We start from the raw sequence: 72089 nt of genomic DNA, 5'->3' as shown, positions 1-72089 counted from the left end.
GTTCAGTTCGGTTCGGCCAAATGGTTCGGTCGGTTCGGTTAACAGTTTTCTTTAACCAAAAATTTCGGTTAATTCGGTTAATTAATCGAATATGGCCGAACTGACCATTTGCTCACCCCTACCCTCATCCATTGCACTGTATCTTTTGATGCTTTATCAAATACGGGGACAGATTGGTTACATTTTCACCTTTGGGTCCCATTTCGGGGTTCGAGGTGTGACATCTTGGATATATGTAATTATTGTAGAATTTATTAAATTCCATTCGTTGGCATTGCAATAATAATAATAATAATAATATCACTTTTCTTTTTTTTTTAAATCTTGGAACATTTAGAAAGAGATTTATAGTTAGTGCAATAATGATACTTCATTTGTAATGCTCACTGACTCGCAAAATTCAATTATTTCTATGTCATTAGTACAAGATTTATTTTTAAATGTGAACATTAAATCAAGGATTTTGCTTGAAACGGGTAATGAAAAGAAAATGAGAAAGGGGGTTCATTGTTTATTTATCTTTCATTTAACATCGTTAAGAATGAAAAGTTGTTCTGAAATAATTAAAAATTAAGAAAAAAATATTTTTGAGTCATTTTACTGCATATTTCTCTTAATTCTCAATTTCTTCAATAACTAAACATAAAAAAATATATTTCTTTATATCTGTATTTCCTCTTTGCATGTATTTTGAGTTTTTTTAAAACAAGACTAAAAATAATTTTGATTCTAGTTTTAGTTTGTTAGACACGTTGTAGTAACATAATTTTTAAATCATCCCATTCCAAGCATGCATTAGCTTTACAACTAGTGGTTCAAAGTCCAAGAAGGAGAAACACAAGATAATGTGTAAGAACCCGAACCGTGATATATGGAATAAATTAATAAAGAGATGGGTAAAAAAGTAATTGAGCAGGCTTCGTCGACGAAGTCAGAGCTCGTTGACGAAGGCCTTTTGCTGCTCGGCGACGAAATACAACAGCTCGTCGATGTGGAGAAGCCGAGAGGTTTCAGGAATCCAGAAATCTTAGGCTCGTCAACGAGGCCACCATTTCGTCAACGAATTGCCTACTTTTACTCGTCGATGAAGATGTCATCTCGTCAACGAGTTTGGCAGAGTCAAAGGGCTATAAATATCTTTTCTATTGCTTTTAAGCTAAGTAATCAAGAAATCCTCTCTCTCTCTCTCTCTAGGAACTCGAAATCCACTCTCTCTCTTTCTCTAGATTTCTTCGTCGTACGTTGCTGGAATTGTCGATCCAACGTTACTACGAGGATCAGGGGAGGATTCTCTTTGTGATTTACGTAACGGATCTTCGTTTCGAGCATTTTCGGTTTTTGACTCGAAATCAAAGGTAAGGCTCGGTTTTCATTTCTGTTTCGGTAGTTGTGTAGGGAATAGATTTGTGAGTATATTTTGTACTGTGATTTATAGGTTTTTGGGAACTTGGTTTGCTGTTTAGGAGCCGTAGAGTTCTGATTTGGTATTGTTGGGGAAAGGTAAGGGGATTCTATTTATGTCGGTTATTTTTTAAATCAGACTTGGTAGAACTATGGTTCACGGTCCTGTGTGTGTCTTGGCTACTCATTTGGGGGGATCTAACGAGTAAAATTGAGGGTTTTGCATATTAAAGTTTTGCGAAAAAAGGGGGCATTGGGTTGCATCTTTGGTTTTGTTGGAAAACTGTGAATATATTGTGTTATGGAGATGGTCGTGTCTTGACTTGTTTTAAACTGTATTTTGAAAACCATGATTCTTGTGATTACCAAATGAGTGTGGATTGATGTGTTATATGAGCATAGAGGAACTGGGTTTCGAATTATTTCAGGTTGTGAAAGAGTGTCCGACTCTATATCCGAGGGTGTGAAATATCACCTGCTAGTGGGCAAGAGTGTCCTACTCTATATCTGAGGGCGTGAGCCTTACTAGATGATCACCGAAGGGTGTGGATCCACCAATTGTACCGATACGATGCCATGGGAGGCTGGGGCTACGCCATGTGCCAGGGACATCGTGCAATGCAATCCGACTTCAAGCCGAAGGGTGTGACGACACCGGGTTACTTGATCATGTGTGTGTGTGTGTGATGCACTATATTGGAACTGTTTTGTGAAAATACTAGAATTGTATTGAAATGTGTATGTTTTATGTCAAGATAATACTTACATGCCACACACCGATATAACCTGGATCTGCCTTACTAAGAAGTGTCTCACCCCTATTGTACGTACATGTTTTTCAGGTCCTTCGAGTAACCAGAACTAGCGTTCTTGTATTGGGAGCGTAGTTGTCGGTGTACTGCGGATAGTGCTTGTGTAAGTACTAGGACTCTATCAAGTTGTCATTTTGGGTTTTGGCTGGCACCCGGGTTTATGTTTTGTATTATGGAGCTTAGACCTTTTTTGTATAAACTCTGGTATGGTACAAGTTATGTATAGAAAGAACATTTTCTACTGCTTATTTGTCATATATGTGAATGTGTATAGGGTATATAGGAACCCCATAGGCTCGGACCCTCATTCATTATGGTGTAGGCTCAGACCCTCATTCATTGTGGTGTATCATTGTTGTTTTGTATGATATAGGGACAGGTTAAGTTACTAATTCACCCCTGGGTTCCATTACCGGATTCGAGGCGTGACATAGTGGGGCATGCATCAAAGCAAAGGGAGTTGACAAAGTTGTTGCGTGACCCGAAATAAAAAGAAAAAATAAATTCACTTGTGATATTGCAAAGGCATAACAAACTTAGATTCTTCGGAGATGCATAAAGTCGTCTAATAAACCAATGCCACGTAAGCTTGTATGGGGTTATGTTGCTTATGTGACACCATTTTATTAAATGGGAGCACATGCACATCACCTAAGTCATTTTATTATCTTATTTTCATTGAGGTTCATACATTTTTGTTCTATTGTATTTTTTTGTTTAGCTTCTCAGTCTAAGATTTCAACTTCAAATTTTTTTTATTTATAAAATGTAGCTTTCATCTCTCCAAATTGTATAGATTAATACAAACAATGGTAAAATTCAAATACGTTGGCCTGTTTTTTTTTTTAATATGACAATTACAAAAAGTCACTGAGATTATGGTTTTTTGAACAAAAAAACCTTATTTTAGTCAACTGTTAAAAAATAGTCCACCTTTTTTTTTAAAAAAAAAAGATGCCATTTTTTTTAACCATTCATTCAAATAACAAAATATACATTTTATTTCTATAATAAATTAAAATCCATGTGGAATGATAAGTATTTACTAAAAATATTAAAATATTTTAATATTAGCGTGAGACTTGAGAAGAGTTAGGCCTCATCCATTTTGAGAATAAACTCTTATATTATTAATTTATAGCTTTCCAAGTAATTACAAATGCATCATCTAGTTTTCTAGTTTTCAAATTTGTATATGAAAAAAAAAAACTATTTTTATTATATTTTTTAGTTCCCGTGTAAATATCAAAATCTAAAAATAAAATGATATTTATGTAATTATTTTGAAATCTAAATATAAAAAATGAAAATTTTTCTTTACCACCAAACATGCCCTTATATTTTTTACTTAAAAATGTACAACTTTACTAGAAGTATGATCTAATAGCTAGAACAACATTGCACGAATTTGGTCAGCCCGCCGAAGCCAGGAGAGCGTATAGGGTGGTCCCGGTGCCGTTCCCGATTAGGAAAACATTAAAACATATTTTTATTGAAAACCCAGAAAGAAGATGGATAAACTAGTTCAAAGTATCATGAACAAAGGAAAATTCTTAAAAGAAGTTAAGAATAAACAAGAAGAAACAAGCAAAAAATCCGATAAAAAAGAATTACAAATATCACTTGGCAAAATTGAAAGAAGATTATCAAATTGGAATGGTAAGAGTTTACTGAGTCAAGACTCAAACAAGATCTGGAAAATGACCAGATCTGAAAGCCAAATTATTAAGAATAAAGGATCAATTGAGAAAGATGAAGAATATTTTATCAAAATAATTAACAAGTCAATTTCATTAAAAACTAATGAAGCAAGACAGCAGAAAAGACTTTTTAGTCTAGAAGATCTAGAATCCCTTATATCAAAATATGATAGACTTCATGTCGGAATGGTTCAAGTAGGACTATTTCCTTTAACAAGAGCAGGACTTAACAAACCAGTTTGTGTTGTTCTTCGTGATGTCAGACATCATGAATTCAATGATTCCCTTCTAGGAATGCTTGAATCAAATATTGCAGAAGGACCAATTTATTTTGAATGTTATCCAAACATTAGGGCAAATCTTAATGATGAATCATTATATAAATTATTAACACTTGACATTCAAACTAAAGGTTATAATATGGATTCAAGACGTTCAAATCTTGAACTTATTTATCAAATCTATTATAAAGCAACAACCTCAACAATCTTACCAAATTCAATTCAAACAAGTGAAAAAGGAGAAACTCCTATGTTGCAAGCAAAATATAATAGAAAATCCTTTGCCTCTCATCCCAAGAAACTTCGATGGAATGAGATTCAGGCTGGGGGAGATTGGGAATTTACAAACTTAAACGAGACAGATCATCAAGTTATTCCAGAAACACAAAAGACAGTTGCCACAAGAGTTATTCAAGATCAAGAAGGAAATGTTAAAATTAATTTTCAACCTTTACTCACAAGAAGTCACAGTCTAGGACAGACTTCAAAACAAACAATTGATTTAGTAAGAAAAAGTATTTCTAGTCTCTACACTTATATCGAACCAAATCAAACAAATCTTAAGTTAAAAGGAGTTGATTTTGGCCCTGAAATACCTCAAGGCTATTATCAAGAAATCCTTGAATCAAATTCTCCAACAGAATCACAAATCTTAACAGAAGAACAAAGAGAAAACCTTTATGAAGAAAGTCAAAGAAAAAATGTTATGATTATCAATAGAGAATTTGAACCAAATATGGAAATAATTAAAAGAGATTATTATCATGAACTTAACGAGAAAAACAGAAGGTTATTTTTCAAGAAATATAGTTATACAGAAAGAGAACAAATTAAGGAAGAATGGTTTAAAAAAATGAAACAGATAAAAGAAAATATTCCTTTTTTCAAATTTGTTAAAGATAGACAAACAATTAACGTAATTCAAAATCCTGTTAAAAATTGGAAAACTACTGATAATTATTTTATCAAAGCAATTCATCCTCCAGAAAATTCAATCAGGTTTAATTACAAAGGAAACGAATTCTTGGCCTCACGTTTTAAAGAATCAAAAGGTAAAACAGAAGTTGACCAATTGATTAGTCAAAATAATTATACAAATCAAATGTTAAGATCAATAGCCACCCAATCAACAAGGATTGAAGAACAACTTGAAAATCTTGTTGAAAGAAAAATTAACAGTAGATACGAAAAAAGAGAATCAAGTAAATCAAAAGAAAGACTTGAAGAACCAATTAAATTTAACATAGTTAATCATAATTTTAAGAATTTTAACTTCGACAAACAAAATGAATTACTTATCAAAAGAATTGATGAATTAGTTAGTCAAACTTCAAATCTTAAAATCAATACAATAACCAAAGAAGAAGCAATTAATGCTCTTGAGTCAAACTTTACAGAAGAAACCTTTGACATAAATAAAATCAAAGATTGGAAAAGTCTATTATAATTTGCTTGCAACATAAGAGTTTCTCCTTTTTCACTTGTTTGAATTGAATTTGGTAAGATTGTTGAGGTTGTTGCTTTATAATAGATTTGATAAATAAGTTCAAGATTTGAACGTCTTGAATCCATATTATAACCTTTAGTTTGAATGTCAAGTGTTAATAATTTATATAATGATTCATCATTAAGATTTGCCCTAATGTTTGGATAACATTCAAAATAAATTGGTTCTTCTACAATATTTGATTCAAGCATTCCTAGAAGGGAATCATTGAATTCATGATGTCTGACATCACGGAAAACAACATAAACTGGTTTGTTAAGTCCTGCTCTTGTTAAAGGAAATAGTCCTACTTTTACACTGTTCTTTCCAATGCTCTTTATTCAAGATTGACAGGCCATCGTGTCGGCCATCCTTTCGGCTTCTCAAAGAATTTACCAAGATTTTTACAGCTGTTCGCCATTTGGCCCAGCTTTTATTATTTTATTGTAAATTATTAGTGTGCAAGGTTTAAGTGTTTTACACGTGTCCACCATTTGGGGTCAGGGTTGTATTTTCTTTCAATACTTTTTAAAGGTGGTGAGTTCCCATACAAATGCAGCCGTCCATGTGTTGTCGCCTTTATTTAAAGTATTTTGTCTTGTTGCGTCGGCTCGCGTGTCCTGTAAGGAATCTGAGAAATTTTAGTGGTTGATGGGGCCCATTGAGCACCCACACTATCTTTCCCGGACTCCAAAATGTTTCAAGTCCGAGCCAATCTGCCTATAAATAAAGAGTTTAGTTTCAGTTGTTAGGCACACCAAGTTGAGGGTTTAATTTCTCTTAAAGAAAGCATGAGTCTTCGAGCTCCACTCAACTTCTCTCTTCTCCCATCCCTCTCAACTTCTGTAAGTCCAATCTCTTATGTAAAATTAACCTAAGCATTTAATAAGAGCTTTTGTGAATTTTATTTCATAAATTATTTAGTTGGTTTCATAAGTATGCTTTGCACTTGTGACTTTTCTTGATCTTGTGCATCAGAAAAAGTGCTCGATCTTCTTAACATTTGATTTGTATAATTATTAGATTCTTCGAAGATGTGTAAAGTCGTCTAATAAACCAATGCCACGTAAGCTTGTATGGGGTCATGTTGCTTATGTGACACCATTTTATTAAATGGGAGCACATGCACACCACCTAAGTCATTTTATTATCTTATTTTCGATGAGGGTTCATACATTTTTGTCCTGTTGTATTTTTTTGTTTAGCTTCTCAGTCTAAGATTTCAACTTCAAATTTTTTTTATTTATAAAATGTAGCTTTCATCTCTCCAAATTGTATAGATTAATAAAAACAATGGTAAAATTCAAATACTTTGGGCTGTTTTTTTTTTTTAATATGACAATTACAAAAAATCACTGAGATTATGGTTTATTGAACAAAAAACCCTTATTTTAGTCAACTGTTAAAAAATAGTCCACCTTTTTTTTTTTTTAATAAGATGCCATTTTTTTTTAACCATTCATTCAAATAACAAAATATACATTTTATTTCTGTAATAAATTAAAATCCATGTGGAATGATAAGTATTTACTAAAAATATTAAAATATTTTAATATTAGCGTGAGACTCGAGAAGAGTTAGGCCTCGTCCATTATGAGAATAAACTCTTATATTATTAATTTATAGCTTTCCAAGTAATTACAAATGCATCATCTAGTTTTCTAGTTTTCAAATTTGTATATGAAAAAAAAAAACTATTTTTATTATATTTTTTAGTTCCTGTGTAAATATCAAAATTTAAAAATAAAATGATATTTATGTAATTATTTTGAAATCTAAATATAAAAAATGAAAATTTTTCTTTACCACCAAACATGCCCTTATATTTTTTACTTAAAAATGTACAACTTTACTAGAAGTAGGATCTAATAGCTAGAACAACATTGCACGAATTTGGCCTAAAAAATCCTTAAAAATTTTGAAGGTTGAGTGCCTTCTATACCTGATCATGCTTATAACTCCACCAAATTTTCAATACGAACAAAGGAAAACAAAATGAATCCATAATTTTAGGAAAAATAATTAACTTTAAAGGTTAATCATTTGGGAGTCCGAGATTAAAATCTTCAGTTATCAATAAATTGCATGAAGGGGGATGGATTAGAAACAATTTCCTCAACGACTTTTTAGGAATCAAACAACCAACTCATAATTGGTGCACATATGGAAAGTCCTACTATTTAATTAAAATGAGATATTATGATGGTCTTGGATGAGTAGCAATTTTTTGTTAAATATAAATAAATTTATAATATTTTAGTGAGTAATTATTATCACACTTAAGTATTGTTTTATTATGGTAATAACATAATGTGCACTATTTATTTGAATGTGATTCTTTTTAATCTAAATATTATTTCTACTTTTTTTTGGATGAAACAAGAACATCTTAGATTGCTTTCATCAATTAAAATAAAAAATCTTAGATAATATATATATATATTATCTAAGATTTTTTATTTTAATTGATGAAAGCTTATATATATATATTTAATACAACTTCTTTTATGAGTAATATTTTAAATGTTGTGTCGGGCACCCCACTTGTGTCAAACACCAATACTACAACTAATGCTATTGAATATATGAGAAACTAAAAATAATACAGAAACTAAAAATAAAAACAGTAAAAAGAACAAGACAAAAAATTAACGAGATTTGGTACAGAATTACCTATGCCCTCGGGCGTCGACGATCAATTTACTATTTCTTGACAAAGTACTACTTTGAAATACATTTTACAAATGGAGAGTTGAGCTCTTTATATAGTTTAAACCTCAAGTCCAAAAAATACTCCTCACCAATGTGGGACAAATAAAGAAAAAATTCAAAACAACTTTTCTACCAATGTGGGACCAAAAATAACAAATCTCCACCTTGACGATAAATTCAACAAATTTTCAGTTACCAACATTCTCTGGAGTTCCACATCATCGGAGCCTGCAAAGAATATTCAAACTTGCAGGATATTGATCAAGTCTAAACAATGTTTGAACTTGATTGTTGTCACAATCTTGGTCAACATATCTGCGAGATTTTCAGCTGTAGTAATCTTCTAAAGAAGTATCTTGCTTCTATCAATAATATCTTGCATAAAATGAAATCAAACGTCGATGTGTTTCGTTCGTGAATGGTAGAATTGGTTCTTTGCCAAATGAATAGCGCACTCTAGTTATCACATAACACAACAATGTGCTTAAGAACAACTCCCAAATTTTCAAGTAAACCTTGCAACCAAATAGCTTCCTTAATAGTCTCTGAAGCTGCCATGTACTCTACTTCTGTTGTCGACAAGACATTGGTGGACTGTAAGGTAGACCTCCAACTCATTGGACCATTAGCAAATGTAAAAACATATCTAGTTGTTGATCGATATTTATCCATATCACCTGCAAAATCAGAATCCACATATCCAACAACACGTTGATCAATAGTATTATTTTTCTCAAATATTATAACAACATCAATCGTATTCATAATATATCCCAAAATCCATTTCACAGCTTGTCAATGTCCTTTACTCGGATCATGCATATACCTGCTCACCATACTAACAATTTGTGAAATATTAGGTCTAGTACAAACCATTGCATACATTAGACTACCAACAATACTTGCATAAGGAACTTGTGACATATACTTACGTTTCTCGTCTGATTTAGGGGATAAAGCTGCATTGAGTTTGAAATGAGGAGCAAGAAGAGTGTTTACTGGTTTTGACTGCTCAGACATGCCAAAACTCTATACTTCCTTCTTCAAATACTATTTTTGAGACAAACTAACTTTTCCTCTCATTCCGTCTCTACGAATTTCCATGGCAAGTATCTTCTTTGATTCAACAAGATTTTTCATTTCAAACTCTTGATTTAACTAACTTTTTAACTTGTTGATTTCTTCCCTATTCTCTGAAGCTATCAACATATCATCAACAAACAAGATTAAATATATAAAAAATCCATTTTGTAGTCTGGGAAAATAAACACAATGATCATGTTTATTTCTGATGTACTTGTGACCCATCATAAACTGGTGAAATCGTTTGTACCACTGTCTTAAATACTGTTTTAAACCATACAACGATTTACCCAGTTTACATACCCAATTTTCTTTTCCAACAACCTGAAATCCATTTGGCTGAGTCATATAAATTTCCTTTTCCAAATCACCACGTAAAAATGCAATTTTTACATTGAGTTGAAGTAGGTCAAGATCAAATTATACTACCAAAGCCAACAAAATTCGAATGGAAGAATGTTTAACAACTAGAGGAAATACCTCATTATAATCAATGCCTTCCTTCTGTGCATAGCCTTTAGCTACCAATCCAGCTTTGAAGTGAACATTATTTGCATATGGAAATCCTTCTTTCTTTATATAAACCCATTTGCAACCAATTGCTTCCTTACCCTTGGGCAGCTTGGTTAGCTCCTAAGTCTGATTCTGATGAAGAGACTGCATTTCTTCATTCATCGCTTTTTTCCATTTGTCTTATTTAGAGTTCCTCGTTGCTTCTTTGAAAGTGTAAGGAACATTATCATCCACAACTGGAAGCGCATAGGCCACCATATCAGTATACCGAGCAAGTTTTCAAATTTCTCATCTTGGCCTCTAAGAAACAATTGATTCTTCTTGCTGTGAAGATTCTCGAATTGAAATCTCCTCTTCTTGTACACTATTCCCCATCATAACTGAAGAGTTACCTTGTGTAGTCTCATTTCTCACTGGGTTTCCCAAAATTGTCTCAACATCCACCTGTTGTTAAGTACCACTGGTCTTCTCTTCAATTCATGACTCCTTGCGTATTGTTTTCTTCATCATCGCAAGTAAATCAAAAGTCACATCCCTGCTTAAAATCATTTTTTTCATCTCTAGACACCAAAGACTGTATCCTTTGACTCCTGCACTTATCCTCAAGAATATTGCTTTATTGGCTCTTGGATCCAACCTAGATTCTTTAACATGATAATGAGTCATAGTACCAAATACATGTAAAGAATCATAATCACTAGCAGGCTTTCCAGACCATATCTCGTAGGGTGTTTTTCTCCCTATTATAGATGATGGTAGACAGTTGATGAGATGACACACATATCTAATAGCCTCAGCTGAAAACCTTTTGTCTAACCCAACATTAGACAACATACATTGAATTTTATCTAGCAAAGTTCAATTCATGCGCTCTGCTACCCCATTCTTCTGTGGTATATCTCTAACTGTGAAGTGTCGAGTAATACCTTCATCCTGACAAACCTTCATAAACGGGTTACTCTTGTATTCACCACCATTATCTGATCTGAGCCTTTAAATATTTTTGCCAATTTGAGTTTCAACTAATTTTTTCCACTTAAGAAAATATCACACACTTCATTTTTATGCCTCATAGAATACACCCAAACTCTTATGGAAAAATCATCAACAAAATGCATACCAGCCAATGAATCCGTTTTTGTGGGCCCCCATACATTTGTATGGATGTAGTTTAAAATACCTTTAGTTTGGTGGATTGAAATGCCAAATTTCACTCTAGTTTGTTTTTCCAGAATACAATGCTCACAAAATTCAAGTTTGCACACTTTTGCACCCTTCAACAAACCCCACTTAGCTAATTGTTGCAAAGATTTTTCTCCTGCATGTGCCAATTGTATATGACATAACCTGGTTGTATCTGAACCAGCATTTTTCTCAAAAACAACAGCTGCTGTGTAAGAACCCGACCCGAGGTATGTAGATTGAATAAATGAAAAAGGGTAAAAAGATAAATTTTGTAGGCTTCGTCGACGAAGCCATTGTTCTTGTTGACGAAGGCCCTCATACTCTTCGTCGCCGAAATTCAGAGTCTGGTCGGCGAAGAGATTCCGAACGTGTTGTAAAATATCGGAATAGGGTTCATCGCCAAAGGGGCCAGTTCGTTGATGAAACGTATGGATGATTCATTAACGAATGTGCCATCTCGTCGATGAGGTTGGCTGGGTCAAAGGGTCTATAAATATCCATTTCTCTTGCTTAGTTGCTAAGAAACCTCAAACTCTCTCATTCTCTCTCTAGAACCAACGAGATCTCTCTCTATAACCAACGAGATCTCTCTCACTCTCTCTCTTCGATTCTTCGCTGTTCGTCATTTGATTCATTGATCCGACGTTACCACGTAAATTAGAAGGAGAAGCTCTACGTTTTAGCGGATCAGAAAGTCGTTTCGGGATTTTTGGGTTTTGACCCAAAATCGAGGTAAGGGTCTGATTTCAATTTCGTTTCGAAATATGAGTAGTAGTAAGAATTTTAAGGAAATATTGTTCTTGGTTGTTTAGGTTTTGGTATCTTGGTTCGTAGTTTTGGAGCCATAGAGTTCGTAGTTTGGTATTCGGGAAAAGGTAAGGGGATTCTGTTTATATCAGTTTATTTTTGAAATCGGGATCAGTAAACTTATAGTGTACGATCATATGTATGTTTTAATTACTTATTTAGGAAAATCTATCAGGTGAAAATACGAGATTTTCAGGTTACAGTTTTTAGGAAAATTTAGGGGTTTCGGGTATCATCTCTATTTTATTGGAAAAATCATATGTTGTATTAAAATTGTAGTATTGAGATGTCCATACCCATATTTGTATTAAACTGTATTCTTGAACTGAAAAACGATATGATTTGTTGTATACTCAAATAAGTGCGAAATGAAATGTCTTATGTAAATGTTCTAGGTTTTGTAAAAACAGCTAGTGGCGGCTAATTACTGTACGCTGATGAGTATAGGGACATAAGTTCCAAAATTGTTCAAGGTTTTATGAAATCTGCTAGTGGCGACTAATTACCATACACTGAATCAGTTAGTTGCAACTAATTACCATACGCTGACGCCATGTCTCGGCTAATTACCGTGGGCGAGAGTGTCTGGCTCTATATTCGAGGGTGTGAAATATATTCTTTTCTTTTTGGCTGGTCTCCGAAGGGTGTGAGCTACATCGTACTGGCAACGGTATCGCTGTGAGGCTTCAGTTATCGCAGGGTATCAGGTGCTTAAGTGTGACGACACTGACTGTATGTTTGGTATCGTATGTATTGAAACAAATTTGTGAAAATACTAGAACTGTAATTGAACTGTATGGAACTATATCATATTGTATTGTATTGTGTTATGTTTTACGTCGAAATAACACTCGTATGCTATACACTGATATAAATTACTTTCTTCCTCATTGAGAGGTGTCTCACCCCGAATACACTAATATTTTTCAGGTCTTTCGAGTAGCTGAAACTAGCATCCTAACGTCCAAAAGCGAGGGTGTCGTTTAGCTACATTTAGTACCTATTTAGGTACGAGTTTTGTAACTGGGTTGTCATTGTTGGATTTTGTAGACACCCGTGGTATGTATTGTAACTTTGGGAACGTACATTCTAGTTCTGTATAAACTTTGGTATGGTATGATGTATATATAGAAAGAACATTTTCCACTGTGTATTTGATGAGTATGTATATGTATGTGAATGTGTATAAGGTTCACATGTACCCCATGGGGTTGGACCCTCATTCAGTATTGTATCATGTATGTTTAATTGATATAAAGACATGTTAAGTTACTATATTCACACTTAAGACCCATCTGCGGGTTCGGGGCGTGACATGCTGAGCTAATAACTGTACTACCTTGTAAATAATACAAGTTATTTTTCCTTATTCATTTCATCATCCCCAGTGCACCTGATTTTATCTTTAAGGTTCCATATTTCAATGTGATAGTGAAACCTTTAGATTCTAAGGCACCTAATGAAATCATATTTTTCTTTAGACTTTGAACATACCTAATGTGACGCCCATATTTTCATACCATTTTTTCCCTCTTCAATAAATAATAAATATTAATCAAATATCAGCTGCGTCAAAAACTTTGATACCATTTAAACATAACTTGACCCGAAGTGGGGTGCAGGGTAATCAGTTCACCATATACACACATTCCTAACAGCGAAAGTCAATATTTACAAACCATCCAGAATACAAATACCCACAGTTCTATACAACCATACTCATCCCCCAAAACCCACAATATACACTAGGAATCATATATCCCTAAACAAAACACTTACCTTGTCTATTAGAGTACCAGCTCCCCTTTATCACGAAGCTCTATCATCTGGTCTATCACAGTTTCCTGAAATATTAGATATTTGGGTGAGACACATCTCAGTAAAACGGAATAAATTATTTACAATGTGTGGCAGTATGAGTTTTATTATATCATAATATACTCGTTTCAGTGATAATACCCTCTGAGAAAGTATACAAATTCGTATTCATAATCATATAGATATAAAACACAATCTTTTATAAGTTTTATTCCATTTCTCAAATTGATGCACATGCAACCCATATTTATTAGCGAAAGTCCCTGAGGATAGGGGAGATTGCACGCCCATACATGTAACTCCCCTTTACTCCGATATCGTTTGTAACCTTGCCCAAATAGTTCGAGTGCGGCTACAACTGATACTTATCAGGGCACTCACCTTACTCAGTAAACCCTCAGGCGGAGTGTTTTACTTCGCCTAAATTATTTATGTAATTAAATTCACACTTTTTCATTTCTCATTTCCATTTCATAATCTAACTCATGAGTGTCGATTGTAACCCATCCATGCCTCGTCTGTAACTCATGGCTGCCCTGAGGATTTTCACCACCCCATGCTTCCCCCCATGGTCAAGGTTGTGCGGCCTGAATGTTGGATCTAAACCACAGTTGGCCTGCCTGGTTAGACCAAAATAAGAAATCCATCAATTCGTCTGTAGTATGATTAGCCTGCTTATCCCTAGTCTGGACCTAGGGGGCAAAACTACCTTTCTCACTAACTCAATTGGCTATCACGCCACACTCTTCACAAGACCGTGTGGTTGCACTTATCATCCCACCAACAACGATACCGTGCTCATTTCCACATTTCCATTTTCACAATTCAGTATTCACATTCCATTATTCACATTGCAGTATTTACGTTGCAATATTTACATTTCAGTGTTCACATTTCAATATTCACATTGCCGTATTCACATTTCAGTATATATTTCATTTCACGTATTTCAACATTTCTCAATAAAACATATCGTCATTTCATATTTCCTCATTTATCATAGAAAACATTTCTATATTCATATTTCATATTCCATCACTTCCTAATAAAATATACGTTGGTATAACATAATTCATCATTATCAATAAAACAATTTTATTTACCACCTTTCATCATTTCCCATATTTCAAATCCCAAAACATCATAATTCAGTATAAATCATATGCAATACAATTTTATCTGATATTCGTATCATAATAATTTCAGGCAAAATATCATATTCTCATTTTCACGTATTAATTCAACTAGTAGTTCTCAAAATAACTGTTATAATTTATTTTCTTACATGACTTACTGAGAGGTCTGCTAGCAACCCTAAATCCACACCCCACGGTGTTTGAAGCTCAAAACCCTGAAATTCACATTTCCTCAATTCAATAAACTACATCCTAGAATTACAATTATTTTAACATTTCATAGGCCCACACACTCTCAATACTAGTTAAACTTTAAAAATAAATAACAGATATAATTCCACTATCATACCCTAGCTTTGAAGTGGTGCCTAGGAAACCCAAATTAAAAATCTACTCTGGTTAAAATGACAAGAATCGGAACTAAGACCCCGTGATGGTGTCCGATCGTCGATTTGACTAAAGATTTAAGGAGAAATTGAGGTGAAAGAGAGAGAGAGATAGAGATAGAGATAGAGAACGGGAGAGAGGGAGGGGTTACCTTATCCTAGGAGCGGTGCTTACGTCGCTCCTACGATAAATCCACTCTGGTTAAAATGTCAGTGGCGGAGAATGGAACCCAGTGGTATTTTTAGTTTTTCGATCGGTGCTCATTGGGTTGAGGAAATTGATGAGAGAGAGAAGGAGGGACAGAGGAGAGAGAGGAGAGAGAATGGCGTGAGAGAGAGATAGGCGCAGAGGGGGAGGCTCTGTTCTAAAATGTTTAATCAGGAAAGATTATGATATATATACATTTATATATTAATTTATTATAATATAATATAATATTAATATTATATTATATTATTAAATTAATAATAATAATAATAATAATTATTATTATTATTATTTACACTTCCATGCATATTAATTTTCTAGGGCGTTACACCTAACATCAATCAAGGTTTTAATAGTTCCATCTTGACATTTCAACTGTATTGATCCTATTCTAGTTGTTTTATAGGTATTATCATTTCCCATAAAAACAATCCCATCATCTAATTCTTCAAAATTAGAAAACCATTCCCTATTGGGACACATGTGATAGGAACAACCAGAATCCAAAATTCACTCACCAAAATAATGTGACGAACAAGTTCCAACAAGAGAAAAATCTAACTCACTTCCGTCATTATTAGCTATATTGGCATTAGAATGTGTTTCGCTCTCATTCTTTTGCTGTAATTTAGGGTAATATTTCTTACAATGTCATTTCTCATGGCAAAAGGCACATTCATCTTTAGTAGGTCTCCTATGAGATTTACTCCTCCTTCCAGGCATACGAATATGAGAACGTTCCCTTATAGTTAGTGCTTCTGCTGTTTTCTCATGGACCTTTTGATCTTTATTTCTGTATTCAGCACTAATCAATGTAGTACAAACAACATCAAAAGTAACTTTATATTTCCCATACAATAAAGTGGTGGTTAGATGTTCATAATCATCAGGAAGAGAGTTTAGTAACAATATGACTTTATCATCATCTTTCACCTTTTTTCATCCAAATTTAACAAATCAGCCAAAATTTTATTGAAAACATTTATGTGATCATTAATCGAAATACCTGGTTGATACTGAAATCGAAATAATTTCTTTTTGAAATAGAGACGATTTTCCAGACTCTTGGTCATAAATGTATCTTGAAATTAGGAATAGCTTCCCAAGAGGGGGGGGGTGAATTGGATTCTAAAAGTTTCTTTTAATTCATTTTAAAATACCTTAAACTTCTTTTATTTATTTTAACCAATTCTTGACTTATTTTTTAATTCCTTAATCAATCAAGAACTTAGTTCTTTTATCCAATCAATTAAACACAATCTTCAAAGCAAACAATCAATTTATTTGCCAAGTACAAGTTAAACAACAAACAACCAAACCAAGATATAAAGTATTTAACAATTTGGTAATATAAGATCTTGAGATAGTTTATTTGTTTATATAAGCCCTGTGATTATGAATTATAATTTATGCTTACTGAAGTAAAGCCCTGTATAAATAAATCCAATCACTCTTTCCAAATATTTAGAATTCAAATAAACTCTTGGTAAATTTATCTTTGGGGTGTTAACCAAGTAACGTACTCCCGTATGGTTTCCGCAAGATATGGTGTAACCAACGTACTCCCTTTCGGTTTCCGCAACCCAAATCAAAATTGGATTTTAAGTTTACTTGATTTCCAAATATGCATAGTATGTATAATTTAGATATTTAAATCATCCACGCAGTTGTATATGAACTGAAATTAAAGAATAGGGAAAGAGAGAGTGAGACAGAGATTTTTACGAGGTTCAGCTTATACCCAGCCTACGTCCTCGCCTTTGGCTAACCACCAAAGGATTCACTAAACCTGTTCCGTTGACGGGTAGAACAAAACCGATTACAACACTCCTTGGTTAAGGTTAGAGTCTGCCTTCTCCAAACGATATTCCCTCGTTCGGTCACTCCTTACATAGGCTAGAGTCTGCCTCTCTAAGCAATATCCCCTTGCTTAGCCAACGATCCAAACACCTTGGAACGTCAATGAACTACAAGAAACATAAAATAAAATCTGCGTACAAGTATACTCTCTCAAAGAGCAAGTTAGTACAATTTCAGCACTATATACTTAAATGTAAAATATCAATAGGAAATAGAATAAAGTTTAAGTGTAGAATTCACCAATATCCTTCTTAGAAGAGGATTAGCAGTAGGAATTCAAATGAAGAAGGATCAACACTTCAGAGTTCTCAGCAAAAGAATTTTCCAATGAGTGAGCAAGAGAACTTAGGAAGAACAAGAATACTTTCAGCTTCTCAAAACAGATTTTTCAATTCTTAGTTTTTTATTTGTTTTGCAAAGCCATGTATTTATAGGCTTTCAAGCTTGCAAAAGTTTCCTTAAAGAATTTCCCTATTTATTAGAATATTTAAGGTTCAAACGGCTATAATTTAAAACATTCGAATTTTAAAAATTTGCCCGTTGAACAATTTTTAAATGTCTGACAGCAGTGACCTCGTTTCAATGTTTTGGCCATAACTTTTTCTGTATAACTCCAAATTAGGTGATCTTGGTGTTAAACGAAAGCTAAGAGAAAATCCTACAACTTTAGTGTTTATTACTATTTAAAATAATAAGTTTTTAATAGAGAAAAATTCACCTCAATGCGGCTGCATAAAAACTGACAGCATTTGGGAAAAAACTCTTTTTGGTGCTCTTTATTCCAAAAATGATTTTAACCTTTTTAAAATAATTTTTGACCTTATAAAAATATTATTCAGGTATTTTAAAAAGTATCTAGGTCTAAGAAGTTAACCTAAGAGCTTCAAAATATTTCAAATGATATTTTAACATTAAAGCACTTACATGAGACTTCTAAAATACTAACAATCTAAGTTCTTGAGTCTTCATGCTTTGTCCTTTGATTGAATCCATCTTTTCTTCAAACTTCCATATTCTTTAAGCTTTCTTACTTTGCCTTTCTTTAGATCTTTTGACTTTGATATACCTTGGCTTTCAACAACTTATTCATGTCCTCGTGTTCTTCAACAAGTAATTCATGTCTTGGCTCATTTAAGCTTCATTTGATCCTTGTGAGCATTTTAAAATTGCTTCCATCATATTTGATCCTTGCGGGCACTTTGACCTTACTTTCACATATATGAATCCTGAAATATCATTACTCACACAATTACATTAAATTTCGCTTGTTTGTTAGCATCAAAACAAGATAACAAGATTTTAAGCCTTGTAAGGCCAACATATCTTCCAATTTCTTTGCAGATGTCTCTCTTATAACACAATATTTTTTATTTTTAACGAGACACCGACGAATCGTACGACATGCTTGACGATTAATCTTTTCCTAGTCTCTCTCACCCATATCCACTAGTTTATCATCCAAAGCAATATCTAATTTTTTCTGATACAAGATGTCCATCACCTCCCATTGCCACATACCAAAATTATTGGTACCATCAAATTTTTCCACCTCAAATCGAGCATTAGCTATCATCTCTGACGAGGATGTCCAAGTCGAAGGGGTTGGAGTTTGTGTGGACAGAGTTTCTTTTACTGCTACGCTAGTTTCTGCCATCTATATATTCAATAGCAACCAACTGTGTAATGCCTTGACCCGCCACGTGGGCCCGGGGTGCTACTTTAGTGGCATCTGAGTACTTGATACCATAATCATAATATAAATGCAGCAGAAAAAAATGATAAATCTTCCAAATACATTATCAGAGTTCTAAACTACCTTATGCACAAAAGTCTCCAAATATTCATATCACAACCCAAAATATCATACAAAACCAACTAAATCCATACAACCATCATACGCATCCTAGGGACTTCAAATATAACTTAATACATTAGAGTTTTTACAGGCACTCAAAAAAACTGAAACTAGCTATCACCCTGCCCCGGAGCTTGCTAAGCTCGATCTTAAGATGGTCCTGAAAAAAATGATAAATTGTATATCGGGGTGAGACACTTCTCAGTAAGGAAGACTAAGTTAAAATCAGTGTGTGACCAACATGAATTTTAGTGTATACAAAAATTAACCAGTTCTTCATTTAACCAAAAATAACATTTAAATAGATGTTTATTCTACATAGTTGAAAATGTCATTTTTCCTTCCCACAACATAAACCAGTTCAGTAAATAATTAACACCATTTACATAAATCAACAGATATGCATATAAGATACTCCCTGTGACTAACACCATTTACTTCCCCAATGGTATGGGTTGTGCGGCCCGAAGGTTGGACCAAGCCTGGGTGATCAGCCCAAAACAAAGTCAAATTATCCCTCTGCAACTCCGTCTACAAGCATCCACAACCAAACTGCAGGTCCAACACCCTTACTTCATCCTTACGCAGGCAGTCGGTTAAGACCACCCTACACTTTTATCCAGAACAGTGTGAGCACACATGGTCTAAAATGGTACCATGCTCACATAACAGTTGGTCCCCGGGGTTCCTAAAGCATATCATGCAATTTAAGTAATAAAAACTGTAATTTAAATCATTTCGTTTTACACTTGCCATTTAATAAAAACCCAGCCCCCGACCGTCAAATAAACCCAGCTCACAGCCGTAAAATAAAACCTTGCCCCCGGCCATCATATAAAACCCAACCCCTGACCATCATATCAAATCCCTATATTATTCACGAGTAGTTCTAGTATATTTTACAAACAATTCCAGTATATTTCACTATCATTCCCAAATTCGGTTTTACGATAAACCATAAAATCATTCACCTACCACACATTTTCAATATTTGAATACAATCCAGGAGATGACCAAAGATACACCGTATTTTTAATTCATAAAATAAATAATATTTTTCACCGTTCATGTTATTCAAAATACTATATCATATATCATAGATTTGTAAAATTCCAGTTGAACGGTTGGTTTTTAAAATAATTTTTGAACTCATAATAAATAAATATATAACAGTTTAATCAATTCATATTTAATAAAAAAATCCTAACTTAACTTAATCCCTTTAACTGAGTCCTGAAAAGTCTGGTAAAAATCCTAACCCATGCCCATGACGTTCAGAACTCCAAACCCTGAAACCACATATTTCCAGTTCCATCATTTCAACCCCAAAATTATAATTTTCTTAATATTTCTAAACTCACAAAATTCCCAATAGCTATTTTAACATTTCCAAAGCCTATAAACTCAAAATAAATAATTAAATTCCCAAAAACAGTAAATTTTCTTAACTTCCTAAATCTTACCCTAACCTTGGAGTGGTGTTTAGAAAACCCAATTCAAAAATTTACTCCACTATACTTGCAACGACCTACTTAATTTATCATATAATTAAACATATTTAAAAATAAAGTCAACCCGAACCTGTGGGTAATGTGGATACTTGTCATACACAGCGGAACCGAGGCAGTAGTAAATGTAAATCATCATTCTCATAACCACAAAATATATAATACCAGAGTCAACTATAATCCAAAAACATGGTGTTTATATACAAACTCCCAAAAATACAATAAGTATCTCTAGGATCCCACATCAAAATCTCCTGATCCTAGTTCAAACTTACCCTCCTAGTGGGGTAGCACAACTAACTCGACGGCGGCCTCGATCCGCCGGTCTTTTCTGGATTTCCTGAAAATTATATAAGTTTGGGGGGGTGAGACACTTTTCAGTAAGGGAAAATAAACTAAATACAACTGTGTGGCAACATGAATATTCGATGTTATAATACATATATCGTACATTTCATATTCTGAAAAACATTCATGATAACATATCTAAATAATCATAAACTTTTATAATTTCCAATAATTCATACTGATCATGAAATATCTGATATAACTGATAATATTGAAAATTTACCGAGGATGTATAGCTAGCTGATGTCATGTATTACTTTCCATGACGGGTTATGTAGCTCGAAGGCGGGACTCGACAATGGCTGGTTGACCACTGCCGAGTAAAAAATGTCTGTAAATACAATGAGCTCGCCACACTATGGTTTGGACTGCCAGGTGGACGTCTATAACTCTACATTGAAAGTCACATCGACTATCCATCTCCTGCCCCTTCTACTAGCAGGGGCGGTTAGCACAAGTTTGAACATAATAATCTGATCTGTATAGTTACGGTACCGTACTCTTGTAACTGAACTGAACTATCATCCAGGTTCTGATAATGTAACGTCCTCAAAATTCTTACCAATTTTTTTTTATATATATGTGTACAACTACGTCCATGCCCAAGCAGCGGAAACACAAATCATACAACCATTTACATATATACTATACAATACCAGAATCCAATATATACAAGCCATAACTATACAAAAATAAACCCCTCCAGCATCATCTATCTCAAAAATACAAAACCCTGTCATAACTTACCCTACAACCAAGGTAATCTCGTAAACTTCCTATCCGCGAGCCTAATCTGCTCGCCTAGCTGGCTCACTTGAAAAATGTTAAAGTAACGGGGTGAGTCAACGCTCAGTAGGTGGAGATATGCTATTACTAGTGTGTGGCGACTGAGTTAAATAATTAAAATATTGAAATAATACTGTAATCTGAGAAAGCTGATAAACTGAATAGAATATATCTATCTACCATGTAATCTTTAAAATATGACTGAGTATCCGAGTTTACTATCTGAAAGTACTGCTAATATTATAATAATATAAGTTGATGCTATATGATATATCTGTACATAGGAACTTCTGCTATACCCTGGGATCTGTATATCATGATATATCCCCTTATGATGGGGTTGTGCGGCCCGTATGCTGGACTTACTCTAGTCGGCTCTTCAGGTAAGTCAATCTCTATCATCCACCAATTTGTGATGATCTATGTAGATCCTGGCCCACTGCAATCACTCTGGGCTATCGCAAACCTCTGTCATCGTATAACCGGCTACCTCAACCTAGCATGCTGGAGAGACTGCAAATCTCTCATTGTTCGGTTAGACGGAATTCACATGCTATCTAAGTCATGTGGTTGCATGTGTCTAAAACTAGCAACGGTACCGTGCTCTGCTGTAATTATATCTGTCTGTAATTTCCACAGGGATCTGATATCGTGTAATACTGTATACATATATATAATATATACTCATTTTGCTGCTTTTAACATGATTTCAAAAACAACCATAACACTATATTTCTGAGCTATATTATCTAAGATATCTAACTATAATATATATATAAATTTTCTATTTGTATCATCTATGTTTTCTATCTGAATTATCTGTAATATTTGTATATAATATCTGTGTGCTCTGTATATAATATATGTATGCTCTGTATATCTGCGGTAGCATCTTGATGCTAATACTGTATAATATGTCTGAGTGTTATGGTCTAGAAATCATGTTTTTCTCTGAAAATACTGTAAGTCTCATTCGTTTTCTAATATTCTGAAATATCTAAATATCTGTATATCTGAAATACTGTAAAATCTATATATATGTATATATATGGTACTGTAATAAACTCATGCCACACATTTGAATAAACATAGTCTCATGCACAATTTCTGTAATTCCTGCTATAAGGTAATATTCATAAATCTCTGGAAAATAATCTTATATACATGCTTGAAATACTCATTCATAATCTTCTGTATACATAATAAAAATTGCTAGCATAGCATATTTCCCTTACCTTAATTTTGAAAAGCCCTTATTAAATTCTAACCCTATACCCGTAGGGTTCCTAACTCAACATCCTAGAAACAATATCTCCCAGAACAAAATATCAGTATTTCCTTACCTACAACATTTCTCATGACTACAAAGAAGACATAATTTGAATAAAATACTTTACCCTAGATTTGGGAAGAATTTCAAATTGACTCTCCCCACAATCTTCTCCTGTAGACTTGTAGAGAACTTTGTCGGGAGCGTCGTGGTAGTCTCAGATCTTCAATCCGACAAGAAACAGGCCTGGAAACGAAGAGAGGAGTAAGAGAGACCGTATGAGAGAGAGAGAGGAGAGAGAGATAAGCCCTGAAATTAGATAAAAATCCGAGTTTTTCACTATTTATAGGGCCAAATTCATCGATGAGACACGTCACCTCGTCGACGAGTTCTTCAATAATTTCGTCGACGAACTTTCATCCTCGTCAACGAATTTCAGGCTGCCTCAAAACCTCTCTCGGTAATTTCTCGTCGACGAGACATGGCTTTGTTGATGAGGTCCTTTATGTGCTCGTCGACGAATCCCCTGAATTCGTTGACGAGACCCTGTGCAAAAATCCCGAGTTATAATCCTCAAAATGCAATGTCGTCGACGAACTCTTCACGTTCGTCGACAAAGCCTATTGCCTTATTCTGTTCCTGTTTCTATTTTCCTCTTTCTTTATTATTCAAATACCAATATTTTTCGGGTAATTACAAATAATATATAATAAATGATAATATACTTGTCTAACATGAATAGATTGATAGCATTTTTTGAAGTAACATACATACATATGGCCTTGCGCCAGTTTCTTTCGTATTTGTGGCATTGTGCCAAACATTCATAAATACAACCTTGCGCCGGCTATCAATCATGGCCTTGCGCCGAACATTTCATAAATATCATTTTGAATAAATAAATCATTTATCATGTATTTTGAAATCATAGTGTACTGCGTTGTTTCATAATCTCTAAAAACACACTTTACTCGTAAAACTACCATAACATAATACTTTCTTTGTCAAATAATATTCATGCCACACAAAATTGAATAAAACCATACATTATATTCTAAAATCATATTTTCTGACATTTCATATTAATATATACATTTCAACATAATAGCCGTATTTTCCCAAATATGTATTTTTACCAATCTACTTATGTATATATAATACATGCTTTCCTGAAAATTAATTTGCTGATAAATAATAATAATTTGTATGAAAAATAACTGTTTTAGTCTATTCCTTTACCTGATTACTGGAAAGAAACCCCCTAAAATATGCCAGTCCTGCCCCTATAGGGTTCCCCGTTCAATACCCTGAAACGACAACTCCCAGAACTAAACTTCAGTTTTTCTCCGTGAATAACCTTTCTTATAACTACGAAAATACCAAATTTTGCATAAAAAATCTTACCTTAAACCAATGATGAATTTCAACTCGGTTCCACCAACGATCCGCTCCGGTAGATTTGGAGATAACTTCCCCAGAAGCGTCGTGGTGGCCTTAGATTGTCAATCCGATGAACTTCGAAGCTGAAATCGAAGAGAGAGGAGAGAGAAATCGTAGAGAGGAGAGAGAGTGAGGATTTTTCTGATTTTCTGTGTAAAAATTTGAGGTTTGGGCTATTTATACTATGGGTTTCGTTGATGAGCCTATACTGCCACATCGTCGACGAACGCTATCTGCTGCTGCCCCCTTTTTTATTGTTTTCATTTTTTTTTCTCTTTATTATTTAAATACAATTATTCTTCGGGTCATTACAATACTTGTAGAAAAACACTCTTAGATCATCGTGGTGGTTTCTGATCGTCAGTTTGACTAAAGATTTAAGGAGAATTTGAGGAGAGAGAGGGAGGTTACCTTTTCCCAGAAGATGTGCCTACGTCGCTCTTACGACAAATCCACTCTGATTAAAATGTTAGTGGTGGAGAATGAAACCCAAGAATTTCTTTCGTTTTTCGATCGACACCCATTTGGCCGAAGAAATCAAGGAGAGAGAGAGGGAAGGCTTGAGGAGAGAGAGTGTGAGAGACACCTTGGGGGGGGGGAATTCCTTTCTATTGAAGATTGCCTCGGGAAGATTAGATTGAATCTATGTACATATATATATATGTATAATCATTACTCTATTTTATAATCTTATATATATTTAAATGTATTACTTTAATCATTATATATATATGTATATCTATCATATTATTTATTTAATAAATTTAATTTAATAATACTTAATTAATTAATTAATTCATTGTGATAATTTTTTTTTCACTCCTAAGCATATCATTTTTTGGGGCGTAATTTTTTTTTTTCACTCCCAAGCGTATCATTTTTTGGGGCACTACAAACTGTGTTTACTCTATTTTATCTTATGAAATTTCACTTTGATCAGACACCTTTATGGAGCGACTGAGCCACAATAGTCTCTGAGCACTCGCTTAGATAAGGTCTTTTTTAGGGATCAAATGTGCAATCAAGGATCCTAACAGAGAAACACCTCAGTATGACACTATTCAACCTAACTTTGATGCCAATTGTTGTGTCGGGCACCCCATTCTTGTGCCAAACACCAATACTACAACTAATGCTATTGAATATATAAGAAATTAAAATACTACAAAAAGTAATAATAAAAATAGTAAAAAGAACAAGACAATAAATTAACGAGGTTCGGTATAGAATTACCTACGCTCTTGGGCGCCGATAATCAATTCACTACTTTTTGACAAAGTACATCTTTGAGTTAGGTTTTATAAATGGAGAGTTGAGCTCTTTATATAACTTAAACCTCAAGTCCAAAAAACACTTCTCACCAATGTGGGATAAAAAAAGAAAAAATTCAAAACAACTTTTCTATCAATGTGGAACTTTTCTACCAATGTGGGACAAAAAACAACATTAAAAATATTACAAAAGCTAATTTGTTAGAACAATGAAACATAAATATTTATTAATTAGCTAAAAAGGTGAATTTATCATTTTTTGACCACGATCCAATCTATATTTTAAGTATTGATTGACGGAAGACCACATTTGTTAATAAATTATAATTTTAGAATTTTTTTTGTGATTTTTGAAAATCAAAAAGAGTGCAATATCATATTCAAAAAAATTCAAGTGACTTTGAATTTTATCGTATCAATAAAATAGTATAAAACTATAAAAAATTATAATATAAAATTATCGATTTCAACAAAATTTACTAATATTTTAAATACTTAAATTTTATATTCCATATGTAAATAATTAATTGTTTGAGTTGAGAGGGCTTGCTCATTAGTTAGAGCTCTTATTAGACCCCGCTTACCTTAGAGGAGATATATGGTTTTGTTTAATCAAATTTTAGTGAAACTTAGTATATTTTGTTTGTAATTTTTTTTTTAAATTGTTGAGATTAACAAAAATTTAGACTCAAAAATTAGCACAAATTTTGATAGCTGGATGCAATTGGATAACTAATTTAAAATTGGAGTTTGAATATTCTAAAATCGTCACCAAAAAAATCATAAATAATATTGGAATTACATTTTTCAATGTAATGAATTATAATAAATGATGAAATATTAAATTACTTGTGAATTATTACCTGTAGTATTTTTTTTTCTAAAATTGTTTATAAGTACAATTTTCTTTAATTTGAGGTAAATATTTTTTAATAGTAACTTTAACAACACATTAAAAATATAATTTTAATTTTAAATTTTAAGGTGTCCGAACCAGAATAAGGGTTGCAGTGAAAATGCCCCTAAATTTTAATGTGGACATTGAAATTAACCCTAGTGGGCTAGAGGAAGAAGAAGGTCTTTGGTCAATGCATTATCGAGGAGTCCTGAAATTGTTTGCGAATTAACCTTGAATTCGCTCTGTAGTCGCTTAGCTCGCGAGCTTGAACCCAAACTCACTTCCTCCTGGACGAATTAGGTATCGTAGTTTTGATGCAACACTTGATGCGACAAACTTGATATTTCTCCCAAGGATTTGTAGAAATGCGCTGAGGATTTCACCGACGTATAAATGTATTTGCTTTTCAGAAGCTTCAGGGATTACAAGCGGGAAACGATGTGTTGAGATGGGTAAGCGTAGCAGTAGTAAGCATTACATCTCTGCATCTTATTTTGTTTTGAGGATGTAAAGCGCTATTGGAAGGCTTTGTTGAGCTGATTGTATTTTATTTTTATGTTTTCCCTTTGCGTTTGAGGTTTCCTTGTCTTCTTCGTTGTACATTCTCCTCGGTGTTCTAATGCAGTTTCTCTCAATTGTTGCTACCACTGTTTACAGATTCTTTAGTTATTGCCACTATTTTTGTAAATATTCATAAACTCTTCAAGATATGTGGAAATTATTGAATTAATGAAGAAAGGAATGCTCGGCTTGCAGAGTTGCAGGAGGACTTTAAGAAATTCTTTGGATGCTGGAGTACTTGTTTATTTTGTAAATAACTAGAGAAGCCCAAATTAGAACCATATTTGTCTTTTTACATCTCACGAGAAATCTCGAAGACCAAGGGTTGAATTCTCATAGATACAGAGTCTTTTTAAGATTCAAGGGTTGTATTGCTCATTAAACTAAGTGAGTGATCACGTCCATATGAGGTTAACCATCAGACACAAGGATTGAAAGATCAAAATATTATAAAACTCAGAGTTGCAGAACAATGATTACTGGGCATCTCTATGAATTATGATAGGAGCAATGGTAATAAAAGCCACACATGCACGCACACACATGCACATTGTCTCAAAGAGTCAAACACGGTGCTTTAGGGTGTTTTGACATCCTAACAACCAATGTTTTAAAGGCTTAATTGAGGCTCGCCTTGAGGCAAGGCATGCCTAAAATGCCTTGAGGCTCAACCAAAAATACCAAAATCCAGAAAAGGCTAACACATTATAGGTTAAGGCTTATGCATTTGTACGAAAGGCACTCCTTTTGCTCCTTTTTAGTTGAGGCTTACACATTTTGGGTTGTGATTCAAGTTAGATCTGGCTAGAAAATTTGAGCTACGTATTTATATAAATGGATGTCATAATATGAGTTTATTTCTAAAATTCTTGAACCTAAATTTTTCCAAAGTTTGAGTTGTATCTTAGAACATGGAAATAATTTGAACTTTGTAATAGTATGCTAGTATAGTTATCTCTTGTCATGATTTACGTCATGAATTCATCTTAGCAAATTTTGAGTGGCTAACAAGTTGTTGGCAAAGTATGTTTAATTTTATTTACATTATATGTGTGTTTTTCTTAAATTTTTCTTAATTTTTAAAATGTAATTTGTTTACTTAAATTTTATCTAAAAATAAAATTTTCAAAAGGCTGGCTTACCCTCGTCTCTTAAGGGTTAAAACGCCTCGCCCTACACCCTCGCCTTTTAAAACATTGCTAAAAGCATTCAATGGATGGACCTGTTGCTTCTTAGTGTGAGTGAAAGGTCCTTGCTCTTGCTGTTAGATTGGTTTCCACAGCAAGCGAGGCATTAATACTTCTAAAATGGAAAATGACAAGGTGTCATCATGCAAAAAGGATATGAAATGCAATGATGTTGGGATGGCATGGCATACAATATGGGACTGTCTTGTGCTGTTATTGACAGAGGTAGAATTCATGCTTAAATAAACACATGTACACACATTGTGTATGTATTTAAAAAACCAGTGCTGGTTCATAGGACGACAATGGGATTCTATAACTACTCAGTATTGTTTATCAATTTATTCTAGGAATTGGACTTTGTTGTTGCACACAACTCTTTTTTTTCCTTCCAAGATGGAGGAGAGTTTCTTTATATGCTATGTTCATGACATGTTTTTGGTAGAGGTGATTGCTGTGAAGTTTAGCTTTGGTGAATTGTTGGCTATTGATCCCTCATGTTACTTGTGGTAGGTAGAGGGGGTGCCTTGGTGTAGTGCCTTTGTTTTGGTGGTCTATCCTAAATTGTGCCCAGGCTAGTATTCATAGTCAATTGCATGCACGAGCCAACGTGGATTTGTTATTTCTTTGAATGTTTCTCTTTTGGATAATATAAGAAAGAGTATTAGATTGAGAAAGAGAAGTTACAATGAAAAGGGACAATAAATATTCCACCCAAAAAATAGATAATACAAAAAAGAAATAAAAAAGAAAAAACAATAAAAGTAAAGATAAAAAAATAAAGCAAAAAGAGCAGTTAACCAAGAAAACCCCTTTTCAATTCCTTTCCATCGTAATTCATCAAGCACTTAAGATTTGCTAGCTCCCTTTGACCCTTCTTCGCTTTGTACTCACTCCCAACAAAACGTAATTTCGTTCCAACATCACACATTTTTAAATCCAATTTATCCAATATCTCTTGGGCTTCTAAATCTTTCCTAGGAATAACCTCCACTGGTGTACGCAAAATTCCATCATTGCACTGCAAGTTATTACCCAATCCACTGTTTTAAAAATAGCAACCCCCTCCAATCCTTCCAGCAGGGCTGGATGGACATATGAGTGATCCCCATGATCATCACAGGAATCAGAAACATAACCATATTGTTCTTGAATGTCATCCAACAACAAATCCCCATCACACTCAAACGTACTAAAGTCATCGCTATCATTATCAGAAAAATCTCCCCATTTCATAACCTCCTTTTCTTTGCAAACTCCTTTACTTCCTAAATTGTTCCTCTTATCTAGTGCATCTTCCACGATATTCAACTCCCCTGCAGAATCTCTCCTTGTACTCTTTGGCCTTATCTCACCATATTGCTCTCTCTTCTCTTCATATAATTGCTTTGTTTTTGCACCCATCTGAGCAGCCTTCCGACGAGTGTAGGCCTTAGGACCCTTAGATTTTTCAGAATTAAATTTGAAACATCAGATTTTGTTCCCAATCCATCGTCAGTTTTTCAATTTCTCCTAGGTATACCAGCTTCTAACTCCTCTGCGGAACCCAAATCAACCACCAATCTGATGCTTATGTAATTTTTGTCAATTTCTTCCTGACCTATTCTCAAAACCATACTAAAATTATTATGATGACACACTGAACGCGGAGTCCCTTTTTGTTTGACTTGAAGAACCGAAAAGGGAGTTTGGAAATTGTTAACTGGCTGAATATCCATTTCCCCCTTTATTTGACTTATGTAAGTGGCCAGGGAAATGGGCCAGATCGATGATAGGATCAGGCATGGGAGGGGCCTGGACTTCCATAACTTGTATTGGGCCTCATAAGTTTTCATTAGAAGACCTTATTTTTGACTCCCTTCCGATTGGCTCAACCATGATTTACTTTGCTGAATTTTATCCTCTCTAATATGGCCCAATGTAGAATCAAAATTCTGCTCTTGAGTTTCCTTAACCAGCAGGCCTGTCAGAAATTTTAAAGGGCCTTTATTCTTTTCAAACAACTAGCCCATGTCTACATTAATCATCAAAGACCACCCAGTCCACCTAGCCTTCATCATTCCATTGTTCATGCAGAACACCCTAGCCGCCTCAGGACTAACCTCCTCTGTCGGAACCTTCTCCCTAAGTGACATCAATTGATTGTGTAGAGTTGCCTACAGGGTCTCCTTTGCATCTTCCCCCCTTGTCTGTATTATTCATTATTTCTTTGAACATTATTTGGATGCTATTGATATTGCAATAACTGGAGAACCTATTGAATGCATAGGTCTCGTTTTCTATTTACAATAAATGATATGTACAACACATGATGTTTATGCCCTTACTAACATGTTAACTTGTTACTGTCAACGGAACAACAAACAACAAAAAATTTCTTTCTTTATTTCAGCTCACAATTATTTCCTTATTTCTCCATTCATTATTTTGTACAGTTAGCATATATTATAGTTTACATGCATGGGGCTAGAATCATGCTAGAATTTATTTACTTTCCATGTATAGCATTCTTGTAAAGTCTATATATAATATACGAAAACTCAAGGCCAAACCATTTGGCCATTCACACAATACTTTGACATGGTATCAGAGCCTGCCGAGTGCCGACTGTGTAATGAATCTGCTAGCGTGAGCTATATGATTGGATGAATTTCAATAAGAAAATGGAATGAATGGAATGAAGGATTGAATGGAGATTTACTGAATGCAATAAAAATGGAAATGAAGTTATAGGTTGGCTGGTTCGAGAGAGCCACTCTCCAAAGAAACAAACAAACAGATTCCCAATTTTCTAGCTGACCCCTCATTCCCACTAGCCACTATATACCCTTAACAACTTCCAACAACCTGCTTCTAGAATACCCATATGGGCTTTTTCTTTAAGTAAAGCAAAAGACAGAGTTTGTAATGAAAGAAGAGTTTGTAATAAAAGATAAAATGGGCTTTGGCCCACAGTGCCTTGGCCCGACTTCCACATCTCGGCTCACAAGGACTCAGCCCAACCCCCACACAGTAACTCAGCCCAAACTCGCACGTGCACCTAATCCCCTCCAGTGCTCGCCAGCTGTCTCCAACGTTCTCCCAACTCCCATAGTAGTTAGAGGCGCGAGGCGAGCCGAGGTGCAAAGGGTCTTTGAAGCCGAGGCGCGAGGCGCGAGGTGAATTCGCGCGCCTCATGAAGGTGAGGCGCACAATTATTAAAATTGTGTAAAATATCTATTTGGGGTAATTTATATATGAACATATGAATATCTAGTGATATTAGAATTTAAAATGCCAAAACATTCAATAAAAAAATTAGAAATTTAATAAAATTGCCAATACAAAGCCCAAAAGCATCAACAATTCAACATAGTTCAACATCAAAAGAAAAGAGTACAATAAAAAATTTCAAAATATAAAATCTAAAAATCCTCCTCAATCATCACTCATCACCAATCATCAACTAAGTCGGCAAAGATATCATCATCTTCCTCTTCATCATCAGAACTGTTTTCTCCAACATCTTTTTCCTCTTCCGTCTTCTCTGCACTATCCACTTGGATTTCATCCTCATCTACAAGTTCCAACATTGTGGTCCGACCCCTAGCACTGGTTGCACTACTAGATGAAGCCCTTCCTCTTCCTCTAGACGATGATGGCATATTTGTACTTATTCTTGATCTAGTGTGATGCGGGGGGTTATTTAGTCCAGCAGCTTTAGCAACAGAATCCCAAGTCAAATTATCATCTTCAAACACAAGTTCATCATCCTCATCGGAATCACCATCCATCCTACCAATCAACCACTCATTACTATCATCAATGTCCTTTAGGAGGATGGGATCAATGGTGTCACGTTTGTCGTATCAACGCCTCAGAGTTCGATTATATTTCACAAATACCAAATCATTCAAGCGTTGCTGGGATAACCTATTTCTCCTTTTGTATGAAGCTGCAAAAAGTTTAAAGTAATATGGTTAATATTGATTCTAAAAAGTAGTAGATTGGTAGTTCTTGTTCTTTAATAATTAATCCATGATCTACTAATGATTTACATGTTGGAATATGCTCCAATTTCTTTCGCAGCCAGTAGCACTACACGTGAGGCTAAGAATTTTCACAGCAAACTTTTGCAAGTTTGGAGTTGTTGATCCATATGCCATCCACCATTGCGCTGTTATAAAATAAATTTTAAATGAATACCTACTAGGTAAATAATTTCAAAAATAAAGAGGTAGTACAAATGCCACTTTACCTGGTGCTTTTGTCTTCCTTTGTCTCACTGCCAAACTAATTCCAAAGATGCCACTAGCAGCATTGTATTTTTCCAACTCATGTGAAACTTTATCTTGCATTTCAATAGTTGGCAGTAACCTTGCAATACATTTGTACAAACCCGTCATAATTTCTTCATCTTGCAAAATGTTGGGGTTTGAATAGAAAAATTCTGGATTCAAGTAGTGTGCAGCTGCATGCAATGGTTGATGGAGTTGGCATCCCCACCTCGTATCAATAATTTCAAATGCCTCCTTGAATTTATCCTCTCTCTCACCAAAAGCCTTAGCTATGGCTTCCTTAGCCCTATCCATTGCTTCATAAATGTATCCCATTGCAGGCTTCTTTTCCCCATCAACCAAACGGAGTACATGAACAAGTGGACCTGTTAACTTAAGAGCATAGACAATGGTACTCCAAAAAGTAGGCATCAAAACAATAGTAGCTGCTCTTTTCCCAGCCGCCTCCTTTGCCCATTTAGTAGTATTCCAATCTTCAGAAGTAAACATCTTCCTCAAGTTGTTCTTTTGAAGATGGATTGAACGAAGGGTGATGAAGGCAGTTGTAAATCTTGTAACTGCAGGTCTTAGTAACTCTTTTCCTCCAGTGAACTGTCTCATCAAGTTGACAACGCCAACACGATTATAGATATAGCCATTCAAAAAAATTGCCCTTTTCAAAGTTGCATGAATTGAAGGCATCTTCCCAATATCCTCCAAAATTAAATCAATGCAATGAGCAGCACACGGTGTCCAATATAAATGTGGCCTCTTTGCTTCCAACAATCTCCCTGTTCAAAAATCAAGGAATGAAGCCATTAAAATATTAAAATAAACAATATATACACTATAGAAAGTAGTTCTAAAAATAAGTTCTTACCTGCAGCAACGTAGTTTGACGCATTCTCAGTTACCACTTGAATCACATTTGATTCTCCAATTTCCTCCACCATCTCATCAAGTAATCTATACATTCTATCTGCATTCTTGACAATATTAGAAGCATCAATAGACTTGATGAATACTGATCCCTTTGGAGAGTTCACTAAAAAGTTGATTATGTTCTTATTAGCAACCGAATCTCTTCAACCATCAGACATAATTGAGCAGCCATATTTTGTCCATTCCTCCTTATGGACCTTCAACAACTCTTTCATTCGACTAACTTCCTCCTTTAGGTAAGGAACTCTCACTTCATGATAGCTAAGTGGCTTTATTCCAGGACCATATTGTCTAATCGATTCAAGTGCCACTGCAAAGCTGCTCAAACGTACAGCATTAAATGGTATCCCAGCATCATACATCCACCTAGCAAAATCTCCCATTGCCTTTTTTCTTAGTTCTTTCTTGCACGCTTCATTTATTGATGTTTGCTTCATCTTCCCTTCTTTCCTAGCTTGAAAGCTTTCTTTGGATTGGGAGTGAAAAACAAGTCTATAGGCTCCTTCTGTCTTGGTTTCTTCAAGTTGGATTGGTATGATCTTTTACTTCCATCACTAGTAAGCACTCTCTTGCCACGAATGTCAATTTCTTGAACTTCATCTTCTTCATCTTCACCGTAATGATCTATATCATCAAAGTCGGGCAATAACTCATTTTCCTCCTTTTCCAAATCTTTCTTCAATATATACTCTTTAATCTCCTCACGTACATGAGTAGGGCACTTAGAGCATTCTTCCACATTTCGAAATCCTCCGACAATGTGTTGTTTTGCCCGAAATATTCCTCCCCTTGTGACTTTACCACAAAAATTGCAAGTCAAATTATTTCTATTTTTTTGATCCTCCAAATGTGCATACTTCCATGCGGGATCTTTCTTTGCCGAGGCCTCACATCCAGAACTAGAATCTATTTAAGACTTGGTATCCCGTATCCTAACTGAAAAAACAATGCATCATATATTTAAAATTTAAAACTTACTTAATGCATTTCCAAACAAATTAAAAACTAGTAGTTAATTTCAATAAAAAGAATAAATATTATGTCTTAGTTATAACTTATAAACTTACATTAATTAAACTAAATATTATAAATTAAAAAACAGTAGCTAAATTTCTATAAAAAAAATAAATATTATGTATTAGTTATAATTTATAAGCTTACATTAATTAAACTTAATATTATAAATTAAAAAACAGTAGCTAAATTTCTGTAAAAAAAATAAATATTATGTATTAGCTTACATTAATTAACCAAATATTTAATTTATAAGCTTACATATAAAGAAGAAGAAGAAGAAGAAGAAGAAGAAAAAGAGCAGGCAGCAGTCAGCAGTCAGCAGTCAGCAGCACGCAGCAAGCATGCAGCAGGAAGAAGAAGAAGAAGAAGAAGAAGAAGAAGAGAAGCAGCAGGCAGCAGGATGCAAGTAGCAGCAGCAGCAGAAGAAGAAGAAGAAGAAGAAGAAGAGAAGCAGCAGGCAACAGGATGCAAGCAGAAGAAGAAGAAGAAGAAGAAGAAGAAGAAGATGAAGACTTACAAAGGTTTGAAGGCTTAAAGACGATCTCCAGCTGGTTCAAAATGTTGAAGGCGACGTGACGAACTCACGTCGTGCTCGAAGGCAGTCAGACGAACTCACGACTGCTTCGAAGGCAGGCAGACGAGCTCACGAGGGCTCCGGCTGGTTTGAAACGAAGTCGCGCAGGTCGTGCTTCTTCAAAATGTCAAAGATGAACTCACGATCCTGGTCGAAGCTCGAAGACGAAGTCGCGAAGGCCTCCGGCTGGTTCAAAGGCTCGCAAACGAGGCTTCGAAGGGTCGAAAGGGGCTAGGGCTCTGTTCGTGTGAGGGATACGAGTCTGGCGGGCTATTTCTCTCCTTTAAATGGCTTAAAAATATACAAGGCGCGCCTCACTGCGCCTCGCGCTTCACTGCGCCTCGTCTCGCCTAGGGTCGCCTCTTGCAGGTCGCCTTGCCCCACCTGGTATGAGGCGGCAGCCTCTTCGCCTCACTGCGCCTTGCGCCTATGCCAACTCCCCTCTGGTCTTCCTTCACCCTTATTCAAGTTTCGGCCATAGCAATACCCTCCCCTTTAGAGCACCTTGCCCACAAGGTGAGAAAACTTCTCCTTCAACGTATGATACCACTCCCACGTCGCATCTTCCTTCACCTGCTACAGGATTTCCTGGCCGTGCTTCTTTGAACAACACCATCTGTCTTCTCTCTCCCCTCTTGCCCTTTATGTTGGGTGGTCAGGGATGTAACTTCACAAAGATGACTCTGGCCATTACCGGACTTTTCTTTAATCTTAATTTTAGAGGCATCTGATTGCTCCTTCTCAAAGAGTTGTTTTGCAGATGTAGTGTTGGTTGTAATCAAAACATTATATTCACATGGAAGATCAATCCATTTGGCATCATCTTTGAGCTCTAAATTTTGAATAACTGCATTAGCTACTGGTGCCTTCCTGGCTGGCTGCTCCTTCTTTATATGATTCTTTTTTTGATCAATATAGTTTGGGTTGCATGTTTAGAGATGGTACATGGTGTAAAATCTTTTCTGGATATGTGATTGTTCATCACCATTTATTGATTTTCGGGCCTTCTCGGCTTTCCAGGTGCTGTCTTGGCTTGATCTTGAGTCTTTGGCAAATTTTTAGGTTTCAAATCCTCCTGAAAGATTCTTCCTCTATTAATGGGTCTTGCTGTCTGAATCTTAATTGGGTTTCTTCTCAGTGGCATCTTTCTTCTGACTTCTGCTGTTGGAGGCTTACAGGAGCAGAAACCTTGATCTTATTAGTTGAAGCTCTTTCCTTAGCCTCAACTTGTTTGTGTTCTAGCTTTGCAAGAACCTCTCTACAGTCTTCAGTTCCTTTTTCCTGGCCAAGCTTTTTAACTATTGGAGTCACTCTTGTTTCCAGCTTACCATGTTTACTGTCATGGTTTAAGTCCCCTTCTTTGCAGCAAATTGTTTTGGTTGGAAACTCTCTCTTTAATCTCTTTTTTCTGAGCACCTCTTTAGCAACTAGAGATTCCTCTTCCCCAATAACGCTTGAAGCAGGGAGTTCCGATGGTTCTGGTTGGTGCAAGCTCATTGGTTTCATAATCACTATAGGCGGGATATCATCAACGTGCCAGTGTCTATAATGATGGGACTTGGGTTCAAGCCCTTTGACAGAATTATTTCCTAGAAGTTCTTTCAATTGCACAGTTTTGAATACATCCTCCAGTATCTGCTGCTCCGGTTCATTCTTCTGCTTCGTTGTTGTAGACTTATCAATACCAAAGGAAGGTCTGCTCTGATTTGAAAACTTCTTTGCCTCCAATTGTTTCTGTGGAGCTGTCTGCAATGGTTTTGTAGGCATGTCTTCTAGACCCATAAGCTTGGCAATCAAATTTGGGCCTCTTGCAGCCTTCTTCTGTGGAAGGGGAGGCAATGATGGAACAAAACAATCAGTAGAAGTGAAATTGTTGGAGCAACCCATTGAAGAAGACTGGCTTGAGCTTGAAGTAGCAATTTCTGAATCTGAGTCCAGTTTTTTCCGATCAAAATAGGCATTTTCTTCGGTGGCAGTGTCTGACAACAGGTTTTGTCGAGCAAGGCTGTCTTTGAACACTCTCTTGATCTCCTCGAAAGATTTTCTCAAAGACCCATCAGCAGAAAGCCGTGGCCGCTGAAATCCCATTTGCTCATATGGGTCACTGAATTGGTTTGAATCCATTCCTAATTCAATCTCCTCTTCTTCAAGCCTCTCTCTCTCAGACTTGTGCTTTTTCTTTTTCTTCAACCCACCCATATACTGTGAAGCTTTTTGCAATTTCTCAAGCATGTCGAGGGACTCCTGCAGATCAAGAGCTCCTCTCAGCAAATCTTTTGCTATATCTTTAGTTGACCCACCTAAGCTCAGCCACCCTTTAGACCACGAGTCATGTAATGAATCGCGAAAAGCGTGACCGGAAGCTGGTTCGCGACCACGATCCGCCTTTTTGGCGCGATGGACAAATCCCCACGTACACCAAACTGCTTAGAATTCTCATATTTCTCATCATCTTCATCCTCATAACACACTGTCCTCCCTTTATCCACTTCCTCATTTACCGAAACCCCACTAGCAGGAAGCGGCTTTAACCCTTGCAAAAACTCCATTATAGGAGGACCCTTGAACGAAGACATTCCGAAAACCCCCATAGAACTCGCTTTTGAAGCGCTCGCCGATGACTTCATCAAGGAAATCAAACCAAACACAAGATAGTGAGATTTTATGTGATTGTAGCCCTAGAACGGGGGTGAGAACCTCGTCTTTTTGGTCTCAGCGTAGCTCGATGGCTTGGCGAGTGCTTCTGGGGTTGTGAGCTGATTTCCATGAGCTCGCATGTGCTTTCTTAGATTGACATCTCGATTAAACCCCTTTCCGCAGATCTCGTAGAAGTGGATGTGCTCGACAAGCCACTCCATAGCGTCGAGTTCCATGATCTCGCATTGATCGTCACTGTCCATCTCATCAACCGCCTCCTCGTTGACTGCCTCACCCTTCATCGGAATCTTGTTCAGAGCATCGGAGGAGTTACTGATAAGTTCGTGGAGGATGATCTCCGCCTGGAACGCTAATGTCTCTGCCTCTGCCATCAGATCAGAGAATGAGCGATCGCAGGACGGCCGAAGCTGATATGCTGGAGTGATTTGCATGCCCTGCAAAATTTTTTGATGCTCTTCTTGTGCTTTTTTGTGGCCGGTAATGGATTCCGAAATCTGGTTCATGCGAGTTCCCTCTCCCATGGTCGCAGGAACTTGGCTCTAATACTAATTGTAATGAATCTGCTAGTGTGAGCTATATGATTGGATGAATTTCAATAAGAAAATGGAATGAATGGAATGAATGATTGAATGGAGATTTATTGAATGCAATAAAAATGGAAATGAAGTTACAGGTTGGCTGGTTCGAGAGAACCACTCTCCAAAGAAACAAAGAAACAAACAGATTCCCAATTTTCTAGCCGACCCCTCATTCCCACTAGCCACTATATACCCTTAACAACTTCCAACAACCTGCTTCTAGAATACCCATATGGGCTTTTTCTTTAAGTAAAGCAAAAGACAGAGTTTGTAATGAAAGAAGACTTTGTAATAAAAGATAAAATGGGCTTTGGCCCACAGTGCCTTGGCTCGACTTCCACATCTCGGCTCACAAGGACTCAGCCCAACCCCCATACGGTAACTCAGCCCAAACTCGCACGTGCACCTAATCCCCTCCAGTGCTCGCCAGCTGTCTCCAGCGTTCTCTCAACTCCCCTCTAGTCTTCCTTCACCCTTATTCAAGTTTCGGCCATATCAGACTGCTAATTTTTTTTTTTCCCCATCAAATTTTGTTTTTTTGTTTTTTTTTTATCTTCTCGGTTTCAGAGGTGTCTCTCATTTCTGTGGCTGTTGTGGGTCTATTTTCTTCTGGAATTTTTTGGTTCTGTTTTTCGGTATTTCTGTGGCTGAGTGGCTGTCGGAGCAACTTTCTGGTGCTGTTCCGGTGCTTCTCTGTCCTTGTGATTCTTGGCAGAACAGGTTTCTTGGTTTGCAATTTATTTTTAGTGTAGGCAGGTCGATCGGAACAGCTTTCTGTTGCTGTTTCTGGTGCTTCTCTGTCCTTGTGATTCTTGGCACAGTAGTTTTCTTGGTTCAAGATTTATTTTTTAGTGCAGGAAGGTTGATCTTTGTTCTTTCTGTTGCTGTTTCTGGTGCTTCTTTGTCCTTGTGATTCTCGGCACAGCAGGTTTCTTGGTTCAAGATATATTTTTTAGTGCAGGCAGGTTGTTCTTGGTTTTCTTTGTACCTGCGTTGATATATTTTTGGGCTTCTCGATTTTCTCCTTTATTTAGCATGGACTCCGCAACTGTGTGTGCCAAGTTTATGGGCAACAATTATTCTACGTGGGCTTTTCAATTTGAACTTTTCCTAAAGGGAAAAGATCTTTGGAATCATATTGATGGCATGGATTGTGCACCCAATCTTGACTAGTCCAATGATTCAGCGGCTTGTCCTTCATGGGCTGTGCTTGATGCCAAGGATTCAGCGGCTTATCCTTCATGAGCTGTGCTTGATGCTCGGATTATGTCTTGGCTTCTTGGCTCAGTTGAGCCACATATTGTCTCCAACTTGTGATCTTATCGCACCGCTCAATCCATATAGACTTATTTAAAAACAGTATATCCTCAAGATAACGGTGCTCCTTGTTTACAGTTAAAGCATGCGATTGCCATGTTTCAACATGATAATCGTTCCATCCAAGACTATTATTCGGCATTTCTGACTCTTTGGAACAAATATTTTGATCTAGTTACCGCGGATGTTCTTGTTGCCTCTCTTTCCATTATTCAACGTCTTCACGAGACTAGTTGTCGTGATCAGTTTCTTATGAAATTCCGCCCCAAGTATGAATCTGTTCGCTCTTCTCTGCTGAATCGCTCTCCTGTTCATTCTCTTGATGTTTGTTTTGGTGAGTTACTTCGTGCAGAACAACGGCTTAGTACTTAAGTTACTCTGGCACAATCTCAGGGTAGTTCAGGGTCTGTCCTTGTGGCTTATGCTACTCAACGAGAAGGACCGTCTAAGCATTCTAGCACCTTGCAGTGTTTTTCCTGCAAAGAATTTGGGCATATTGTTGCTAATTGTTCCAAGAAATACTGCTCTTATTGCAAGAAGAAGGGTCACATTATCAAAGACTGTCATATCCGCCTGCAGAATCGTAAAGCCTGGGCATTACGGACTTTTGTTATTGTACCCCCACAGTGACTTTTGCAGCCCTTGGCTTTTCTTCAGGTTACTCCTTTGTTCTTGCACCTCCTGTAGCGAATTACTGCACACCCACAATGGTGCAACATATGTTAATTTCGGCATTATCAGCAATGGGGCTCCAAGGTAACAATTCTACTAAACTCTGGTATGTGGACTCAGGTGCCTCTAATCACATGACAAATAATCCCACTACTCTGTGTCATGTTCAGCCCTACATTGGTCAATCTGCTATTCAGATTGCCAATGGCAGTTCTTTGCCAATAGCTGCTGTCGGAGATGCCTCTTCTAAGTTCACTGATGTGTTTCTTGCTTCTTAAATTTCCACGAATCTTATTTCTGTTGGTCAATTAGTTGATAACAATTGTGCTATTAATTTTTCTGGTGATGGTTGTGTTGTGCAGGACCAGGTAACAGGTGAGTCTATCGCGAATGGACCTAAAGTGGGGTGCTTGTTTCCACTACTTTTGCCTGTTCTAGCACTTTCTCTAGTTTATTCTATTAAGTCTTTTGCTTGTAATAATGTTTCAGATTTTAGTATGGTGTGGCATCGTCGTTTAGGCCATGCCAATACTCAGATCTTATCTCATGTATTGAACTCTGGTTTACGTGGTAATAATGAATGCTCTTTTTTATCTCTTCAGTGTCCTTGCAAACTTGGTAAAAACAAAACTCTTCCTTTCCCTTTGCATGCTAGTAGAGCTTCTCAGTGCTTTGATCTTATCCATAGCAATGTTTGGGGACCTTCCCCGGTTAGTTCACATGAAAAATTTAAATGCTATGTGACTTTCATTGATGATCATAGCAGATTTACTTGGGTCTACGATAACCTCCGTGCCTTCGGTTGTGTATGTTTTGTTCATTGACCTCCTCATGAGCGACATAAATTATCTGATCAATCTGTTCGATGTGCATTCTTGGGATATAATGTGTGTCAAAAGGGATTTGTTTGCTATGGTCCTACATTACATCGTACACGCATTTTTAGGAATGTTATTTTCTTTGAAAATCAACATTTCTTTCCCGTGTTCTCTGTACCCTCCTCTTCTACTGTGATTCTCCCCTCTTTTGAGGAGTAGTTCTCGGATCCTCATCAAGTCAGTTCTCGTTTTAAACCTGATATTGTGTATACGCAACGCTCCCGCCCACAGTCTCTTCCGGTGGCTCATCTGATATCTGATCCTACCACGCTCCAGATTCAATTAGTTGCAGCACCTCCAGAGCCTTTGGTACGTTGCTCTTCTAGAGTGTGTATACCCCCAGATAGGTATGGGTTTCCCTCTTCCAGTTCTTGCAATTCTGTTTCAGCTCTTACTGTTGCATTGTCCAATTTTTAATATTCCCACATCCTACTTACACGCTGCCAAGCATCACTTGGGACATTGAGCCTTGTTCTCCCACCATTGTTCCTTTGGGTTGTAAATGGGTTTACTCAGTCAATGTCTGATCTGATGGAAATTAGGATCGTTACAAAGCTCGCCTTGGGAATAATCAGGAATATGGTGTCAATTATAAAGAGACCTTTGCTCCTATGGCTAAGATGACTATTGTTCGTACGATATTGGCTATTGCTGCTTCCAGTGATTGGCCACTTTCAAGAATGCTATTATTCACGAGGATCTTAAAGAGTGTATTTATATGAAGTCACCCCCGGGCTTGTTTCCCTCTCCGACTTTGCATTTGTGTAAGCTTCGTCACTCTCTTTATGGTCTCAAACAAGTTCTGAGGGCCTAGTTTGATAAATTCTGCACCACTTAATTACAATTTTCATTCAAGTAGAGCAAGTATGACACTTCATTGTTTCTTCGGATATCAGACATGAGTATTGTTGTTCTTTTGGTTTATGTTGATGATACTGTGATTACTAGTTCCGATTTTGGTTTGCTTGCTTAGCTCAAGACTCATCTCTCAGATTCCTTTCATATGAAAGATGTTGAGTCTCTCACATATTTTCTTGGTCTTGAGGTGAATCGTAGTTCCTCTGGTATTTCACTCAATCAACTTAAGTATGCTAGTGACTTGGTGGCTACAACTGACCTTCAAGAGGGTACTTTTGTTGATACTCCCATGGAATTAAATGTCAAGCTTCGCAAAGAGGAGGGTGACTTACTTGTTGATCATAGTTTATACCGTAAGTTGGTGGGTAGTCTTGTTTATCTCACCATTACTAGACCGGACATTTCATTTGCTGTACAACAAGTCAACCAGTTTTTTCAGACTCCTCGTCATCTTCATTTGGCTGCTGTCCGTAGGATCATACGCTATGTTCAGGGCACTTCTACCAGTGGTTTATTCTTCCTTGCAGGCAATTCTACTCGCATTGCTGCTTATAGCGATGCTGATTGGGCTGGTTTTGCGGATACACGTCGCTCCATCATTGGTTGGTGTGTGTTCTTAGGTGATGCATTGATCTCTTGGAAGAGTAAGAAGCAAGACAGAGTTTCTAAGTCATCGACAGAATCTGAATACCGGGCGATGTCTCTTGCTTGTTCTGAAATTATATGGCTTCGACGTTTTTTTGATGAGCTAGATTTTTCTGAGACCAATCCTACACCTCTACATGCCGATAATACAAGTGCTATCCAGATCACGGCCAATTCTGTCTATCATGAGTACATGAAGCATATTGAAGTCGATTGTCACTCTATCCGTGAAGCATTTGAAGCTTGTGTTATCACTCTTCCACATATTTCCACTGAATTACAAATTGTTGATAGCTTCACCAAGGCTCTCACTCGTCGTCGACATTTCTTCCTAAGTAGCAAATTGATGCTTGTTGATCTGCTTGCATCAATTTGAGGGGGGCTGTCAACGGAACAGCAAACAACAAAAAATTTCTTTCCTTATTTATGAGGCCCGAAACCCGCCAAGTGGGCTCGGGTGCCACGTGTTCCAATCACCTGTATCTAATACCATAATTAACATGCACGTAGCGGAACACAAATAAATAACCTCAAATAAATACCAGAGTTCTATATAACAACCCAAAAATGAACACTACAACATCCAAATATCCATATCCTCATCCAGCATTTAAAACATAACCCAGTTCAAATACATCTGTATATATATATACCGGTATCTCACAATACCCCAAAAAGAAACCACCAAATACAATCGCAGCCTAGGCCTTCAAATCCGGTCTCTAGAAGAATCTGAAAAATTGTTAATCCACTAGGGTGAGACACTTCTCAGTAAGGGTGGAATAAATTATAACAGTGTGTGACAACTGAGTTTTAATATTTATATTTCAAAATAAACTGCTTCTCATATAACATCAATAACAACTGAGAAAATGTACCATTAATAACATTTCTGACATCTAATATCATACACACATCCAATATGCACAAGTACATAATTTTTATGCAGGCGAAAGTCCCCGAGGATAGGGAAGATTACCCGCCCATACAAGTAGCTTCCCTCTGCTCTGGTACTAAAAATTACCTACCAAAGTACTCACCTTACTCAGTAAGCCCTTAGGTGAAGTAGTACCTTGCCGCCAGTACACACATCTTTATTATTTTAAAGGCAAAGGTTTCCGAGGATCGGGATGTCTATCCGCCCATACAAGTAGCATACCTTTGCACTGATACCAAGAAACTACCTAGCAGAGCACTCGCCTTTCTAAGCAAGCCCCCGGTGGTATGTTTACCTCGCCGCATTCACACACATGCATTCACAATATGCTATACCATTATTTTTATGCTATAATTAAATTCACATGCGCACAACACATCCACACAGGAATCATGCATCTCATACTTCATCTTCCAATGTCCTCAGTACGTGGCCCACACAGAGCAACTGTGTACATGTTAGTAGTGCCCCACACAGGTACCTACGTACTTCTTATTTACACTTGGCCCATACAGACACCACTACCCACACAGGGAACATGGCCCACACAGGTGCCACCATTCACACAGGATGCATAACATGACCCACATAGGCGCCATTATCCACACAGGATATAACGTGGCCCAAATAGGCACTACTCTAGCTTTCGCGACACGTGGCCCACACAGGTACCACTATTCACCAGTATCCAATCCCCATGACCTACTCGTCGTACATTAGTAGAACAAGCTCCTCGACCTGCCAATGTCCTACCCCATATAAATGACAATATGACGAACTCCTTGACCTGCCAACGTCATATCATGATTTATATCTAGGCAATATAACAATCTCCTCATGCCAACGTTATATTGAGATGCATACGAATAACCACACCAATTAATTTACATGGACGCATCAATGCATTTCCACATAGGAAACCAACAGATCAATTCATTTCCCACACAATATCCCAATAGATCAATACATTTCCACACAGGAGTCAAACATAACAATTCATTCATCATGTCATAATCATTCCAAACACCCCCACATGGAAACCCAAATACCACAGTAATTCATATTTAATTTATTAGGAAAAATTACTCCCATGTCACATGAATTTAATATCATATGCAATTATCCAAAATATAAATCTTAAACAAAATCATCATTTTCTAGTACTCAGACGGTTTTAAAAATCATATAGATAAATAATAAATTTCATACGCTTGTAAATAACCGGTTCACCTTAATAAAATACTGATATAATTTTATTCCCCCTTACCTGATTCCCTGAATCACGCCTGCAGGGCTTCCAAAATTATACCCGCGGTGCTCACCCGAACCCTGATTCAATCAAATCAATCCCAATAAAATATTATTTTAATTTTTCCTAATTTACAATAATTAAATACCAATTAATTTCTAAATAACCCATTTATCCTAGTTTTGGGGTTATTCCTACAATGACCCCACGAGAAATCCGCTTCGCTAGATTTGTAGAAAATCATCCCTATATTCTCGTGGTGGTGTCCGATCGCCCATTTGACTTAAAATTTAAGAAAAATTGAGACAAGAATGAGAATTTGCTTTACCCCAGGAGATATGCCCACGTTACTCTTATGACAAATCCACTTCGGAAGAGATGTTGGTGGCAGAGAATGGAGTCTAGTGGTATTTTCGGATTTTCAATTGGGCAAAAATTCGCCACGAAATCGTAGAGAGAGGAGGAGTGGAGAGCATGAGCTGAGAGAGTTTTTTTTTTCTCTTTTCCTTCCTTTGTTTTGTTGTGTGAATAGTTTTTTTTTTTTCTTTCCACTTCCTGTTTTCTCCAGGAAGCTTAGCCTTTAAGTTTCCTTTTTTTTTTTCTTTCCTTTATCTCTTACTTTACTTTATTATATAATAACTTTATATATATACTTTTATACACACACACACACATATATATATATATATATATATATATATATATATACCCAAAATCTTCAAATTTCCTAGTTTAATTAATTTTCTTAATAATAATTAATTAATTATTAATAACAATTTTTTTTAATTAATATATTTTTTTTGGGTCGTTACATTATTTCTGCCCACAATTATTTCCTTATTTCTCCATTCATTATTTTGTACAGTTAGCATATATTATAGTTTACATGCATAGGGCTAGAATCACGCTAGAACTTATTTACTTTCCATGTATAACATTCTTGTAAAGTCTATATATAATATACAAAACTCAAGGCTAAAGCATTCGGCCATTCACACAATGCTTTGACAGTTACATTGCCCCGCAAGCGGAAGCATATATGTCATATGGTTCTAGCTTGCTACAAAACTTGGTACCTCCCAAAAACTTACCTCTGTTTGGCTTGCAGAATCAGGCCTGAAATGGAATCAAATTTAGGAATGGAATTAAATTCCTATGCTTGGTTTGTTGAATCAAGGGCGGAATTATAACTAATTCCACAATTTGGGGGAATGGTGATTATGCCTCTAACCCATGGGAACCACCACTTTATTCTTGCCTTTATTTCTTAGATACAATTATAACCCTAAATAAATATGTTAACACCAGAATACTCATTATTAAGCTACCCAAATCAAAAGAATCCTAGCCATCAATGCAATTCACTTTGCCTCTTTGCTTGGAGAAGATTTCTTGGTACTGTTATTGGAAGCTTGCAACCCCATACCTTCGTTAGTGATTTCTCTCCCTTGCTTCTCTTTCTCTTTCTCTCTTTCACCTCTCCCCTCCTCTCAGCAGTCCCTACTATGATTTCTCCGCATATTCTAGGGGCTGAACCCTCCTCATTATGCCCTAGTTTTTTTCTTTTCTTCATTTTTTTTGGTATTTTTGTGTTTGATTCTCACATGTCTGCATTTGATTCCTGCATTCCCTTTACTGGGTTTGGTAACTTCACCACTACATTATGCATTTTATAGTGGCTCCATACACTAGCATACCAAAACACCCACCTAATGGTTTTTTTTCCCCCTTTTTTTGTTGATACTAAGAGAGGGATTTGGGAAAGGAATAATGAGAAATAAGAAAACCAGAAAGGATAAGACCCGCAATTGCTATAGCACTCATGTAAGGAAACTTGCTTATTGAAAGAATTCTAAAATAAAAATTTTTTTTTTTAACAAAAGAAGATTTCATTAATAGAACATGCTAGTTTCTAAAAATGCCGGGAAAGGAATAGAAAATGCGATTGGAACAATCATTCTGTTTGACTAACCAAATAGATTAATCACATTCCAAAACTAATTCCATTCTGGTCTTGATTCCATTCTTTCCTCGATTCCTTTTTGCCCAAATTCCACTTTCCAAACTAAATGGAGAAGGGGGTGGGGGGTTAATAAATCAGCCTATTGATATTCAAACTTCACATGGGTGGTTGTCATGAGTTTTTCTACTAGTTTTCTCAAACAAAATGACAATCAACCTCAATATATCTTGCCCTCTCATGGTAAACCGAATTGGAAGCAATATGAGTACCTTGTTTGATTATTACCCATCCTTGGGTTTCTTCCTTACCCTCATCATATTGTAGTGCCCCCTTCGTAATAGAAGTTTGTAAGGCAATGAGTGATGACTTGTGATGGCACTCGACAACTCTATGAGGGCCTCGACATAAGAAGCATGGTGTGTTGAATGATCAAGATGATGAAACTTATTTTGAAGCTGATGCCTTGGTGTTAGCTCTCCCACTTTTGGGTTTGTGACTTTCTGCTATTTCCACCCACACCACTCCTTGGATGTTGTGGAACTCTCTCAGGCGTAGTCAGTAAAGCATTTTGCAGCAACTTGTGTGGTAGGCAAGTCTTGAACTTTTTGTGAATAAAGTTTCGTCCTTGCCCACGATTTCAACCCTTTTATTTGTCTTTGACATGTCCCAGATGTCCAACATCAAAGCAGAAAACTGTTTCACATACGCTCTGATTGAACCAGTGTGCTTAAGGTCTTTTAGTTTACGTTGAACATTATACTCAACATTCTCAGGAAAGATTGGGCCTTGAGCTTTCTCTTCAAGTCCATCCAACAATCAACTACACAATGTCCATTATCAATTTCATTGTTGGTATACCTCCACAGTTTAACATCACCAACCAAGTACGTTATTGCAGTGGTTACTTTCACATGTTCTGAGTTGGTCTTCATTGCGTAGAAGTACCGTCCCATGTCAAATAAGAAGTTCTCCAACTTCCTAGCATCACGGGTACTCCCAAACGTTTTGGCACCTTGGTTCCTCCATACTCCATAGAATTGGACTTTCCCTTAGCAAGAACCATTAGGTTCATTTTGGCAGTCAACTCGCCGTTTGAGCCTTTAAAGTTTCTACCATATGGTGGAGGTCCTCTTACATCTCTATCATAGGATTTTGTTTATGTTTTTATGATCTCTTCAAAGCATCAACATATTCAGCAAGTTTGATCATCTCTATGGCCACATAGTGGTTGTATCAGCCTGTGCCCCTAGTGCTTCAATTTTATCGATGTTGGTTGGCATGGTCTCTTACCAATGCTTTACACAATCCCACAATGAAAGCAGCTGAATTCACATAGCAAGTAATCAAACTCTGACACCAATTGTTACGGGTTGAATATTTCACTTCTTGTGTAGGTCCGTGTGGCAATACCTGAACCATTCTTGTTTAACTAATCAACTAAAGATTACTTCGATTTACCACAAGAATACATTCATAGCAGTTGAATGTAAAGTAAGCGGAAGTAATAAGCAATTCATGAAAATAAATGGCAAGCAAGCGGTAAACATTGAAACGAGACAATTCATTAACTATACCTTTGTAAGCAACGTGTGTTTAGCGAGGGAGGCAAGTAGGCTAAACGTGGTTAACAAATGTTAGTGAGTTTACAAGATTAATGAACACCGACCCTTCCCTAAAGAGCTTGCCAGCTAATTTATTCGTCTCCAAGCCCTTTCCACTTCACTAAGAACTTGTGCCGCTTCTTCCTTGATGATGTGAACTCTTTGTCTGCAAGGATGACTTCAACTTCTCTTCTGTTAGGTTGCGCTGCTCCGGTTGACTGTCAAGTAACAAAGTTTTGATACCAACTGTCATGGGCCAAATATTTTACACCTTTTGAAGGGTTGTGCGGCACTAGTTAAAGCACTCTTGCTTAACTAGTCAGCCAAATATTACTGTGGTTTACCACAAGAACACATTGATAACCGTTGAATGTAAAGTAAGCAGAAGTAGTAAGCAATTCATGAAAATAATGGCAAGCAAGCGGCAAACATTGAAGCAACGCAATTCATTAACACGTGTTTTTACCGAGGGAAGCAACTCAACAAGTAGACTAAACATGGTTAACAAATGCTAGTGAGTTTTTCAAGATTCATGAACACTAACCCTCCCTAAAGAATTTCATATGCTATTTAGCTTTGGCACTAGGAAACATCAAAGTGTCCAATGAGTTATACTTTCATCCTATACACCAAAGCTTACCCAAACTCAAAGCATAAAACCTATACCATTATTTACATGATGGTAACCCATCTCATGCACACAAGGTAAGAGGTCATAGGCAAGCATAATGCCCTAAAGCTTGGCTCATGACACATTGTAATTAATAGAACCCTTGAAATTTGCTAGCTCGATTTTACCTTTTTTGAGCTTGCTCTTGTCGCCATAACTAATGAGCCTCTTTTCCTCTACTATCTTACAAGCATAAACCCATTAGCTGTGTTTCAATATCCTTCTTGTTGCACCTCAGGAGAAGCTGTTGGCAAAACACGAGTTGTATGACAAAAGTAATTTCGTTTTGTTCACATTTGTTCTCTCCTTTTATAGTACCTTAGGTGCCTTAGCAGCGCCAAAAAAAGTCGTACATTCACTTCTACCAACTCACTTAAATCAATTAATCATATCTTTTCTTAATATCTTGATCCATTTTATTTTAGCCAGCCTTTGTCCTTTTTGTGTCTTCAACTTGAGTCAAATATGTTTCTTGTACCAGTGGAATTTTTGTGTACATGCCTCATTTTTGCATTCATATTTTTAAGGCTTGAATATGTTATAACTTATATATTAGCCCTCATATGCTTGGTACAATTGTGAAAATATATGGCATTCAAGTTTACATAGTTGGAAAATGTTGCCTGCCTTAATTTGTTTCAACTTTAGGGTACACTAGTTTACACCACTTACTCCATGAAACATTTTTTTTTTTTTTTTGAATGTATGTGAATATCACCATTATTAACTTTTATAAAATCCATTTCCCATATTATCCTTGCATCCTTACTTCCTTGCTATGGGTTGCTTCTCAAAACATGGTGGATTTAGCTTTTTCCTCAAGTTCTAAAATTTTTCTGCTTGATCTTTTGTTTGTGTTCATTCTCATTCATTTTTTCACTTTTTTTCCCCCAAAAAGAAAATTTTGGTTGTGGTTCTACTACATCAAATCAAATGGGGAGCAGCTTACATTGGAGACTCGAGAGTTATTTGATGCTTTCCATGCCACTGAATACAAGAATGTTGTGAAGTGAGGTTGATGCATTTGCATATGTTATTGACTTGGTAGTTTTGCTCAACCAGCTTGTTTTCATTTGCTCCTGAGACCCTGAATGCCATAGGACTCTTTTTTATTCACTCTCAATTTTTCAGAAGTATTGTTCCGGATGTTAAATGTATGACCTTTTGTATATATTCCTTTGAATTTTGAATTTCTTACTAGGGTATGGCACCTCCCCGAGCCACTGATCCTGGTTGGGCACATGGTATAATGGTGAATGGAGGTCGGCAAAAGATTAAGTGTAAATACTGTCACAAAGTTATTCTTGGTGGTGGAATTTCAAGACTAAAGCAACATTTAGCTGGGGAAAGGGGGAATGTTGCTCCATGTGAAGAAGTACCTGAGGAGGTTAAAGTGGAAATCCAACAACATTTAGGTTTTAAAGTTTTGGAAAAGCTAAAGCGGCAGAAAGGAATTAAGAGTGGCAAAAGCTCAGCTTCCCACTTTCAGAATAGAGAAGAAGATGTTGATGGTGTGCAGCAGAACCTTAAGACAGCTTCCATTCGAGGCACTCATGGGATGAGAAGGGGAAAAGAGGTTTCTGAAGGAATCTCAAGTAGTGCAAAGAGACAGAAGAAACAAAATTGTCTAACTGCTGTGCCTATTGCTCAGCCTCATGTAAACCAGAATTTCACATCCCAAGAGAGCATAGATCGTGCAGATATGGCGGTTGCAAGATTTATTTATGATGCTGGTGTATCATTTAGTGTAGCTAATTCATATTATTTCCAACAAATGGCTGATGCCATTGCCGCTGTAGGCCCTGGTTATAAGATGCCATCTTACCAGTCTTTGAGGGGAAACTTATTGAGAAGAAGTGTTCAAGATGCAGGGGAACTATGTGAAGAACTTAGAAAATCTTGGGAGTTGACTGGGTGTACAGTCATGGTTGATAGATGGAAAGATGGTACTGGTCGTACAGTTATAAATTTTTTTGCTTACTGTCCAAAGGGTACTGCATTCCTCAAATCTGTCGATGCATCAGACATTACGAAATCTTCTGAGGAACTTTTCAATTTATTTGACAGCATTGTTCAGGAGGTAGGGCATAAAAATATTGTCAACTTTGTGACGGATACTGCACCCAGTTACAAAGCAGCCGGAAAACTCTTGATGAACAAGTACAAAACCTTTTTCTGGAGTGCCTGTGGAGTACATTGTATTGATTTAATGCTTGAATACATTGGAAAACTGGATGAAATGAAGGATGTACATGAAAAGGCCAAACAAGTAACTCAGTTCATATATAACCATACTTGGGTCCTGAATTTGATGAAGAGTAAATCAGGTGGAAGAGATATTATTCAGCTTGCTACAACAAGGTATGCATCCAACTTCTTGACGCTGCAAAGTATTGCATCTTTAAAGGATGCTCTCCATCAGATGTTTACCTGTTCCACTTGGATGCAGTCAAGCTATTCTAAGCAAAAGGCGGGGCTTGAGGTGGCAGAGATTGTAGTGGACCCACTTTTCTGGTCATTGTGCAACAGAGCTCTGAAGGTCACAAAACCCCTGCTTAATGTTTTGAACCTTTTTGACTCTGAAGAGAGACCATCTATGGGATATATTTATGATGCTGTGGAAAAAGCGAAGAAAAGCATCATTTTGACTTTTAACAATAAGGAGTCTGATTACTTACCATATTTGAAGGTTATTGATCGTATCTGGCAAGAGGAATTCCATAGTCCACTTCATGCTGCTGCTTGTTTTCTTAACCCATCCATCTTCTATAATCCTAGCTTTACCACTAACAAGGTCATTCAGAAGGGTTTACTTGACTGCATTGAGACCTTGGAGCCCAACTTAACTGCCCAGGTTATGATTACAAGCCACATAAATTTCTATGAGAATGCTGTAGGGGATTTTAGTCGACCTGTGGCACTACGTGGCCGAGAGTCATTGCCCCCAGGTTAGCACTTTTTTTTCTTGGTGTTCCAATCTTTTATTCTTTTCTTGTTATAAATAGTGGGTACTTTTTATGTTTGCAGCTACTTGGTGGTCACTATATGCAGCTGATTATCCTGATCTTCAACGGTTGGCTGTTAGGGTTCTAAGTCAAACCTGCAGCATTGTCCAGTGTGAAAGAAATTGGAGCATGTTTGAACGCATCCATTTGAAGAGGAGGAACCGCTTGGAGCACCAGAGGCTGAATGATCTCATATTTGTGCACTATAACTTGCATCTTGAGGAGAGGTACCTTTGTCTCTCCACCAAGTTATTTTCTAACAAGAGTATTTATCTGGCTTGTCACTGGAAACATTTCAGTTTTTGATAATTCCATGTAGTGCTAATCAATCTGTTGAATTTTGTCAGTAGTTTAGTCGTTCAAGATTGAGGAGATATTCCGTGAGTTAAATGGACCCTTCTATTACTGTTCTGGAATGAAATAGGTATAGAGAAATATTCTGATGCTATGAAGAGAAGCTAAAAAGGAAAAAAAATTATGAACTAAAAAATTTGATTTGGGGGGATGATGGTAGAGGATTGATATGAGTGTTCAATGTTGAGTGACAGTTACTGTTCACAATACCCAAGCCCCATTTTAGGGGTACCTTGGGTATTTATCTTGAGTCATTTTGGAATCTTTAATTTTATTTGGTGAGTTATTTATGGCCAAGATTAGTTTAGTTTCGATGCCTCATATGAATTGTTTTCATGGTTAAGCCAGCAAGAGTTCTGTATAAGCTTTGCATTGACTTTATTTGTTTTGAATGAATAATTATCTGCTTTTGTTGTGAAGCCTTAAAGTCCTAGTGAGAGACTTTCTTCTCCCCAGAATGACTCCTAGAACCTACGAGTGTGATGCTAATAGTTTTATGCCTTCTTATCCCTGCTACTTTGATTAATTGTCTATAAATTACACCTGAATTTCTAGCCCTAATCCCACCTAGTTTTCAACCCCTAACCCTAAATCAGTTCCCTGATTTCCTCCCCCTAGTCAGCCTGGCCTGTGTCATACTCTTGACTGTAATTGCTTGACTAGATGCTTAGACTAGGGACGCTCTACTAAGATGCTAAATGACCCTCAGAACCACACTGATATAGAACTGGCACTGCTGGATTCCGACATGTTGTTCATTTTCCTTCCAGTAACAGTCAACTATGGTGATTCCCCTTGGTGCCTCGATTACTCTCACTTGGAATGAATAGCCGATGAAGCCAAATCGATTCCTGGAAAAACCTCCTAAGATTCCTTCTTTCTGCACTATTCTGGATCCTTTACTAATGCCTTTGCTGTTGATTATCTTTTGCTATCACATCCTCATAACTTGCTACAGTTTTTCGTCTTGTAGCTTAATGGCAATGCCCTCTTCTCCTCTGGAAACATCTTACTCCTAGTCATCTTTCACAATCCTGCCTTCTGTAATATCTTCTTAAAGTAGGAAAGGAATGTGATAGTAAAAATTTGAGCGGACAATATGACAAAATGAAGTGATATATTAATTCCATTGCCCTTGATTCTATTCCATTCCTACATACAAAACTTTTGGTATATTAATATGTTGTTGGTAGTGCTTGTAGTCCATGATTTTAAAAGTAAGTTTTTTTTTTTTTGCCCTTTCTGCAAACAGGCGATCAGAATCAAGTAGGGCCAGGCGTTTGAGAGGTTCAAATGACCCAATATGCATAGAAGCCATAAATGCCAATGTGGGAGATTGGGTGGAGGATGGAGGAGCCGTTGAAGGTGAGGACCTTAGCTGGATGGATGTAACTGTGCCATCTGATAGGACTTCTGTGAGTTCCAAATTGCAGGACACCAATGATTGTAATTATAGTGCAGATGATAGGGGCAGTGATTACATTAAAGGCATAGATGGAAGTGATGATTTATAGTATGCTATAAAATTATATTTTTATCAGTGCAAATTATTATATTATCTGTTTGTTATTGCAATAAGGATAACATAATTTTCTAGGTGTTTTCGTTTTATTTTTGAAACTTTCCCATAATTCCAAAATTAAATAGAAATAATATTGGAATTATTTGCAATTTCAAATTTTAATTAACTTCAAAACTTGCCTAATTTTCTCTCTTTATTTTCTCGCTATTATTATAATCTTATTTTATATATTTTGTAAAAATATTTTTTGGCGCAGGCATCTTGTATAAGTACTAATTTTTAGTTCTCAAATGAAACTTATGTTGTAATCATCATATTATAGAATTATGAAATTATGTAAAACTTAATTACATGTATGCACAATTTTTATAATAAAAAAATTGTGTGATATATTTATAATCTACTGACTTTGTTAAGCATGCTTTTTAATATATATAAAATAAAGTCTTCTTATTTCCAAAAATACAATTGAACTCTTCCCCCCCCCCCCCCCCCAAAAGAATATTTTTTATATGGTACAATTAAAACAATTTGGTTAACGATGAAAAATTATATAAGAGACTTATCCATCCACGTGTCTATATGTCTGTTTCCTTAATTATGCACTTAATGAAAATCAGTCTCCCTTTGATATTGATAATTGTAGAATCAATTTGTCACATGTATAACATTAAGGACAAATACATAGACATGTGGAGAGAGTTTTTTGTATAATTTCCCGTAATGTTGTATAGCATGTTAGATAATAAAACAAGTAAGAAAAATGTTCAACTATGAAAAAGCAAACAGGCCTATAAGGGAATTCTGGTTGATTGAGAAAGCCATCACAGTATGTTGTGATAGGCAGATGGCATGAATAACATGGCATCAACATAGGTGACTAATTTTCTTTTTTTGTTTTTGTTTTTTGTCTAAACATAATTTAAATTGAAATAAGAATAAATGTTTGGTGGAATTGTGAAAATTTATATGATTTTTTTAGAATAAAAGTGTTCTTTTGTTTCAAAAAATAAAGACTGAAGATTGAGAAAGGAAAAAAAAAAAAATGACTAGTGGAATTTGTGGTCTTTTTCTTTTAAAAAGAATAAATACACTTCATTTTATTATTATTTTAAATCTTAATATATTAAAAAATTATTGGTAGAAACACAAGAGACTTTTACATTCAAAGAAAATATTCTTAAAATCAAAGTAGAATATTTGATTGATGCACATAAATTAATATATTTTTAAACTTAAAAAATATGAAAAAAGAAGAAGAAGAGATGCAGCCTTTTTGGAGGCCATATGTAGAAATCTCCTAATCAAATATCGTGACACTCAAATATGAAAAATTGCAATGCTAATTTTATTAAAGCATCCCTAAACCATGAGTTTATTTGCTACGATATATGTTAGTTGTAGCATCATGGCCACCAAAGCCTTGTAAGAATTGAGTTACTTGGGCATCAATATTCTATTATTATTATTATTGGTGGTATTATTTTTTTTTTTCAAGGTTATGAACAGAATCGAAGATAATTTCTCTCCCCGAGATATAAATACCCTTTTCATTTGTTGGAATTCATCATTCATAAGATAGAAAATTTCAACACGGTCTTGCAACAGTACAAATTTGGTTAAATATTCAATTCTACTCATTGTCTCATTCTGTGAGGTGGGAATCTCCGGGGCAAGCCAATTATGTTTTCGTAAGATTAAATTTTATTTCTACTTTTCACTTGAAAAAACTATGTAAACCTTGGACTACATTTGGTTTGCCAAATAATAATTCTTGAGAACATAATTTAACACAATGAAAAATTTGTGGAGTAGAGATAATAATTATTCCTCATGATTGCATTTGATATAAAATATGCAAAAACATAAAAAATTCTCATAATGAAATTTAAGAGTAAATATTTCTCATCTCTTCCTTAATAAATCCTGTTTGGGAGGGAGTAAAACAGGCTCTGCCTAAATGTCAAGTGGGCCTCAAGAGGCGTGGAGAGGTTTTGTTACCCTAATTTGGTGCTTACTATTGTGGTTCCCCAGAGTACATTTGCTCTTCTTAATTACCACCACCCATTACTCGCTACTAACTAACGATTGTTGTCATCAAGCTGCAATGATGAAAATCCTTAGCACTAGGAAAATTTAGCGAGTGCAGGAATTATTTTCTCTCGTTTCCTATTTTATGCGCCGGCTGGAAGAGAAAAGAAGCAATGGCACAGGCCACCGCCTGCCTAACTTTGACCAAACTCCTGCGCTCCCTCCTCTCGGATTCCCCTATTTTCACGGTCCAAGATTTTCACCTGGTGGGGCCCACTCTTCGCCCTTTTAGTTTTAGGTTTTTAATTTTATCCCCTCCGTCCAAACAGGGCCTAGTCAATGGAGGCTGGGGGCGCAGTCAAGATGCCTTCGACCCAAAAGTCTTGCACATCGCCGTGACAAAATCTACAAACCTCATCTAGGAAGAGGGTGTAAATAAAATACAACCATACTCATCCCATTTCTAAAATGACGGCTCAGCAGCGATCATCTCTCAACACACACATCCCAAAATCAAACAAAACCTTCACGTTCGAGCAGGAGCAAAGATGAACCAACAAGAACGATCTTCATTTTTCTTCTAAATGCAAAGAAGCCATTCCTATCATCTTCCCTTTTTTTACCCTTTTTATTTTCCTTGGGCGCCTTTTCTTATCTTTTGGGTGTTCTTATTTGGAGGGAGTGTGGTGGGGAAGTCCAAGCTGCATCTAATGTTTTTGGGGACAGCTGTACGGTGGTTCGGCCTAATGGGAAAGCTGGGAGAAAAGGATACTTCACTAAAAGACGAAGAACCATGATATTTAAAACATGTTTTTCTCAGCCCCAACCAACCAATCAACCTTCCTTTGTGCATAGTTTGCTTGACCCGAACGAGAGATCAGGGTTCACGGACCAAATTCAACCTTATCGTAAACAAACCAAGGTTAAACAAATTTGAGTTCAGATTGACTTTTCAGTCACCTAATATAAAATTCCAAACAGATTTTGCCACCGCTGCTCAGGCTTTTTTGACAACATAAAGAGAGGACATCCCACCCAAAAATTTAAAAAAAGGATAAAAAAAAAAAAAAAAATCCATGGTAACGAGGGAAACTGGATAGAGTTAGGTGGGGGGCGGTGCCCTCTGGTCTCTGGGCGCAGTGGACACACTGTCCTAAATACAAAATATCCTCTTCAGTGACACCCCCACCACATCCAGCAGCGACATAGCACCAAAGCAAAAAACAAACCGCAATATGGGATTAATATGTATAGACGCATGTGCACATATAAAACATCGACTACATGCTGCATACAATATATATATAAAGACACGATCGAAACAACAAAATGCTACTGATTAACCATTTCACCAGCGGTATTGAACATAGGTCGGCAGGGTCCTTTCCAAATTTCTCTTTCGACCCTCTTCTTCAATACCACTGCGAAAGCTAATTCTAGACCGACCCTACGCTAGATGGAAGAAAGAAAAACAAAAAGAACGCTACAGAAGACAAACCCCAAGTTCATAACACAGTTTTGGACATCTATGAAAACAGACATATTTAACTACCTACTTTCCCATAGGAAGCATTACTTCAATCCAGAGAGTTCAGAACAGCGCAAAGATGATCTTAATTCTCCCTTAACACATATATGCAGCCTTAGTGTGCTTCTAGAGAGAGAGTCCTCTCCATGTCTGATAAAATGAGAGCACAAAAAGACAGATCACGCATGCTACTAGTCTCTTCAAAGGTACCACATCGACGCGTCCTGCTTTGCCAGTGGATCCGCACCACCATAATCAACTGATGCCATGTTGTTGAACATCAATGGGGAGCCAAACCTGAACTCAGAAGCCATACCCTCATTGGAATTGTTATCAAAAAGAGATTCGAATGCCTTACACTGCTCGAATTGAATTTCGGATGGAGGGAAAACAGAATGATTATTCACTGGCATTGGCATGCTATTGGTTTCCTCCGGCACTTTGCATCCCATGGCACCTCCATGGCTGTAGAAGTTATCTTCTAGTTGAAACTGAACTTTCTGCTGCTGTTGATTTTGGTCACTCGTCAGACTCAGGTTCCCAGAATTCAAGCCCTTGTTACGGTGAAGATTGTTATTGTTATTGTTATTGGTATTGGTATCATAGAAAGACATTAGATCAGAAATCACTTTTTGCCCATCTTCAGGAAGTCCGACTTCAGAAACATTGAAAGGAGTAGGAGTTTGGTTTATTGGTGTAGCAGCCGGCTTGTTTTGAGACAAGGGTAGGGAGAAGCTCGTGGGCTTATCATTGTTTATTTGGAAGTTTGGCATGACAAAAGATTGGGAAGAATTACTCCGGTATGGACAATTCATCTGGTGATTGTTTCTTGCAGTCCTGTCAAGAAACCCAAGGCGATAATCATTATAAGGGCAGTGAGGACACTCACAGGTATAAATCTTACGATCCATCATCATCTGTGGCTCATCAGATGGCTGCTTCCTCTTCTGCATAAAATCTGAGTTGCCATCCACAAGCTCTCCCTTAATCTGAGGTGCCAGCTGTGGAAGCATCATGAGCTTATCTCTACAGTTCCCTGATCCTCCAAACCCCAAATTGAACATGTTAATATCACGGGGTTTGCAGTCCTCTGCTTCATAGTTTGGTTCGTCTTCAACACCTTCAACATCATAATCGCTGGTATCACTGATGACCAAAGACCCACTCCCACTGGCAGACAGAGGGGGGCAGCTCTCAGGATACAGCTTCCGGGACAATGCTTCCTCCTGGTTGATAATGGCCAGCCATGTTGCACTCTCCTTCGCTGTCATTTTGTCCTGCAAGCATTTAGATTGACGAACAAGCTTGCGGATCTTTGCAATGTCAGGAGACATGTGCTTGATCACTGCTGTCAAAACACTAACCTTCCAAGCCTTCTTCAGATCGTGAGGCTTCTTGTATGGCGGAGGCCCTTGATCTTTGGGCAGACCCAACTGAGGCCACCATTCCTCATTCCCGGTAGGCCACCATGGAGGAGCAATCCCCTTCTCTAATGGGAAGCGTCTCTGTGGTGGATCACAGTGCTGCATCAGAGCTGACAGGAGTGAGCCAAGAGTAGTGTCTTGGAGCTCTTGCAAAGTGTGGGGAGTGGAGGCTGCAGAATTGCAGTCCTCATTCTTCCCTGGGAGTGAATGATCTGCCTGGTACTTGGCTATCGCTGCAGGACCATTCCGATCAAATCTAACTTTCTCCTTCCACCAAGCTCGAAGATTGTCAGAGGCTCCACTCACCGGTTTTCCTTTCTCAGGGATGATCCCATATACAAAGCCCTGGGCTTTACAAACTTCCATCATTTTCAGCATGTATTTCAAAATTCCATCTTGAGCACGTGACATCTTCTTCCTTCGGGCTTGCTCTTGGGATTGACGCTGCTTTGCATTGTCGATTCCTTCCTTGCCTTTATTCCGTTCTTTAAGACGCCTGTGGAGCATCCGATCTCGCCACATCCTCCTCTCAAGCTCATCCACATCCATTTCTTCATCAGAATAGTCCTCTTCAGCAGTTGCTTCTGGTTCATTTTCCGAGGGTGCCTCCCCAGGACGAGGAGGAGCAGAGAGAAAATCAAGATTGCCACCAAAACCCATTTCTTCAAAAATGCCCATCCCCATTGGTATACACCAAAATGAACAAAACCTGGGACTGATAATCAGTTTATTTAACAGTTATACTCCACCTCTGCTTATCAATCTCTCAAAGCTGATCCAATCCCACTGCTTTTCAAGTTCGGAATATACAAATCTGAAAATATAAGAAAGTCAAATCTCCCTCTTGTAACCAAATATACAACAGAACGGCTCAGATACAGCCTAGACTCCATTATATTTAACAAAAAAATTGAATACACTGAATCTTAACTAGTAGTCAAGTACAAGGGTACAGACAGCAAACAAATTTTAATAATGGTGTTCATTAATAAGAGAACTAGATCCATTTAACACAAAAAATATATAAAAAAACTTGAGGTTATATTCACATTCACCCGAATAAATGAGGATATATTCACGTACACAATTCAAGAGACCAAATATGTTCGCTGTTTATTTTTGAGAGATGATGCATGAATGGTTTTTCTCTGTAGTTTTGAAGTTTGAACCCATAACCTTAAGTCCAGAGCTTAGACAAAAGGCTTCACGTACACTGAATCAAAGGAACAAAACAAACACATCTGACAAGAACAGCCACGAAACCATCTCTTTTGAATTAATCAAACAGCCCGTTACGAGTAAACACAAATACAGAAAATATAATCCCAAGACACAGCTCAGAGCTCAGAGCTCAGAGAGAGAGAGAGAGAGAGAGAGGGGGAGAGAGGAAAACGAATGCGAAAACAAAAACCAAACCAAACCAAAACAAAACAAAAAACAAAAAGCAAACTATCAAGCTAATAACAATATTAAATAGCAATAGCAACAATAGTAAAAAGAGAAAAGAGAAAAAAATAATAATAAAAAAAGTATCAAATTAATAATAATAATAATAATAGTAATAATAATAATAATAAAAATAGTTGCAATAGCAGGCAGAGAGGATCAACCGCAGATCTACTCGCCTTCAGATCCGTTTGCCTCGCCGAAGATTTGTCACACAGAGTCCGTTCAAGCTTTTGATATAAATATCAAGTGAATTTTTAAAGAAACAACTTTTTTCTTCACATGAAAAGAAACCACTTTTTCCCGTGTCCACCCTACAAAATCTAATACGTATTTTTTGTGTTTTCAAATTTGAGTATGTAAGCACGCGCTATTCTGGCTAATGCATCGAAATTATTGAAAACCATATCAATTTATGATCCAGGTAACCAAAAATAGCGATTTCCAGTCAACACATGTTCTCAAGAAGAAAAATAAAAACAAAAATCACACAGAGAAATTAAGGAGGACCAAAGAAGACTACGAGCCGCCTTCGAGCTAACGAATGACGAGCATCGTCAGGGAAACGGACTCGGACTCGGACTCGGACTCGGACTGGGACTCGGACTCATGCCGAATCGTCCATTAACTCATCAATCCAGACGTTAAACTTAATTATGAAGAAATAACCGCTAGTAATCGAATCAAGCATAAAAAACAGATGAAATTCAAGCTATGAACTGGTCAATGATCGAAAAAAGAAAAACAAAACGCAGGGAATCAAATTATTCGTCCTCCTCATCCTACTAAGCAGAAATCAAAGAATTCACGAAAAAAAAAAAAAGCGGAACTCCACAGATCGATCCGAGAAAGTAAATTCAGAGAAAAAGCTTAACAAAAACTCGAAAAAAATAACAGAGAAAATCTTACGGGACTCCTATTTCTTGGTATCTGCCATTGAAGCTCGCTTCCTCGAGACGAAGTGGCAGCTCCGCGTCTAGCGCGCGCGCGCGAGAGAGAGAGAGAGAGAGAGAGGGGAGGGGGAGAGAGACAGAGAAGGCGACGGTCCTTTTGGGTTGTTTCTATTAGGAGAGAGAGAAAGAGAGTGGAGACGAGGTGGCTCTTGCTGCAGAAGCCAGCGCAGTAACTTTTTCGCTACCTTTTAACCATGGTGCGGTTAGCTTTTCACCGCGGTTGACTCGCGGGGGACCTGCGTTAAGTTATCCAACAGTGTATTTTACGGGGCACTATCGCGTGCGACTGCTCGTTCCGAAACGCTCGTCTGCCACAGCAAGGGTGATGACATGTGGCGAATCAAGAAATCAAGTGAACCAAGTTGTGGTGGGGCCGAGGATTTGGGCAGGGAACACCGTAACACGGTGTGAGTTATCGCACTTTAGAGTTCTGCCAATGCGCGGGGGCAGCGGAGTCGGAACGGCGTCCGAACGTGCGTTCCATAAAGGAGCAACTGGAAGCGAAAGCCTACCTTCCCGGAAGGAGGTCAATTAAATTATTATTTTTATTATATTTGAAGATGTGTATTTACTGTTACGCCCTTGCTTATTATTCAATTTAATCATATTAGGATAAGTTCGTGTTTCATGGCTGGATGAATGAAAATTCGATGTTGTCCAATCAATCGGCCGAGTATTATATAATAAAAAAAATAATTTATGAAAAAAATATATTGATGATTAATTAATTGTTTTTTTAAGAATTGAATTCATTTGATTAATTGTAAATCACATAATGAGTTATGCTCATAAAAAATAAGTAGCAGGAATAGATTAATAATTTTAAATCACAGTATAAAGTTAAATAAATATTTACAAATAAAAATAAAATAAAAGTTAATAAAAATATCCAAACAAATTTATTATAAATTGCTAATAGATAATTTATTAATGACTACCTCTTTACAATCTAGTAATTAATCGAATTGACTCGACTCTAGTTATTTGGTTTATCTACTCTATGAGAGAGAGAGAGAGTGAGGGAGAGAGAGAATTAGTTTTGTAAAATAGTTTCAGCTAAGTATTAATTAGGTTAATTAATTGATAGAGTATAAGCATACCTTTTATTCACTTATTTATAAAATATGTTAATGTAAATAAGAAATCATTTAACACTAACTTATTAGCTATTTAACTCGTTGACTCAGTAATTTTTTTTTTCTTTCGATAAAATATTTGATATGGAAATATGGAAAAACAAAAAAGATTAAGAAAAACTTGATACATGATGCTATAAAGTGTACTAGAACTCGCTCTTGATATAAATCGATCATAAATTTCCGTACTCACTCCATAATCCATTTATATTGACTTGGTCTTTCATTTGCATCTTTTTCCATCATTACATTTTTATTGCTAACATAATTAAAGTCATCAATTAACTGCACTAAAATACCGTACTTTCTTTCAACTATCCTTTTATTACTTTTGACTCGTTTTTACTTTTGAATATTTACTAGTCATTTTATTATTTATGTGCTACTTTAACATACCACATGTGCAATAAATATGTACATTTATTCTTCTATCACTCAAAAGTTTATAGTAATATAATATATCAAATAAGTTTATGATATTTCTAATATGTGAAAATACAAAACTTTGGGGTAAGTGAATTAGGAGAGTTTTAAAGAGTTATTTGCATTATTTTATTCTTTATGATTTAAAAAAATTGTTCAATTTGAAATGATATTTCTTAGCTTATAAAAAAAAATCAAAACAAATATTAAATAGAGTGCACACTTTAATGCACAACATTAAGCAACCTTTTGTTAAATATGGGGACCAAAATGACTAATGAGGAAAGTGTGTGTGTATTAAAATTATGCTATCTCTATGTGTCTTAATTATCTTTCTAAATTATAGGAAATATATGAAATTTTTGAAAAAAAATAAATGAAGAAATAATCAGGTAAAAAAACAAAAAACAAAAAAAAAAAACAAAAAATAAAGCATAAAAGAAGGAACTAATGTGACATTAATAGAGTTCTTAATTAACAACGCATAAGAGATGTTGGATTAAGTTAATATATGAATATTAATTAATTCACTTAAAAAATTAGACTAAATTTATAGTGATTTCATTTCAAAATGGGCACCTGCATACTCGGGGTGTAATCAGATCGGTTCGGTTATGGGCCAAACCAAAAACCGAACCGAACTTTACGGTTTTTGGGATGCCCAAATTGAAATCGAAACTGAACTGAATTTATTATCCCATGGAGAGCCAAACTTTATGGTTTTTGGAATGCCTGAACTGAAACTGAAACTGAACCGAATTTATTATCCCATAGAGAATCGAACATTCGGCGATTCGGTTACGTTTTTTTTAGTTTTTAACCAATTTTCTAAATATTCAACAATTATTTTTCATAAGAGTTGTTGAGAATCTATTGAGCATTTTTTATTTTATTTATTTATAATATTTCATAATTAAAAAAAAACCTGTTAAATAGTTTAGACAGTTGAGAACGTGTTGGTCTTGTTGGACCTTTTTCTTTTTGTTCCTTATTCCTACTAACTTAGTAGCTCCTACAAACCATCATAATGCAAATTGTAGAGACCCGAATAAGGAAAATAAGGAAATTAAATAAGAAAGGAAAAATGAGATTTTCAGCAGGCTTCGTCAACTAACTCCATGTTTTCGTTAACGAAGACCCTTCTGAGGTTTGTCACCGAAATTCAGAGTTTCATCGATAAAGAGATCCAAAACGTCCGAGAAATATCAGGCTTAGGGTTAGTTGAGGAGGTTCTTCCTTCATCGACGAACGACCTTATGTGGTTCGTCGACGAATTTGACAGGGTCAAGGGGTCTATAAATAGATTTTTGTTTGCTTCTTCATTAAAAAATAAAAATCAATCTCTCTCTCTCTCTCTCTCTCTCTCTCTCTCTCTCTCTCTCTCTCTCTCTATCCTTAGAACTTGCGCCCACACTCTCTCTCTCTCTCTTTGATCCTTCGCCGTTCATTACTCGTTTTAACGATCGGAGGTTGCCACGAGGATCAGGGAGCGAATATCTACAAATCTAGCGGAGTAGATTATTTATTTCGGGGAAAAGCTAAGGTTCGATTTTCGAGCGTCTCAGGTGTTTTTTAAGAAATAGGTAAGGGGATTATATTATGTTAGTTATGTTTATGAGTTCTAACAGATCAAAATGTTAAAACGGATTTTAGATAAATAGTTACGACTTTTCTAGGGTTTCCAAGCCTAAGGTTTGGTTAACCAACTTTATTTTCAAAACCAACTATTTAAATTTAAGTATGATATTTTTAAAATATAGTATTGTTCTTTTTGAACGTTTTTATAGGTTGGAAGATTGTTATTTCAAACTATAGGCTTGTTTTAAAAGCAATCAAAGACGGTAGGGTTGATTATCTCCATTTTTTCCGTATTTAGCTATATATCTATATTTAGTAAAATAACAACCTGGAGATATTCATACCCTCATTTTAGCAGCAGTATGTATGTTCTCAAGCAGTTGAGTTATGTATGAGTTATCAGAAGAAAAGTGTGTGGCATGAGTATATTTATAATTGGCATTAAATGAGTAGGTTTTGTGAAATACTGAACTATAACGACAATAAGCCGAGATGAGAAATATGATGGCTATATGCCAAAAGAAGAGAAGAGAAGAGATGAGATGAGATGTGACGAATAAATGCCGAGGTTATGATACGCCGGTTTTTACCGAGTCAGTATCTGACAGATATATATTTTATAGAGATATATTACATTTTTATGAAATGAATGATGGTTACAGTTTTATATGATGTAAAATGACATATATGATAGTAGAGCCATGTTATGATGATCTTATGTTTAGAGCACGGTACCATAGCTATATGTATGTAGAGGTGCAACCACACTGCTTAGTTAGAGTGTGGATGGGAAAGGCGAATGATGGCCTGGGTAAAGTACCCCCCGAAGGAGTGATTCCGAGGCCCCATTCGACGGAGTATTCCAGATGACTCAGCCTTCGGACACAAAGAGAGAGAATAGGCACCATCGTACTACTTTATGTTTGACTTGTCATTAGTCAGCCGACTATTTCTCAAGTCCAGCTTTCGGGCCGCACAACCCGTCATGGGGGGAAGCATGTTGCACGTGTATGTGATGGCGTGAGGATGCTAGTCCTACAGACTAGGTTGTATCTTTTAGGCATATATGAGCATATTTACTAGGGCTATATTGAGCAAGAGTATGTATTTTCATATTTACAGAGCAGTACAGTTTTAAAATATCAATTAAATGTATTTAATTGTTAGCAGTATATGTGCACACGAAATCTCATGCTAGCCACACACTAATAATAATATAATCCTTCTTACTAAGAGGTGTCTCACCTTAGCATATAAATGTTGTTTCAGGTCCTCTGAGGGATTGAGCCTAGTGTGCTACCAGGTAGAATTAGATAGTAGATCGTCCTTGTTAGAGCTGGTGAGATTTTATGCAGTGTCTGTCTTCTAGGGATTGTATATGTAATGACATGATTTTTCATACCATTTTTTTTTCTATATATATATATATAATTGTAAAATTCCACTGCCCTGATACCTTTTAATAAAAATCAAACCATCATCACTGTAATGACTCGAAGAATAATGGTATTTAAATAATGAAAAGAGAGGAAAATGGGAATAGGAAAAAGGCAGCAGCAGACTTCGTTCGTTGATGACGTGGCAGTATAGGCTCGTCAACAAAGGTGTGCTTCGTCGACGAGAAGATACCGAGGGGATGTTTTGGGCGACTTTGAATTTTTTCTATGAAGGGGAGAGTTTGTCGACGAATTTTCTCTTGATCTCGTCGATGAGGTGACGTGGCTCATCTACGAAGGTCATAATATAAATAGCCTAAACCTCGGATTTTTACGCAGAAAATCAGAAAAATCCTCACTCTCTCTCCTTTTTACGATTTCTCTCTTCCTTCTCTTCGATTTCGGCTCCAATGTTTGCCGGATCAACGATCTGAGGCCACCACGACGCTCTTGGGGAAGTTCTCTCCAAATCTATCAGAGCGGATTGTTGGTGGGACTGAGTTGGAATTCATCCGTAGGTTAAGGTAAGGATTTTTACGCAAAATTTGGTCTTTCCCTAGTTATAGGAAATGTTATTCATGAAAAAATACTGAAGTTTAGTTTTGAGAGTTATCGTTTTCAGGGTGTTGAACGGAGAACCCTGCGGGTGTAGGACGAGTGTATTTTTAGGGGGGTTTCTTCTCAGAAATCATATAAGGGAATAAACTAAAGTAGTTATTTTTCATAAAAATTATTATTATTTATTAGCAAATTAATTTTCAGGAAAACATGTATTATATTTGTATATTATGGAGAAAATGCATATTTGAGAAAATACTGTTATTATGTTGAAATGTATATAAATGTATGAAATGCCAGAAATTATGATTTTAGAATATAATGTATGGTTTTATACAGCAATGTGTGACATGAATATTATTTTACGTGGGAAGTATAATAATATGACAATTTTATGAATAAAGTATGTTTTCAAGAATTGTGAAATAATGCAGTACATTATGATTTCAAAATACATGATGAATGAATTATTTATATTTTGATATGTATGAAATGTTCAGCGTAAGGCCGTGATTGATAGCTGGCGCAAGGCCGTGTTATATGTATGATTTCGACGTAAGGCCATATTTATGAATGTTCGGCGCAAGGCTGCTAATATAAAAGAAACTGGCGCAAGGCCATATGTATATATGTTATTTTAGAAAATGCTATCAATCTATTTATGTTAGACAAGTATATTATCATGTATTATATGTTATCAGAACCCAAAGGTTAGTTTAGTTTAGTTACAGGAGCACGGTATCGTAACTATACAGATCAGATTATTATGTTTAGACTTGTGCTAACCGACCCTAGTAGTAGAGGGGGTGGGAGATGGATAGTCGATGTGACTTTCAGTGTAGAGTTGTAGACGTCCACCTGGAAATCTGGACCAGAGTGTGGCGGGCCCATCGTACTTATAGACATTTTTGACTCGGCAGTGGTCGGTCAGCCATTGTCGGGTCCTGCCTTCGGGCTGTACAACCCGTCATGGGGGGGGGGGTAGTACATGACATTAGCTAGCTATATATCCTAGTTAAATTTTAGAATTATCAGATATATCAGATATTTCATGATCAATATGAATTATTATAAATTATGAAAGTATATGATTATTCAGTATGTTATGATGAATGTTTTCTAGCATATGAAATGTACTGTATATGTATGATAGCACCAAATATTCATATTGTCACATAACTGTATTTAGTTTATTTTCCTTTACGGAGAGGTGTCTCACCCCCAACATTAAATCATTTTCAGTCAACCTAGAAAGACTGGTAGATTGAGGCCTTCGTTGAGTTAGTGCGATACTATCCCGCTAGGAGAGTAAGTTTTGACTTAGGGACAGGGAGATTTATTATGTTATGGGTCCCTAGATATGTAAATATTTTTTGTATTTTGGGAGATTGTATAAAATATAGTATTATGGAATGAGGTTGACTCTGGTATTATGTATTTTATGGTTTTATGAATGTTGATTACATTCACTGTTGCTTAGGTTTTCGTTGTGAATGTCATATGTGTCCCCGTTACCCACGGGTTTTGGTTGACCATATTATTAAATATGTTTTATTATATGATAAGATAAGCAGGTCGTTACAATCACGGTCCAGGTAGGACCCGTGGAATCTAAGACACAATAACCTACCTAAATAGCGAGAAGCAGAATACATACAACCACAACCATATATATACAATACTAGAGTGTCAGAATATTTCCTAAAATATACATACACAACCGTACCAAAATACCCTCATCTGGACCTAGGGACTACCCAAAAATATAACCTCCCAAAATACTCACCCTATAAACAGGGCAGTACTGTAGTCCCTTCTATCTGTGAGCCAGATCTGCTTGCCTAGTTGAATCACCTGAAAAATATTAAATCACTGGGATGAGACAACGCTTGTGGTAGGTGAGTTTACATATTTATAAAACTGATTTGGAAATACCATAAATAATAGAGTCTGAGAAACACGTATAAACATTTCAATATAGCTCATACCTATTGTAATGACCTGCTAAATTAATTAAAATTTTTTTATACTAAATACAATGAAATTTACACTGCTCTGATACTTTCTGATTTAAATCTAACCATCAACCTAAGCAACAGGAAGCTGAATATGTAGAACATAACCACACATATATTACAATACCAGAGTGTCTGAGTGTTCTTCAAAATATACATATACTACTATTCCAAAATACCCTTAACTGAAACTAGGGTTATACAAAAATAATCTCCCGTAATACTCACTCTGCTGACAGGGCAGCATAGTAGCCACCCTACCTATGAGCTTGATCTGCTCGTTTAACTAGATCACTAGAAAAATGTCAATTTATTGGGATGAAACGACGCTCAGTAAGACGAAACATGCTATTGCTAGTGTGTAGCAAATGAGTTACATTTCTATAAAAATCTGATTCTATATAATCATGAGTAACTGTATCTGAAAATGCAAGTACAAATAATATATAACACCACCTTTATCCACGTTGCTTAGCATATCTGTCTTTTAGGTTTTCTATTCATAATACTTCTAATATACATAAGTATATTCCCTGTTTCTGTAAAACTGTGTATACATATAATAACTAAAAAACATCCCTAAATGGATAACTGTATGTTATGATTTAACCCCTCATGATAGGGTTGTGCAGCCCGTAGGCGGGATCTATCACTAGCTGGCCTACCAGGATAAATCACTATACTCCGATAGTCAGATCGGCCCCCCTCAACCCATATCTAATGGGGAGCCTGTCCACAACATAGACACGATTGACTCTGAATACCACATAATATCTGAATATGTGGTTGCACTCTAAACTGTATATAGCTACGGTACCGTGCTCTGTAAACTATATCTATTATGGTCCATCAAGGTCTGATACTATATATTACGTTTCTATATACAACTATCTGTTTCACCATGATTCTATAATAACTGTATTAACTATGACGCTGTAATAACTGTATCTATATTAACTATGTTCCTGAAATTAACTGTAAATCTGTATGTCATGGTACTGTAAAACTAAATAATTATGGTATTCTGCAAAATACTGTAAAACATATTCCTCATTAGGAGGGTAAGTCTTGAACTAGGATTAGGAAATTTTGATGTGGGATCCTAAAGATATTTTTGTATTTTCAGAGATTGTATATAAACACAGTGTTTTGGGATTATAGTTAAGATTGATGATTTACATTTACTACTGCTTAGGTTCTGCTGTGTATGATAGGTGTCCCCACTACCCATGGGTTCAGGTTGACTATTTTATTTACTATGTTCTATTATATGATTAGTTAAGTAGGTCGTTACAGTTTGGTATTAGAGCCTAGGATACTAGGTTCTGTAGACTTTAGAATGCAGCAGTAATAATACCAGAGTATAGGATAAGAGAATTTGAGGTCTGGTTTTGTGTTCTAGATGTAGGAATTTCGTGGTGGTTTGTGTGATTTTCCTGGGGTGGCGATTTCAGGAAAGTCATGGTAAACTATCGTCGGGTTGGGTATCTAGGTTGCAGGGTTGAACCTTGAATTAAGATTAAGAGAGATGAATTAATTAGGAGTATATACTGTATTGGTTAGGGGATATGTATAGTGAAGGGGTTTTGAGTTAAGTTATTAGTTTTTCAGGATGGACCCTGGTGGTAGTAGTGCCCATGCTAGTGGAAATGAGGGTGTTGGACCCTCAGGAGCTATGGGTGGAGATTCAGATGCAATTTTGCGCAGCGTAGCACAGCAAGTCATGGCTGAAATTACCAGAAGCTCGAGGGAACAGGGTGGTCTGTCTGCAGGCCACAACAACTCTATCAAGAAATTCATTAAGATGAATCCCCCAGCTTTCTTAGGAGGAACTGATCCTGCAGTCGCTGAAAACTGGGTGCAGGAGATAAAGAAAATATTTGTAGTGCTGCAGTGTTCAGAGGAGCAGAGGGTGCTATTTGCTACCTACATATTGACTACAGAGGCCGAGAGGTGGTGTACAACGGTGAAACTCTTAGAGCAGCAAAAGACAGTACCTGTGGAGATGACATGGGAACGGTTCAAGGAGATATTCTTCGACATGTATTTTCCAGCCTCGTCCAGGAAAGCTATGTAACACCCCAACCTGGGTCTGCCAGGGAGTACTGTGTCTCTCCTCATCCACTTGGACTAGACAACAGGGGGCGGGCCTTATCGGACTAATGACTAGCCCCACAAACCAACACGTGTCCTTTTCAGTGTGTTTTGTCTTCACTCACACACTTCCTGAGAAAACTTCTCAGGTGGTCACCCATCCCAAGATTGCTCCAAGCCAAGCACGATTAACTATGGAGTTATTATGGGAAAGTTCTCAAAAAGAAAGGTGCACCTTGTTGATATGGGTAGTAACATCTAGTCTTTTAAGTCTTTCATCCATGGGGTATCACATGCTAAGATAGAGGAGTTCTTGAATCTGAAGTAGGGACAGCAGACCGTACAACAGTACGCGGTGAGGTTTATCGTACTATCTCGCTTCGCCCTGTACATCATACCAGATGAAGTAAAGAAGGTACGACAATTTGAGAGAGCTCTGAGGAGAGAAATACATAAGTAGGTATCGATATTGAAGTTGCAGGATTTTGTTGAGCTGGTTGAAGAGCCACTATAGCAGAGATTGGAGAGGGGTTAGAGGCTGAGGAGCAGAGGTAGAAGAAGAGATCCGCACCTTTCGATTCACAACAGGGAGTTGGCCGTGGTTTGTGGAAGAGAGGTGGTTACTATAGAGATCAGAGGCAGGAGATCGGGAATCGCGATTTTCCGAGTGTGCATCCATCTCCAGTTTGCCTGACTTGCGGGAGGAGACACCTGGGGGAGTGTCGTGCTGGGCGAGGTGTCTGCTACCGGTGTGAGGAGTCAGGGCATATGATGAGGGACTGTCAGGCTTAGATTGGTGCTGCTTCTGTCAGGTCAGTTATGATTAGTATGATTTATTAAAAATATGAAGGTATACGTTTATACAGTTATTAAATGATTAATGTTTTCTGGTATGGAAAATGTACTGTATATCTATATTATCATTAAATATTTATATTGCCACACAACTATATTTAGTTAATTTTCTCTTACTGAGAAGTGTCTCACCCCCGAACATTAAATGATTTTCAGGAAATCCAGAAGGACCGGCGGGTCATGGCCACCGTTGAGTTTGTCGTGCTACCCCGTTAGGAGGATAAGTCTTGAATTAGGATCAGGAAATTCTGATGTGGGATCCTAGAGATATTTTTGTATTTTGAGAGATTGTATATAAACACAGTTTTTTGGGATTATAGTTAACTCTGGTGTTATGTATTTTGTGAGATTGATGATTTACATTTACTGCTGCCTAGGTTTCGCTATGTATGATAGGTGTCCTC

General features: G+C 36.5%; 2 protein-coding genes across 6 annotated transcripts; one reads left to right on the top strand and one right to left on the bottom strand.

Annotated features, from left to right (window-relative positions):
- Positions 1-26855: 26855 nt before the first annotated feature.
- On the top strand, positions 26856-54233 carry LOC131166338 (uncharacterized). Of its 4 annotated transcripts, none has more exons than XM_058124797.1 (5): positions 26898-27064; positions 27175-27216; positions 50529-52275; positions 52355-52559; positions 53939-54233. In XM_058124797.1, the coding sequence occupies exons 3-5, from the start codon at positions 50532-50534 to the stop codon at positions 54198-54200; spliced, it is 2211 nt and encodes a 736-aa protein (XP_057980780.1). In that variant the 5' UTR covers positions 26898-27064; positions 27175-27216; positions 50529-50531; the 3' UTR covers positions 54201-54233. The 4 variants fall into 4 exon arrangements, with proteins under 4 accessions (XP_057980781.1, XP_057980780.1, XP_057980782.1 ...); XM_058124799.1 differs by having other exon boundaries at positions 27175-27231; XM_058124798.1 differs by having other exon boundaries at positions 26856-27216.
- Positions 54234-57458: 3225 nt separating this feature from the next.
- LOC131166337 (ETHYLENE INSENSITIVE 3-like 1 protein) lies at positions 57459-61908 on the bottom strand. Of its 2 annotated transcripts, none has more exons than XM_058124795.1 (2): positions 61547-61908; positions 57459-60005 (listed from the first exon to the last, which is right to left on the bottom strand). In XM_058124795.1, exon 2 carries the CDS (start codon positions 59873-59875, stop codon positions 57968-57970), a length of 1908 nt encoding a protein of 635 aa, XP_057980778.1. In that variant the 5' UTR covers positions 59876-60005; positions 61547-61908; the 3' UTR covers positions 57459-57967. The 2 variants fall into 2 exon arrangements, with proteins under 2 accessions (XP_057980778.1, XP_057980779.1); XM_058124796.1 differs by having other exon boundaries at positions 60275-61724.
- Between the last annotated feature and the right edge of the window lie 10181 nt (positions 61909-72089).

Source organism: Malania oleifera, chromosome 10 (assembly GCF_029873635.1).
Source record: "Malania oleifera isolate guangnan ecotype guangnan chromosome 10, ASM2987363v1, whole genome shotgun sequence".
Lineage (NCBI taxonomy): Eukaryota > Viridiplantae > Streptophyta > Magnoliopsida > Santalales > Ximeniaceae > Malania > Malania oleifera.
This window is presented reverse-complemented; position numbering and strand designations above follow the sequence as displayed.

Coding starts and splice junctions, on each gene's coding strand:
- LOC131166338 (XM_058124798.1), top strand. CDS start 50,532: ATGGCACCTCCCCGAGCCACTGATCCTGGTTGGGCACATGGTATAATG. Junction 52,276..52,354: donor CCGAGAGTCATTGCCCCCAG/GTTAGCACTTTT, acceptor TTATGTTTGCAG/CTACTTGGTGGTCACTATAT. Junction 52,560..53,938: donor AACTTGCATCTTGAGGAGAG/GTACCTTTGTCT, acceptor TTCTGCAAACAG/GCGATCAGAATCAAGTAGGG.
- LOC131166337 (XM_058124795.1), bottom strand. CDS start 59,875: ATGGGGATGGGCATTTTTGAAGAAATGGGTTTTGGTGGCAATCTTGAT.